The 60,948-nt window shown below is 36.1% G+C and overlaps 2 protein-coding genes and 1 long non-coding RNA gene across 8 annotated transcripts in view; all 3 read right to left on the bottom strand.

Moving 5' to 3' along the window:
- Positions 1-2,054: 2,054 nt before the first annotated feature.
- On the bottom strand, positions 2,055-33,454 carry STK17A (serine/threonine kinase 17a). The gene is made up of 7 exons (XM_079149890.1): positions 33,097-33,454; positions 18,992-19,204; positions 14,626-14,770; positions 4,569-4,695; positions 3,838-3,886; positions 3,567-3,746; positions 2,055-2,729 (listed from the first exon to the last, which is right to left on the bottom strand). Exons 1-7 carry the CDS (start codon positions 33,297-33,299, stop codon positions 2,405-2,407), a joined length of 1,242 nt encoding a protein of 413 aa, XP_079006016.1. The 5' UTR covers positions 33,300-33,454; the 3' UTR covers positions 2,055-2,404.
- On the bottom strand, positions 22,053-23,533 carry LOC306667368. Its single transcript, XR_013765509.1, has 2 exons — positions 23,263-23,533; positions 22,053-23,132 (listed from the first exon to the last, which is right to left on the bottom strand). It is a non-coding gene; the product is annotated as an uncharacterized lncRNA (long non-coding RNA).
- Positions 33,455-56,444: 22,990 nt separating the features above from the next.
- Positions 56,445-60,948, bottom strand: part of HECW1 (HECT, C2 and WW domain containing E3 ubiquitin protein ligase 1) — a 422,686-nt gene continuing 418,182 nt past the window's right edge. For 4 of the 6 annotated variants that reach the window (XM_079149879.1, XM_079149877.1, XM_079149878.1 and 1 more), the window contains one exon: positions 56,446-60,773. In XM_079149879.1, coding sequence (XP_079006005.1) covers positions 60,662-60,773 — 112 coding nt within the window. In that variant the 3' untranslated portion in view covers positions 56,446-60,661. Of the gene's footprint in view, positions 60,774-60,948 lie in introns of all 6 variants that reach the window. The other 2 variants (XM_079149876.1, XM_079149880.1) reach the window with 1 other exon arrangement.

The following is a 60,948-nucleotide window of genomic DNA, read 5'->3' as shown; positions in this document are numbered from 1 at the left end:
GTGGAGTAATTACATTAAATATATCCACTCTGAATGTATCACATAGTTTCGAGAACTCCAAATGATTCTGGCTTTACAACTTGACAGATCCATCAGGTACAAACAAATGTCACTCACCAGCAATTTTTTGTGTGTTTTTTTTTTTTTTTTTTTTTTTTTCCAGGGGGGTCACATATTCCCTATTTCTATGAAAGACATTTAAACATATTTGCCTCCAACTATGTTTTACTTCTCCCAAGACTTACATGAGTCTTAACTTTGTGACCATGGGTTTTCACTAAGCTTGTTTGGAGATGTACATGGTCGTTCACACTTGTAATCCCATAGACCCAAGGAGGCTGAGGCAGGGGGTATTAAATTCAAAGTTGGCTTGCCGAACTTAGTGACACCCTTTCTCAAAATAAAAAATAAAAAAGGCTGGGGACGTAGCTCAGTGGTAGAGCATCCCTGGGTTCAATTATCAGTACTGGAAGGAAAAAAGCTACTTTCCAAGAAATTATAAATTTAAGTGAATTAAGTGAGAAAAACAATGCAACTGTTTGAACTACCCAATCAATTTCATTCCAATGATGTGTACACAATACCAGGTGCTCTGGCAGGTTTGCCCAGCCAAGCTGGATGAGATTATTGACAGTGTATAACTGTCTAGCATAGTACACTGCACATTATTTTAAAATTGGAGCTTAGATGCTGCCATTGTCATGACATTTGAGAAGGGCTAGGCAGAGAGCTTTGTGTGACACCCTCATGAGACTATAAAGGGATTCATCTGAGTTGTTCCTAGTGTGGTGCACAGGTGTGGGCTTGGTGTACATGGTATACAGATGACAGACAAGTTGTATTAATGAGAATTAATATATTTAACACTCAGCCTAAGAAAACATAAATAAGGACTCAGACTTTTTGTGTGAGGATATTCAGTTACTTTATGTAATACAGCATATACTTTTACATTTCCATTTTTTATTCATTTTTATTACTTATTTTGAAATGAGGTCTTGCTCTGTTACCCAGACTGGTCTCAAACTTGTGGGCTTACATGGTCCTTTTGTCTCAGCTTTTGAGAGGATGGGGTTATGGACATGTGCCACCATGCCCCGAGGTACATTTCCATTTTTTGAATAGGAAATTACTGTTCACTCTGGGGTTTAGATACCATTGAAATGTCTAATCAATTGTGTTTTGTGTATGTATTCATACACACATATATACATACCCATATGGATTTTTTCCCCTTTTTGGTCTTGAGGATTGAACCCAGAACCTTACATGTACTCTTACCACTGAGCTACATCCCTAAGCTAAGTTAAGTCTTTTGGGACAAGGTGTATCCAATGTCATTTTTTTTTTTTTTTTTTTAATGGACAAAAGCAAATGTTTATAAATATTTTGGCATTTTATAATATTTCCTGGTATAGTTTGAGGGCTGATAAGCTCAACAGGCGTAGAGGCTCAGTGACCAGTCTGACCATGCTTTATATCTCTTCTTCCTCTATTCTAGGAAATTTCATTAACTTTGGGATAAAAATAATACAATATTATCTTTTTGCTGACCAAAGCAAGCAAAGTGCTGATCAAATCACATTGATACCTGTGAGTGCCCTAAATTAAGTGATAGTACAAGAGAGGGGCAAGGAGGTGGCAGGGCACAGCCTGGGAGAGACAGAAGAAGAGAATGGTGTGAAAACAAAGGGAATGGCTGAAGAGATGACACTTAACATTCTTGGCTTACCGAGCCAGACCTTGGAAACCAGAATAATCTCAGAGGTAAAAAAAAAAAAAAAAAATCTCTGCTCTTATTAGTGATGTTGAAGAAAGAGAGAGGAAAATAGCCCCTGATAAGGTTACAAACATTAGGATAAAACAGAGAAGCCATATCAGGTCAATATAAAGTAATAAAATATAAAAATAAGACATAACACCATAATGATGGTATTCTATGTCTCAACAATTTAGAAGATGTCTATTTAAATTAAAATCTTGTCCCTCCATCCCAATTGAAAAAGTATTTTAGTAGTTATCAACATACATATATACAGATACAGAAACACATGAATAATGTAATTTTGGCACTTTTACTTGGATTTTTAAAGAAAAGTGAATACAAACATCTTTGTACACAAATTCTCATTGTAGAGCAACAGGATGTAGAATTAAAAGGTGCAAACATCTCCCTTCTTAAAAATAACATTGAAACAGAACTTTACCTGTTAACATCCACGTTGGCAACTTCTATAAATCTGGCTTGATTGATCTAACTTCACAAGTTTAACAAAATTATTTTTGTTTTTATCAGTGATATTTTGATATCCACTTCTAGTACATGTACCATTTGGCCAGAGGTCCATAAATAATATTAATGTTTTCAATGTGGAAATCTTAAAGTTTTAAAGGGAAATGCTGCTCAGTAAATAAATTCTCCTGGAATTTCTTGTAGCAAAGGTTCTTCAAATTTGAATCGTTTGGAAATGGCCTTTTGATCCATTTTTTCTTTTTCAGACTGTCTGCATTGTCCTAAAGTATATGAAGCAACTACAATTAACTCCTCTGTCACAAGCGATTCCTCAGTTTCTGGTTTCTCAGTATCGGCATTAATTTCAGGCACAGAATCACCTTCTTGGAGGGCGTTTGCTTCTTCTAATGACCCTTTCATCCTAAAAGAAGGATCCTGAATACTGCTCTGTGTCAACCATGGGTGTTTTAGACATTCTTCAGCAGTGGCTCGATCTCTGTATGAAGACACACGTTTCATACTTAAAACAACATAAAAACTTCAACTGAAATTTAGAGAAATTTATAAAATCAGATGTTTTGGAAATTTGCAATCCTACAAGATGTTGAAAAATAGTATTTTAAGTAAAATAGTATTTTCTCTGAAAAGCTCTCAAGAGATCAGAACCAGACAGAAAATATCTATAAGGATTAGCTGTCCTTTCATTGTCAATTTCTACTAATGAATTGTGACACATCTACAATAATATAATTTTGCTAATATTTAAATCCTATTATAATGAGGTGTGCAGGTCAATAGATAATTCATTTTTGCCAGTTTTCCTTTCAATATCAGGCCAAAGGTCCCATCTAGTTTCTTTTTTCCTGCTTGTTTTAGAGTACTAGGGATTAAACTTAGTGGCACTCTATCACTGAGTTAAATTCTCAGCCTTATTTATTTAGGTACTGGGGATTGAATCTAGGGGCATGTTACCACTGAGCTACATATACCCCTAGTCCTTTTTATTTTTCATTTTGGGACAGGGTCCAACTAAATTGCCGAGACAAATTTACAATCCTCTTGCCTCAACCTTCCAAATTCCTGGGATTACTGGTTTGTGCCACTGTGTCTGGCTAATCTAGCTTTAGTCTATATTTTTGTGTCTTCATTTTGGGATTTCAGTTGTTGGACTACTTTTGTTCAGAGAAAACCACTCAAGAATTGACAAAGATCAGGCTGGAGGTATAATTTGGTAGTAGAGGACATGCTTATTAACATGCACAGCCATGGGTTCATTCCTCAGCCTCCCCTCCCTCCTGCCAAAAAGAGGATAAAGATAAATATTAATACTTACTCAGGTTTCTTAACTAAAAGTCTCTTGATGAAATCAATAGCGGATTCAGACACAACATCAAATTCTTCCTCAGAATAACTTAAATTCATCTGTGAGATGTTCAAAAATGTTTCCTGTTTATTATCACCCAAGAAAGGTGATATTCCTGTAAGCATGACATATGTTAAAACGCCAATGCTCCTAAATCAGAAAGAAAAGAGAACTTAGGTAAGTATCATATTCATTTCTTAAAACCAATTTTATCAATTTTTCTTTTGTAAATAACTCTTACCACATATCTGTTGCCATGCTGATAGGATCATAACTAAGGATTTCAGGAGCTAGCATCAAAAACAGAAGAAATATTCAGATTTGTGGAAAAAAAAAATGCCTAATTTGCTCCTACAAGTAAAAAATTAAAGTAAGCCTTAGAAACTATAAGGCACTATTATCAAGGTTTGGGTTAAATGAAATAAATTAATAATTTGCATAAAGTCAAATCAATATGAATTATTATAAAGTCTTAACTAGATGTTTATAATTAACTTTTCATATTTCTACTCTCATGGTTGAATCCTAGTATTTAAAAATACTTGAATGCCTAAATATTGCAATTTATACTGACAATTTTTGACACCTTTCTCTTTTCACACCATCTAATTGAGCATCACATCTACCATACAAAAGCCTTTAAATCAAGCACCCACACATCTTCTGTCCCACTCCAGTCCATAACACTTTCACCTCTCATAGCTTGGTGGTAGAACATATGCTTAGCATGCATGAGACCACCAAAAAATAAAATTAAGAAAAGCAAACTTTTTTAGCCTTGTAGGAAAAGCATCACCAATTTGGTATTTGACTCTTGAAAGTGTTCCACTTTAAAATTGAATCCAAAGGAATGAATCTTTGATGGAAGAATTTGAATACAGCAGATGGCTGGCCCCCTATGAATGTGAGTTCCCTAATGAAGGTGATGCCTGACGCCAAACACAAAACCATCTCAGTCTTACAAATACTTACCCACATATTCAGGAGTACCCATAATTTCTCGGAGTTCTTCACTGTTCTTCATTATTCTTGAAAGGCCAAAATCAACTATCTTAATGTCGCCCAATGGAGATTCATTTGTCAGCAGAATATTCTGAGGCTGAAAAATAACCCCCCCCAAATATTAATAAAACCACGATTACACAAAACACGCAGCCCACAGAATACAAATTTTACCTGTGAAATTGAAGACAGGAATTTAACAGTAAGCAGTCAAATAAATAGTTTTATAATATCTTCCTATATGTAAGGCAGCAGCTTGGTACTCTTATTTTTGATCTCCTCCCCATTACTGGTTTTTACTCAGTATATAAATATGCTTGTTAAGTATAAAACAAAACCACTTATAATCACTCCCTGATGACCCTGAACCTCTTTCTAGTCAGCATACTCTCTTTGCTATTCCCTCAAAGCTTAGCTTCTTGAAAGAATGGTCAAGTGCACTTGGGGTCACTCTTTTTTTGTAGTGCTGGGGATTGAGCTGGTGGTAGGCAATCGCTCTACCACTGAGCTACACCCTTGGCCTTATCACTTTTCATTCCAGCTAAATGTGTTTTGTGCCTTCTACTAAATCTGTCCTCATAAGAGGTCACAACAACTTTAATAACCAAAGACCCACCAAATTCCATGGATGTCTTTCAGGCACTATTTGCATGAATTGACTGCTGCACTTGGCACTGTTGATCATTCTGGTATTCCAGAAACTTCCCCTTTGTTTTCTCCCTGATGGATCACTTCTCCCTCTGTAGATCTTTCATTATTTTCTCAAAATTTTTCATCTTGCCCTCCTTTTCAATGTTGGTATTTCACAAGATCTTTTAAAATTTTTTTTTTTAGTTATAGATGGACACGATAGCTTTATTTTATTTATTTATCTTTACATGGTACTGAGGATCAAATCCAGGGTCTCACACGTGCTAGGCAAGTTCTCTATCACTAAGACACAAATGCAGCGCCGCAAGATCTTTTGATGCCTGGCCCTCTTCTTGCAAAGCTCAGCATTCTACTTTTGAGTCATTTCATCTATTCCCAAAGCTTCAGCTGCCACTAACAAGCTCTTTCAAGATTCATAGATCCCATTAAAATCAGATCTCAGTATGTGGCTGAATGCACCACACCCTCAACTCCTTGCAAGCCTTCCATTGGGTAAACACCTCAGAAACAAAGCCCAAGCCCTAGCTCCACCAAATTTCTCTCTTCTGTACTGCCAATTTCAATGCCCAAGTAAAACACTGGGAAAATCACCCAGAAGTTCTCCCTCATTTTCCACATCTTGTGAGGCCACCCACCAGTTGTGCCAATTCTATTTCCTAAATCTCAATAACTCCCATTGCTTAAAATTTTAGTGCTCATTATTTCCCATTTAGACCACTAAGATAGCCTCCTGTCTTGGTTTTCTCCACCTTCAACCATCCCCCATTATGCAATATGTACAGTTGTCCCTCAGTCTGTGGGGGATTGGTTCCAGGACTGTGTGTGAATACTGAAATCACTGAAATCTGTGAATGCTCAAGTACCTTATGTAAAAGGATCTAGGGTTTGCATAGGACTAACACATATTCTACCATATACTTGACTTATAATACCTAATACGATGTGAATGCTACATAGATATACTTGTTACATTGTATTGTTTAGAGAATGATTAGAAAAAATCTGCGTATGTGTTATGGTTTGGATAGTAGGTGTCCTCTGTTAGGCACTGCAAGAATGTTCAGAGGTGAAATCATTAGAATATGAGAGCTATAACCTCAGTGAATTAATCCATTAATAATTTGAATGGATGGTAACTAGGTTGGTGGGGTATCACTAAAGGAATATGTCACTGGGGACATGCTCTTGGGGATTATATTTTATCCATGACTTCTCTCTGCTTCCTGGCTATCATGAGCTGAGTAGATTTCCTCTGCTATGCCATTCTACCACCTCAGGCCCAGAGCAATGGAATAGGGTGACCATGGACTGAGACCTCAGAAACTGTATGTCTCAAATAAACTTTTCATCCTCCAAGTTGTTCTTGTTGATTATTTGGTAATAGAGATGAAAACCCAGCTAACACGTGTTCAGTGCAGATGTAAGTTTTTCCCCAAATATTTTCAATCTATGGTTGGCTAAAGTCATGAATAAGAAACCCATAGATACAGAGAATAGACTGTACTCTTCCCATAAGTCTCGTTATGATGGCTGTAAGGTTGCTGCTATCACTAACAGAAACTCTCAAACAAGGTGCCGGTTAGGATGTATATAATGGCCAAGGTGGTTCATATCCTTGGACTCATTTTTACCCAAGGGAAAACTAAGATAATTTTACATAAAATATAAGCAAATGTGTTATGGACTGGAATGTAAAAATCATTTTAAAAGTTTTGAAAAAATTTTGTGTTCACTTCAGAAAGTCTGCACTTCCTGTCTTCTGACATTAAGGACAATTCCGTAGGTGAACTGAGAAGCATGGGTACTGACAAATTATAGAAAATTTGTTCAGCAATCAGTGTTTATTATCTGGCTTCTGCATCATATCCAGGATTAATCTTGTCACTTCCCAAAGGGACTCCGTGTTCCAAGTCAAACAGGCTGTAATCCTGAATAAATACATGCTCTCACACCTCATGCCTTTGTACATGCACTGCCTTTCCCCTTCTTTGGCAAATTCATTTTCATCACTTATCTGTGCACAGTGGGTCTCCATAAAGTACTGATTCCTCCAGAAAGCCCTCCCACTTTTCTGCCCTCTTCTCCCTCCTTGCAGGAGTAGTCAAGGGATGTCCCATCTCATGCATGGCAAACTCATTCCATTGTTTTCTTAAATGTTAATTTTTCTGTCTCCTCCATTGCAATGTGGTTCTCTAGATGTATAAAATGAATGCTCAGAATTTCTCTCCTTCCACTCACATCCAACTGTTCCATTTGACTTCTGTCCTCTCATTCCAAGTCACAAAATCCACTGATATTTTTCAGTGTTTTCTTCTGGACCACTCTTAGCAGTGTGTGACACTGTGGCCCATTCCTTCCATGTTTGCAAGATTCTTTTCCTCTTTGATTCCATGGCAAAATAGCGCCTGGTTTTCTTCCTCTCTCTCTGGCTGCTTTTTTTGTTATCTACCATTATCTGGTTCACTGAAAGATAGGTTTCTCATGGCTTGATCTTGAGATTCCTTTCTCTTCTCATTTCAAACTCTCACCTTGCAAGGACTATCTCCAACCAAGGCTTAAATACCACCTATACTTTATGACTCACAAATTTTTATCTCTTTCAGACTTCTTAACTACCTGCTTACCTAATCTCTCCTCTCTGCTATCTCAAAGGCATCTCAAATTCAGCATGACCAAGACCAGACTCATCTACCCACCCTCCATCCTACTGTTTTATATTATGAAAACTCTTATGGATTTATCAAAGTCTGAATTCAGAAACCAAGAAAGAGAAGACAGAAGCTGTAATACTGATCACTGTATCAGCACCTATTACACACTGATGTTGCTGGGTGAATGAATAGGAGAAACATAAATATAAAAAAATGAAGCTAGCCTCTTTTGTCTTAAGAATATTGGTAGTAGAGATAATAGTAAAAAGAAATTCCCACTGTCAAAAAGTTCATAATCAGAAGAGAAAAAGAAGGACCTACCAGGCTCAACTCAATCTCCTATGTGGTGGGCTCTGATAGCAATATACCAAGTTCTCAGGCAACAAATACAGAAAAGGGATTAATTCCACCTTGGAAAATTACAGAGGAGGTATGTAAGCAGACTTCTTCATTTATTCAACAAATTTTTATTGACTGCTTTACTAAGCTAGGCCTTGGGGAAAAAAACAAGACATGAGTCCCCACTTGGAGTCTTACTTTTTTTTTTTTTTTTTTTTTTTGGTGGCACAATAGGGGGTCCTGGGGATTGAACATAGGGTCTCAAGCATGCTAAGCTTGTGTTTTACTACCGAGCTATATCCACTGCCTGGAGTCTTCCATTCTAATGAGGTCAAATAAATAGAAATACATACTATAAATTCAAGTAGTTTGAAGTGCAATGGGGACCTCAAAAATAGGATGATTGGTGAAAGAGGGTATTAGGGGTGTGTACCTTTCAGGATATCTTTTGGAGAGTCAGAAAAGGAACCAGTCATAGCAGTTATCTTCAAGGTGGGGCCAGTAGGGGATATTCAAGGCAGAGGGAGGAGCAGGCACAAGACCCTGGGGCAAGGACAAGCTACTAGTGGAGGATCTCAACAAGTCCTGTATAATGGAGAACAGCACAAGGTGAAAGGAGCAGCAGTGGTGGTAGGCATGAGAATGGAAATGGGAACAGGAATCACAAGGTTTCATAGGCCATTCTGGGTTAAATGACACAAGGTATGCCACATGTGCTGATTTGGATATGGTTTGAATGTGTCCCTTAAGGATTCATGTGCTGAAATTCTGTTCCTCACTATGGTAATGTGAAAGGGATGAGACCTTAAAAGTAGTGGGGCCCAGTGGAAAATAATTAGGTCATTAGGGGCACTTGCCCTAGGAGGGATGAAAGCAGCCCTCTGTGAAACCCTTGGTTTTCTTGTGAGAACACTGTTATGAAGAGCAAGCTTTACGCTTGAAACACTCTGATTTCCTGTTTTACCATGCTGATTGCTCTTACATGTGCTCCTACTGTTGTGTCACCATCCAACATGAAGTACTCATCAAAGTTACTCCAGTGCTGATGCCAAGCCTTTGAACCTCCAGAACTTTATGCTAAGTAAACCTCTTCTCTTTGTAAAGCACTCAGCTTCAGGTATTTTGTTACAGTAGTAGAAAATAGACTAATACACTATTTCTTCAGGGAAAAAAAAAATTTATGCAGCAACATGATTGAGTCCCCAGAGTTTTCAAGGTAATTTTCGTTTTAGTATGTTAATAAAATATTATAGTACAATAAAATGTCAATTTTTCAGACAGCTGGTTGAGAGGAGTCTGGCTTAAGAAAACAAAGTCATTGTTGGACATGTTTTGACCTTTCCAGTACAAACAAAATGTCAAGTGAAATACTGCTATGGGGAAATCTTCTTGAGATTCACTTGTGATTTATAAACATGCACATTCTGTGAATATTCCTAAATACAGTTTGTTCCTTAATAGTTGGATTTTTGTTGTTGTTTTTCTTTTTTGTTTTCATAATTTACAGTGCTGGGGCTGGAACTCAGGGTATCACATATGCTACGCTAGCATTCTACCTTTAAGCTATACATTCAGCCCCCTTAAATAGTTCAAGTATTTTCCCATTACATTTTGTTTATATTTTATATCCTTGAGAAATGCATTCTTTAATTATTGTGAAAAAGCTAACTGGTTTGATGGTAATGTCAGAAATCCTAAATTAGTAGGATCAATTATTAAAACTTTATTGTATTCGAAATTCAGAACCAGTCACATACATTTACAATAAACCAAAGTGAGAGACTTTTTGAAAATAACAACAACAACAACAAAAAGCTGAAAGGGAAGTTGTTAGGAAAATAATGCCATATTTCTTATAAAATCAAAGCTATTTCAAAGAATTTCACAGTTAATGTTTATGATAAGTCCTCTACCAATTGTGCCCTGTTTTGATCACAACTATTTTTAAAAATACTTTACTCTTCTAAATAAAATGTAAGTACAATTACAAGACTATAATTTGTCAGTTCTTTGATGGTGAAATATAACTACTTAAAATAAGCTGAAGTATATGTGCTGGAAACAAAGACAAGTACTTCTGAATTTATGATTTAGTTAAACTTCCTTTTTAAGGAAATTTAGTTTACAATGCTGTGGCACACAATACTTAATTCTATTTAAAAATGTATGACTTCTGAGTGGTAAGGGAGAGGAAGAAGCAAGGCAATCAATGGAGACAAAATGAAAATAGAATAAAGTGGAAATATACAGATAGTTCTCAGATAGACACTGACTGCAGGGAGGTCTTTATAAAGTCTATTTCCCTGCTTCATGGGGAATCTTTTCTTTATCTTTGTATCTTTACCTCTGTACCTAATCCATTTAACATTTACTGCACAATCACCACTGATGTGATGGCTAAGATGATCATTATATAAAGTTGAGATTAACATGCTCAATAAAGCTTCAAGTATCATGGACAAGGCTGTAGGAAAATTTTTATCAGACAATGGAAGTTCTAGTAAATTAACTTTTTAACTATTAAAACTCAGGTTAGTAATCCTGTCTAAATTAATTTGGGGGACTGTATTGAAATATTTTTGTTACTCCTGCTTTCAACTAATATACTGATGCTTAAGCCATCAGTGATTCAACTTAAATCTGAAATGGGAAAGTCCCAGTATCTTAGTCCACTTTTAACTATGCACACAACAGGTGGACAAGTTAATAACCAACACTGCTAAAAGACCAGACCAATAGTAGACAAAGAGCACCAGATTTTAAAACTGGATTTCTTGTTCTATTTTTGGCCAGTCCTCCCCTGCCCTGCGGATTTACTAAAAGCAGGCCACTATGCTGAATGACTAATTCACCAAATTACTGAGACTATTTTGGGATGGTAGTTAGCTTTGTTTTGACTTTGCTGGAGTTACTGCTTCTCAGATTTGTCAGTCCTGCAACATTTTCTATGTTAAATAAATGGCTTTCCCTTAATCATTGTTTTTCTTTTCCATTTCCATGGACTTATGAATTTATATTTTCATGGACTCCTAAATCTGTACTCAAAGAATTCCCCAAGCTCATTTTAAGGTATTTGGTTAAGTCTTCAGTAAATCAGGGTTTTGAAAAATTGATCATTTTGAAGTCTGCACTGAAGCCAAATAGTGTCAATTCCCTCTTTTAAAGGGTTCTTTTAACTTCTGTCTCTGGAACAGAAATTTTCCATTTTAACTACAATGGAGACTAATATATTGGGATTATCAATTTTCACAGTTAAAACATAATACATTTAGCTTTGAAACAGTGTGGGAAAACAATTAAAAAAAAAAAAAAAACAGTAGTCTTTCAAGCTCTTCCAGAGATGGGCAGTCAACATTATAAGCACAAATTCTCATTGGACAGATAAAAGATTGCTGAAAGGTACAGGACAACAGACTCTCTTTGTCCAGACTCAGAGAAGTTAATTGGAAATGACCTTTTCGCACAAATCACTCTTGCCTGCACCACTGCAACACCAACTCCATCTCAGTCATTCTCTTAGAGATGTGTCCCGCCTTTAGCAGTTTACCTAGAGACATGTTTAACTCAACACATGAGAAGTGTGAGGGTGGAAGAAATGCTGAGAGCTTCAGACCACCTTGTCTTCTAGTTCCTCTGGATGTAGGAGACAAAGATAGTCTAGTTCCCAACATCAAAGGGCCATCATAAAGGCCTCTATTAAATTTGGAAAAGAATTCTACACTGAACTGCATGGGAGAGAAAGGAATATGATTTATATTGAAGGTATTGGAGAGAAAGGGATATAATTTCCTTGTGTAAATACACAGTGGAACCTGGTATTCAAGAACTTAATATTCACCTTGACTGCTTTCAAGTGACATTAAAGATCCATGACACATGGTGTTGGTAGCCTGTCTGACTTGCTACTTAATTAGTTACTGAATAATGATCACAGGTTGAACTCTCTTAAGTTGAAAGCTCATTTCCTATAGGTGCAATGCTATTTAAATTGTGGTTCTGTTCCTAGAAGACCTTTTTACATCATAAAGTTGGTAAAACACCATAAAAATAAAATGTAATTTTACAACATTAAGAGTACAGGAGCAAAGGAGAAAAGCAAAACCCTAGCTCCACTCCTAATGCTAGGAAAGGTTTTAACTAGGGAATCTTTAACATTGACATCCAGGGACTACGTGTGAGTACACAAATATCCACACTAGCCTTCAAAATAAGGTTAATATTATGTGGCTACTGTGTTGTGACTGTTCATGTTTGCTGCAGTACAAAAATGAATTTAAGTTGACATCTTTCAGAAAAAGAATAAGAAAGCTTCCCAACTGTTTTGTTTACTTTGTGCTTTTCTGTAGGAAACCAGTATATAAATGGATATCTAGGGCTGGGGATATAGCTCAGTTGGTAGAGTGCTTGCCTCACAAGTACAAGGCCCTGGGTTCAATCCCCAGCACCACAAAAAAAAAAAAAAAAAAAAAAAAAAAGGATATCTAGTACCCTTCCACCTGATTTCAAATGATGCATTATCAAGGCTGCTTTTGAAATCAACCTCCAGATTATATACACTTGTACTCTTCCTTCAGAGTGTTCCTTTATGCATTGTTATTTACACACTATGAGGTATATATAAGGTGTTGCCAAGTTGTGCTACAGTAGTTCTCAGAGTGACCCCTGGACCTGAATTATCAGTATCACCTGGCCCGACCTGGTGAGTAACAGGCTCTTCCAGCCTTTCTGATGCACAATAGAGTTGAGAGAACCACTGCCATAAATAAAGCATCTACCTTTTGCCAAAAGAGAGACCACAGCAGAGGTAAAGGTGGATCAACTGATGATGTGGAGAGAGATGAGGTTGCCATTCAGGGGTCTAGGGGTTTCAGCCTTATCAGACTGCTTTCCTTCCTAACCCAATTCCTCTGGCTGTCAGGTTATATTTTTAAGTGGAATAAACACTAAGAACCAGAGTCACTATGGCATGTTTTGCTTGAAAATGGTTTCATTTTTCCACAGTCACACCTGGAATTGATATGAAAGTAACCATAAAAGGATCAATAGGGATCTTAAATTTTTCTACCATGGTCACCTGAAGGAATATACTAGGAATACTCATATTAGCTACTTACTGTTTGCCTCATTAGCACCCATTTTCTATTCTTTCAGAAACAGGACCAGTCTGAGAGCAAAGTTGATGAGAAGGCCTTTATTTCCCTAGCATGCTTATTAGCTCCAGGTTGCTGGAAGCTGGTCTAATTAGCATGAGTCTCAGGATTTCTGAAAGAGCTGTGAACAGAGACTAGCCCCTCCCTGCTGAATCTTTGGGGCAGTTATGAGGCTCAAAAGGCAGTATCTACATCATTCCATTTTACTGCCATTCTGAGAAAGGTGAGCTGAATGCAGGAGAAATTCAAGTACTTCTAACAGTTTGAGTCCTGAACTGAAGCTAGAATTATTGCCAATAAAATTCCCTTTTTTGCTTACCCAGTTTCAGATGGCATTTTGATCACATGAAAGAGTCAGAACTGATATACAGTTCTTTGTTTTTCTTTCCTTTCTTCTCCATTTACTTCTTTTTTTGATTATTTGTTTATTTACTTATTGGTACTGTGGATTGAACCCAGAGGTGCTTAATCATTGAGCTACATCCCCAGTCCTTTAAATTTTTTTTAATTTAATTTTTTTATTTTAAGTTGCTCAGGGCCTCACTAAGCTGCTGAGGCTGGCTTTGAACTTGGAATCCTCCTTCCTCAGTCTCCAGAGCCATTGGTATTATAGACACCACCATACCCAGCTCTTTGACAATCTAAAATGAGACACCTACCTGCCTCCACTTTCTTGAATTTTCCCCACTTATTTTATTTACTCCTTCCTGCCTAACTTTATAAAACACTGCTTTCCAAACATTCCTGCTCAAAAGTCATCTCTCTCTTTTTAACATTAGAAACTCTTGGAATCTGGCCTTTTCTTAACTTTAATACCTTCTAGTTGACCTCTCAATTCCAGTGCAGCTATTCATTTTTTCCTTAAACGCAAGAATTCTGAACTTTTATGAGGTAAATTTCTCTTATTCTTCTCTAATGACCAAAATCCTAACTTAAAAAAAAAAAAAATGTTTAACTCAAGTTCTGTCTGCTCAGGAAGTCTTTACCCACTCTGGCAATATTCTGAGTTCCATTTTTTGAGACCTGTATATATATATTTTTTAATATATACATGTGCATTACTGCTCTCACAAAACTATCCAGCTAGAGGATAAGAGTTAAGACTCAATTCGAATATCCTTGTAACTTAATAAAACCCACAGACTTGATACATATTTTAATAAATTCCTGCTAGATACCTTACACCTGGAATGTCAGTCTTGATCAATCTCAAATTGTAAATAATTCAGACCTTACCTTCAAATCGAGATGAACTACATCATGAGTGTGTAAAAAGTGGACACCTTCTAAAATCTGTCTCATGAGTCTTTGAACATCTTTTTCTTTAAAAGCTTCTTCTCTCTCTGCAACACACTGGTCAAAGATTTCACCTCCAGCAGCACTACAGAAGGACAAAATTAAAGTAAAATATGAACTGTAAGAAAGGATATGGTAAACATGTACAACAAAACTAGAGTAAATTAATCAAAGCCTGGCAGTACTGTTAATATGGATTTGATGACCTGAAGCAAAATACAGCATGAACAGAGTCAACTCACTCTCAAACATCTAGAGATGCATCATAATGCAATATGTTATCCACACAGCCCTCTGCACAGACAGGCCACATTTTGCCAGTAACGCACATAAATATACTCTTCAGTTACATTTTGTCTGAAAAAAGTTTCCAAACACAGTTTATTCTCATGAGTCCCTCAGCTCATTACTACCACTCACAATAACATTCACTAGAGATCAATTTACATAAATATATATTTAAAATCCCACATATATTTACATAAAATACACAAATTAACAAATGAATTTACAAAAATATAAATGTGTAAATTTAAGATAAATTTATTATTAGTTCTTTCCAGTATGGTGTTTATCTATCCTGTTTTTTTTTTTTTTTTTTTTTTTTTGTTTTTGGTACTAGAGATTGAACTCCAGGGAGTGTTCTATCACTGAGCTATAACTGTAGACTTTTTGTTTTTTATTTTGAGACAGGGTTACACTAAGTTGCAGAGGCTGGCCTCAAACTTGTGATCCTCCTGCCTAAGCTTCCCTAGTTGCTGGAATCACAGCTGTGTGCCATCATGTCTGGCTTTATTCTCTTTCAGCAAAGGATTTCCTCTATGATTTCTCAACAACTTAAGTAGTTCACTTGAGTATAAAATTAATATTGCTAACTACATTTTTCTGAAAAATTTCAACCATGTACTTCAAATGCAGGCTACTATAAAAGCTTTAAAAGCTGGCCTTAGTTTTCAATGAAACTACACTCCTTCCAGTATAACGTGCAATCATGTAACTTCTGAACCTACTTAGGAGGGAAACAAGGTGAGCCCTCTTAGTTCCTTGGCTTCCTACCTGGAGGCAATTTATAGACAGTGGTACAGGGTGGAAAATATGGCAACCTTGCTAAATTGAGAAGACAGACTGGGAGTTTCACAAGGAAGTTGGAACTTGCAACTTGAAGGTAGAGTACCAAACAGGAGGGAGATACACAGAGAAAGAGCTCCAGAATCTGCTTTGTAGTATTTTGGAGTCCTAGGCAAATTACTTACATACATATGCACAGAATGTAACGTTGCAAGGTTAGGCAAGAACTGGGATATTATGAACTGAATGATTCCCAGTGTTCACAGAGGACAAGGTCAGGCATCTGAATTTTGTTCAACTGAAGTAGAAAAACCACTCTAAGTGCTTATTAGGACCATCAACAGGCCTTCGCAGGAGGGTCATCTGTAGTATTAAGGCTAAACTAGCCTTATACCTGCCCTAACCAAGCTGACTCACAAGTAAATTAATTGCCTGCCAAAAACAAACTTCACCATTCTTTGATGGAATGAAATCTACTCCATACTGTTAATATTCTACATGAAAAATATCCTACCCCAAATTTCTAGACATCTGAAAATGCCACAAATACGACCCATAACCAATAGGAGAAACAATAAAAGCAGACCCAGAAATGACAAAGATGATGGAAGTGGCAGATAAGAATAGGTATTACAAAGGTATTGTAAAGATGTTCAAGGATTTAAAGTAAAATATAAACATAACAAAGAAGTAACGGAGAACATGAAAAGAAACAAATGGAATTTCTAGAGATAAATACAGTAACTAAAATGAAAAATTCTCTCATCTTTCTAGATTAGACACTGCAGAAGAACCAGTGAATTTTAAGAGAAAACAGTAGAAATACCCAATGTGAATTAAAGAATACAAATATTCAAGTAGCTCAATGAACTCCAAGCAGGATAAATACAAATGAACAAGGCATATGATGCTTAAATTCCTGAAAACCAGAGATGAAGAAAAAAAAATCTCTAAAAAGGCGTTCATAGGTGAAACAAGGTAGGAATATCACAGACGTCTTGTCTTGTCATAAACAAAAGAAAAAGACAATGGAATGATACCTTTAAAGTCCTGGTTGTGGGTGAGGGCCATGGATGTGGAATGTGCCTAGAATGCAGGGTATGAAGCTGGAGAAGGACTGAAAGAAGATGAGGGAAATAAGAGAAGAGCAAGGAATGAGGGCAAAATAATCGGAAAAAATCCTGAAAGGGCACTGATAGCTGATAGATAACTGATAAATGTTGCCTTCCCCAGGAAGCACCTCCTAACTGCCCAGAGAGTAAAGCAGCATGGCACACAGCTAAGAGCAGAGCAAAGACTTTGTAACACACAGTCCTGGACCAAATTTTGGGTTTGCTATTTGTGTGACCACAGGTTGATGATTTCTCTGAGCTTTTTCTCATAAAAAAATGTGTACGATACATTGTGGCTACTATATTTTGTCTGTGTTCACATGACATCTAATCATTTCTAGTAAAACACCAATATTGCTGTGTCATTTATATCTATCATCTTTGCTAGACTTTTAGCACCCAATGGAAAAGAGGCTATGTTATTTTCACTGTTACATAATTAGCACATGTTAGTACCTAGTATATAGCAGTGGTTTTGGAATGAATAAACAATACAGTGATCATAATCTGCCTGTTTCCATGGTATTGATCTATAGATATGGCTGAGAATTTTGGTATTTCAGTATTCAGAATTTATTTTTAAGACTTCCTCTTTAAACTAAAAGTAGAATACAATAATTTGGGGCCAAATTATACCAACTTTAGTTCTAAAAACCGAATCATTGAAACAACAGAAGCCACTAAAGCTTCTAAGTAAATGAATAAGCACTTCTCTTATCTAACAGTGGTAGGAAGATGACCCTAGAATGGAGGAAGCCAGAGTGATCAGCTCAGAGGCTTCTGGAGAGACTTGAGTGGGAGACTTGGTAATTCATTATACATGTTAAAGGAGATAAAGGATAGTTTCAAGGTTTCTAGGATGAGCAATGAAATAAATGGGGATACCAATAGAAATAGAGAACAAAAGAAAAACAGGAATAAAAGCAATGCAAGAGTACCTATAGTGAGTTAACAAAGATCCATGGTTAGATACATACATATGCAATAGGCAGCTGAAGCTTAGAAGTGAGGCTGAGGTTGGAAAGATTTGGAAATAATCAGCGTATAAATAATAGCTGAAGCCATGTAAAATACTACCACCCAGAATAAATATACAGAACATAATTTTATAACAAAAGTTAACACTGATGGAATTCTGGGGAACTCTTACATTTATATAGAATAGGGTATAAAGCTCTGAGAGGAGAAAATTAAAAACAAAACAAAATGGAGCTGCTGAGAACCAAGAAGAATGTAATTTCAAGAAAGAATGAATAACATCCATGTTTAAAGAGAGTAAGAAGTAGAATGAATACCAAAATGAGGAGATTGATTTTATCAAACAGGAATGGTGACCTCATTAAAGTTTTAGAAGAGCACGCAGCATTAGAGTGAAAGTGGACAGAGTACTGGCACAAGAACAGATGAATGGATTAATGAAGTAGAATGTAACTGATGGGAAGATGAGGAAAACTGTAAATTCAAACTATTCTTTCAAGAAGTGTGGCAGTAAAGATAAAGGCAGCACAATAGTTTAAGCTGAAGAGGAAGAATTTTAGAAGAGACTGAAATAATGGAAGACAGAGGGAAAAGAACTACCAAAGGAGAAGGGACAGAAAGTCTGAAAGAGGTTATGTAACTAATTAAAAACCAAAACACAGGTCCCAGAAGAGAAAGGATGAGAATTAAAGAACACAGACAGGGGGTTTAGCTTTAGCATTAAGTAGCTGCATCTCCTTCTTCAAACAGATGGGAAAGGGTCTGAGACAGTAAAAACAGAGTTACTCAGGAGGCAAGGATGCTCAGGGAAATGTGTGTCTAATGGCCTTATTTCCTACATCCAGAGGAGGAAAGGACAGGGATCTCATAAAGGTTGAGAAGCAGGTGCCATGGTAAGCATGGTAAAGGTATTTATTAAGAACATCAGGGCTGGGGATATAGCTCAGTTGGCAGAGGGTAAGCATAAGGCCTTGGGTTCAATCTCCAGCACCGCAAAAAAAAAAAAAAAAAAAAAAAAATGTATATCAATGAAGATGAATTGGAAAATCCTTTCCAGAGAACCAGGCCCTGCACTTTATCACAGAGGAGTGGCATCCTGTAAATGAAGTGCAGACCATCAAATTCAACTGAAGGAAGACAATACTTACTATTCCAGAACCAAGATCATTTCTGATGGAGTTTCATAAACTTCGTGTAAGTTAATGACCCAAGGATTGTCTTGTGCTAGTTCAAGTACAGCAATCTCATGAATTATTTCCATCCGACAGTCTTGGCCTTTTCTTCTTTTTCTCATGAACTTGGCTGCAAATTCTTTTCCAGAATCTTTCTTTATACATTTCCTCACCACTGCAAACTTACCCCTGGAATTAAATACAAACATTCACTGTTAAAACCAATAACTTTCCAGAGGTGGCATATATTAATACAAATTTCTAACTTCCCATTATTGGATATTCAAATTTAGCTCATTCAATCACAAAAGTAGCAAAATTACTTGGGAGTTTATATAGGTTACACATCTATTGATTTATAGATTTATCAAATAAAACAATTTATAAATCTGCAAAAATCAACTACTATGATTTGAATGTGTCCCTCTAGGTTCTGTGTTGGAAACTTACTCCTCCTGCAATACAGTTCAGAGGTAGAGCCCTTCGAGGTGATTAGTACATTGATGCCACTATCATGAGTGGGTTCCTGATAAAGGCATGAGTGTGGCACCCTTTCCATTCTCTTGAATTAATGATCTTGCCTCTGCACCATGTAATAACAAAGCAAGAAGACCCTTGCTAGATGTAGCCCTTAAATCTTAGAATTCCCAGTTTCCAGAACTATGAGCCAGGAGTTATGGAGCACTCCTATGATTCTAACTACTCTAGAGGCTGAGACAGCAGTTTCACAAGTTTGAGGCCAGCCTGGGCAACTTGGCAAAACCCTTTCTCAAAATAAAAAACAAAGAAGGGCTGGGGATGTACCTGCGTGTGAGACCCTGGGTTCAATTCCAAGTACAATATTAAAACAAAACAAAACAAAACAAAACCATGAGCCAAATATATTTCTGTGGTATTCTGTTATAGTAGCATACAATGGGCATAGATCATAATCAAATATTAAAGTCAAGATTTTTTGCACAGTTACACATAACTCAATTTTTGTATATTTATGCATAAAATGATTTAATGTAAAAATACATTATATTTTTAATAAGAAATTGGTCACAAGATTCCCTAATATGAATGTCTTTGTCACCTAATTAAATGTGAATAACAGTATCACCTTCCCAATGATATCATTCATGATATAATTCTAAATATAGTACCAGCAGGAAACATCTCATTATAGACATTATGGCTCTACAGTTTATCCTTAAATTAATAAGCCAAACAGGGGAATCAGGATAGCATATTGATTAACGTCATAATATCTGCAATGAGACAGATGAGGGCTTGCATCCCATAAATGGCACTTGACACATAAACTTAGGCAATTTATTTACTCTCTTAAGCTCTCTTTTTTCTTATCTGTACAAGGGATACAAAATCTGCTTTAGAGTTACAAGAATTAAAGAAGTCAGACCTTGATAATTCATGCAAGACCAGGTCCAAGACCCCCAGAAGATACCAAAAACCAAGGATGCCTTATATAAAATGGTGTACTTTTTGCATACAACCTATGTACATCCTCTTGGATAACTGAATCATCTCTAGATTGCTTATAATACCTAATACATAGTGATTCTAGTTTTAGGGATAATAACAAGAAAAAGTCTATACATGTTCAGTACAGATTTTTTTTTTGGTACCAGGGATTGAACCCAGGGGTGCTTAACCACTGAGCCACTTTTTATTTTTTATTTTGAGACGGAGTTTTGCTAAGTTACTTAGGGCCTCGCTAAGTTGCTGAGGCTGGTTTTGAACTTGCAATCCTCCTTCCTCAGCCTCTCAAGCTGCTGGGATTACAGGCATGAGCCACTGTGCCCAGCAGGTGCATTTTTTTCTTGATCATTTTCAATCCATAGTTGGTTGAATCCATGGATGTGGAGGACTGTGTACATAAAATACATGTCAATTGTTTAGTGTAATACTTACCACAGGATAAATTCTAATCACCTGTAAGTATCCATTGAATCCCTGGTAACTTGGAAATCATACAGTTTTTACCAAAGGCCACTGTCTTCTTCCGAACTATGAGGTAAGTTCTCTTGCCATTGGCACATATTATTTTAATAAGGTTTTCATAATAAGCGTTAACCATGACTTCAACCGAAGGGTTGGAGTCTGAGTCCTCCACAGAGCAGTAAGGAATAGACCACTCTTACCCATTTGACAATCTATCAGATATTATGTATCTAGGAGAAAGAGGACTTGTGGGGTTGAAAAGTCTACCTGTGTTCAAGTTTACCTGATTCTGCTAGTTTTATGCTGGCTGATTCTGCCAGTAGTATGCTCACTAAACTTGATCTATTTACTCTTTTACCCATATAATACTGTCTGAATTAGTGTCTTGATATCTAGTAGTAAAAATAATCTTTATTATTACTCTTTGAAATTATATTTGCTATTTATTCTTCTGCATTTCCATATAAATTTTTGAATCAACCTGCAATCTCCACAAAAATATTTGTTGGAATTTTAAATGAAACTGTATAGATTCTATAGATTATTTTGGGGAAGAATTTACATTTTATAACATACAGATTTCTAAATCCATGAACATGGAATATCTGAGTAATTTATGTAAACATTTTAGTTTTCTTGAATATATTTCACTGGATTTACTTCTAAAAGTTTAGTATTTTTAAAGCAGCTGTAAATGATATCACTTAAGCATTAATTTTCTAATTGTTTCTCAATATTTGGAAGTACAGTTGATTTTTGCATACTATCTCATCCAATGACTTTGCATATTAATTTTAATAGTTAATTATAGATTTTCTTTGGATTTTTCCATGCACACATTATGTAATCAGTCACAAATGACAGTTTTATTATTCCTCTCTGGTTCTTTTACCTCTCTCTTTCTTGCTTTCCTCCTGAGGTGGAATCTCTAGCTCAGTGTTGGTAGGATGGTAGCAGCACATACTTGCATCCAATCTTGTGGAGAAAGGTTTCAAAATCTCACCATCAAATATGATATTTGGTACAAGTGACTTGTAGATCAGATTAATGTAAATTGCCTTACATGAATAGTCTGCTAAAAGTCTTCTCCTTTTTCACATGAATGGATGTTTAATTTTATACACTAACTTTGCAATATCCATTGAGATGATCATATGATTTTTATTTGCACAATCTGTTAATGTGGTAAATTACATAAGTAGATTTTTTTTTTTTTTTCAGTGCTGGGGATTGAATCCAGGGCCTTGTGCTTGCAAGGCAAGCACTCTACCAACTGAGCTACATTCCCAGCCCTATAAGTAGATTTTTGAATGCTAAATTAATCTTGCTTTTCTGGAATTAATCCACTTGATCATGAGGAACTATTCTTCAGTATTGTTCTGTATTTTGATAATTTATTACATACATTGTTAAGTATAATTTCTAATATTTTTGTAGGAATTATAGACTTTTGTTCCTTTGTTGTCTTGATAAAATTTTTGTGTCAAGGTTATACTTGCCTTATATACTGAGTTGGGAAGTATTCTCTATTTTCACTTTCTCTGGAAGAGTTTGGTGTATTGTTTTTCTATTTGATGCCTGGTAAAGCATCTAGTCTTGTGTGTCTTTGTTAAAAGGGCACCCAAGTGGGAGGGACTCAGAACCTGTAGTGGGACCAAGGACTGAAGATAAAGAGCTAAAGAGACATTGAAGGCCACAGGCAGATTGGTGGGCCTTGAAACTACTTGGTTCTTCTCTGCATGAGCAAGGCTCAAGGTCTGAAGCTGGAGAATTTCCTCACCCTGTGCCCATGTGTGTGGCTTATTCACTTCCTGTAGGAACCAGCACCAACTGTCAAGACTGTATAAACCTCTTCATGTGTCTGTTCTATTTCCTTTTTTGTTAACAGTCACATTAAGAGTTTAAATAAAGCCACTTTGAACTGAAAAAATTATTTTTCCATACCTACATTTCAGAATTTTTCAGAAGAAGAGAAAACTGAATTTGTAATAAAAACCCAAATGAAGCCCACATATCATTAACAGCAATCATGTTCCTGGTAAATTAGAAATGATTTAGTCAATGGTCCCAAAAGTACTCCCGACATCAAATACACAAATGTTTGTTATTGCCATACCTAAAATTCAAAGCTGATTTTGTGCAGTAAATAAAATACTATTTATTATTTAGCCTGAAAATATATTTTGAAGATGACAATGAAAAACAAGTAATTCCGTAAACAGAAAATTGGATTAACCTACTGCTACTCTGCAAATTCTGGGAACTCTCTTATAGCAACAGTCATGGCTAAATTCAGGCACCTCTTCCCTCTAAGTGCTGCCATGCTCCTCACCCTTTTCCCCCTCCTTTGGGGATGGAACCCAGGGCCTCATGCATTCTAGGCTAGTGCTCTAACCCTGAGCTACATTCCCAGCTCTTTTAATTTTGAAACAAGGTCTTGCTAAGTGGCCCAGATTGGACTCTAACTTGTGGTCCTCCCGCCTCAGCGTCCCTGTAACTGAGATTACATATTTGTGACACCTCATGTGTCTCTCCCCCTCCCCTTTCTTCCCCTCCCCTCCCCTCCTCTTTTCTCTTCTCTTCTCACCAGGGATTAAACCTAGGGGCACTCTACCACTGAGTCATATCCTCAGCCCCCCCCCCCCTTTTTTTGGGTAATTTTTATTTAGAAACAGGGTCTTGCAGAGTTGCTTAGGCCCTCACTAAGTTGTTGAGGCTGGCTTTGAACCTACATTGCTCCTGCCTCAGCCTCCCAAACTGCTGGGATTATAGGCATGCACCACTGTGCCCAGCTGTTCTCACCCATTTCTTTAGATATCAGAATATAGTGCCACTGTTCTCCTTTCACACAAATGACTACTCTGACACCACCTTTGTTTCTGTGCTTCCCTCCCCAGTTTTAGGTTTATTCCTTTCTTTCCATTATATCATGTACTATGTATTAGGGATCAGCAAACTTTTCTATAAGTGAGGATAGCAAATATTTTTGGTACTCTGGGTAAGATTGTCTTTCTGGCAACTACAAGTTCACTATTATAAAGCAAAAACAATCACTGATGAAAGGTAAATGAATAGGTGTGGCTGGGTACAGTAAAACATTATGGGCAATGCAATCTGAATATCATACAATGCTCACAGCATTAAATATAGTTCTTTTTTAATTATTAAAAATTGTAAAAATCTTGCAGGAAAGTGGATAGAACTAGAGACTATCGTGTTAAGTGAAATAAGTCAAACTCAGAAGGGTAAGGGTTCTGTGTTTTCTCTCATATGTGAAAGAAAGAGGAAAAAGGAAAACAATAGTGGAAGTGGATCTCCCAAAAATCTAGGGGAGAGCAGGAGAAGAAAGGGAGCAAAGGGTGGAAAATAGGGATGGAGGTGGGAAATGGTGGGGTGATTCTGGTCAAATTATATTGTTATATTGTGTACATGGATGAATATGAAACAACAAATCCCATCAATATGCACAACTATAATGCACCAATAAAAAGAAGTAAAAAAGAAGAATATGAAGCAGTTATGAAGTCTAAAAATTTAGAAAAACTAAGAAATGTGAGAAAGAAATTTTGGAAACCTTGAACATCCTTTTCCTCTACACCCAACATTGTCCCTAGGTAATAAACAATTGATCACCTTTTTTATTTTGGGAAAAAATGGCAAAAATCACTATTAGTCCATGAGGTGTACAAAGGCAAATGGCTGTTAGATGGTCAACCCCAACACAACCCCACGCTGAAGAAAACTCTTCTATTGTTCTGATACTGCATACCACTGAAATGGACAGTCAGACAGCTGATAACATGTGTTGCCTTCATCTCTAAATGACCTGTGTAATGGGAGAGGGAACCTTAAAACCATTCAAGGAATAGAAAGAAGGAGACAAAGAGATTTCTGGAAGCTGTTCTTTCCATAGAACTACACTGTACAAGGAAACATAGGATTCCACATTCAAGGTACAGAGTCCAAGTAAACATTCTCAGAACTACATCATCACAGAGTTCTCCTAAAATACCTGGCCCTAAAGGGTTCCAATAGGCATACCCTACCATTGCTCTATGGTAAAAATTGTGGCTGAATTTCGACCCTTAACTTTAGGTTATGGAAGCCTCTACAAACATTTTTTAAACATAATGTTTCTCAAACATTGGGACCACAGTTACATACAGAGACTTGGGGTCCATAAGATCCAAAGAGTAAAATATGTTTACTGCACATGAATTTTCCTTGTTGACTTAAAAGTCAAATGTACTTCTGTAATACACAGTTGGTATAATTTCAGGAACTATTCACTCATTTCATAAACATCTATAGTTCACTATTATGCCCAAGACTGAGAATTCAGGTTTTCATTAAACATTTGGAGTAAATTAATCAATGATTTCATAATCCAGAGTGGAAGGAAAGGAAAGAAATATTGACACCTATAACAGGAGTTGAATCCACCAGTCCAAAGTCTCTAAGAATAAGAATCAAGTCTTATTCATCTTGGAATGACCAGTGCCTAACTCAGTGTAGAGGAAGGTATGGTGAAAATCTTCAGGTAAGTATGTCTTGCTAAGGAGTCTGGGTCTTACCAGATTTAAAATGGGCATCTATTCGAATTCTTAAAATAACTGTTTAAAGTTCATTCTCATTGTGTTGTGAAAAATAGATTGCCAAGTGATAACTGCAAATGGGAAAGTCAAGAAAATAATTCAAGGTATGGGCCTGAACTTTAGAAGCAGCAGTGGAGACTGAGAAGACAGAATACATTTGAAAGACATTCATGGTCAAGATTCATTAGCACTCCATGACAGATTAAATTGCAGGTAGAGATGAGGATAGAAGGGAAAGGTGGAAGTCCAGAAAGACTTTTAGATTTTTAATATGAGTACTGTGTAAATGTGCACCATCAACAGAAATGAAGATTGTAAAAACAGTAACTGATTATTTTGGGGAAAGATAATGTGTAAGGTTTTGGACAGAAGTATGAGGTGCCTTTCTTGGTAAAGACAATCCTACTTACTGGATGGGTTTCAAATATAGTTCAAGTGTGGGTTACAGACAAAGATATATAGATAACAGAATATACAAGGTTCAGGCAAAGACCAGAAAAATGTAAATGCTAATTTAAGTAGTATATAGAGGAAGCTAAATAAAGTGAAGTCCAAGATTCCATTATACTCTAGATTACAATAAAGTGCTTTATTTTTATATCAATCTGAAATAATTTGTTGTTCTATGACTGTCTCCCCAGCTAGACCATGCATTACAGGGATCTCACTTTATATTCATCTTTACACGTCCATAGTACCCTGCCCATGGCAGATACACAGATATATCAGATAGCACACTAAAATAGACATACTTTTAATAGTTTGTTAAATAAATAAAAAGTTTTATGGCAATTTAACCTTATAACATTTAAACACTGGACTATTTGCCATTCTCTCTTCACTGCACTTTCCTACCACTGTGCCCTATTTGTATGACCGTCAATGTTAACATATCTTACATTACCACAACCAAAATTCCATCTATTTTTTAATTATAGGTGGACACAATACCTTTATTTTATTTTCATGTGGTGCTGAGGATTGAACCCAGGGCCTCATGAATGCTAGGCAAGTATTCTATCACTGAGCCACAACCCCAGCCACCATCCATCCTTTATGGCTCCATGCAAATGTTATTTCCTCTACAAGGTCTTCCTATGGAGACATGCCATCTTGCCTATAAAGAGGACAGTGCCTGATTTGTTACATTAAGGAATAACTTTCAGAGCTTAGAGTAGTACATTATGTGCTTAATATATAAGTACAATTCAGTCATGCATCACTTAAGAGAATATATTTTAAGAAACGTGTCATCAGGCAATTTCATTATTGTTTGAACATTTTAGAGTATACAAAATTATATGGTTTTGAGCATAATACAGAGTAGGCTACATGGTACAACCTACCATAACTCCTGGGTTACAAAACTATAGAGCATGTTATTATACTGAATATTGTAGGCAACTGTAACATAATGGTAAGCATTTACATATTTAGACATACCTATATACAGAAAAGATAGTTAAAACATAGTATTTAAAAAAAAAGTACATTGTTCAGGGCATTTACCAAGAATGGACCTTGCAGGACTAGAAGTTTCCATGGGAGAGTCATGAGTGAGTGGTAAGTAAATGTTAATGTCTGGATATCACTAGAGTTTATAAGTGATAAAATTCAGAGGCTATATGTACTGTATACTTAGATTATACTAAATTTATATAAAAAATCTTCAACAATAAATTAACTTTAGTTTTCTGTAACTTTTTTACTTTATAAACTTTTAAATAATTTTAAATTTTTGGAATCTTCTAAAATTACACTTAGCTTAGAACACAAACACTGTAGGTGACAAGAATTTTTCAGCTCCATAATAACTTTAGGGACCACTGTTATGCATGCGATCCAATATTGTTATGTGGCACATAACTGCATTTGCTTAATTTCATTGAGATGATGTCTTAAATGTAAAGAAGTTCCATTCAAGAAAGACTTAGAATAGATTCTTTTCCTTATTTCTGAAAGGATGGAGGAAAAACAACAAAATGCACAAAGTATCTTTTGACTCCAAGTGTGAAATCAGTGAATACATTCAACTTAACATCAATATGAATGCTGAAAAATGGTAAGGGCTTTAAAAGTCAAACTTGGGCCTCGCGTGGTGGTACATGCCTGCACTCACAGCTACTTGGGAGGCTGAGGCAAGAACATGTCTTAAGCACACAAGTTTAAGACAAGCCTGGGCAATGCAGAGAGACACACCATCTCAAAAAAGAATAATGAAAGTCAAACTTGGTTTTAAATTTTGGTTAGTAACTATATAATCTTGCTGAGCCTTGAAAGCCTCACTTATAAAATGCTGATGTCACCTACCTTACAGACCAGTAAAGGCTAAGGACAACGTCATTTCTAAACTATACAACATTCAGCAAATTACTAGTAATCAGTAGCTATTTTTATTGTTCTGGACTCTAATTTCTGATCTATGATATAACTGAAGAAAATAATTTATACTGAAAAAAAAAAAAAAAAAAAAAATCAGGGCACTGAGGACTTTTGGAGGTGAAGTAACGTCTCCCAGTGCTGGGAATGTAACCCAGAGCCTCACTCATACTAGGCAAGTACTTTACCAATGAGCTACATCCCACCCCCAGTCCTCGGAGGTGATTTAATTTGAACTCCACATGTGTAAATTCCCTGAATAAATTTATTTCCTTCATATGTACCTTTATTGAAAAAATTTTTTTGGTACTGAGGATTTAATCCAGAGGCAATTTACCACTGAGTTACATCCCCAGCTCGTTTCACTTTTTATTTTGAGACTGGGTCTCACTAAATTGCTGAGGCTGGCTAAGAACTTGTGATTCTCTGGTCTCAGTCTCTCAAGCTGCTGGAATTACAGGTGTGCACCACCATGCCCTGCTCTTAGGTACCTTTAGAGGATATCAACGACTACAGCTACTTAAGTTTTCTAATTCATTTGGTTCAAAATCAGAGTTCATACAATTCTGTTATTTACAGCTTTACAAAGAAACTGGAATTAAGTTTTAAATTCATGTATTTAAATTAAAATGTAATTCTTAAGTAACTGAAGTTGCACAAACATAGCCAATTTTCTTTTATCTGTCTAGAAAATCAGATTACTCCAAATTACTTATAAATTGTTCAAATAAATGAGTAGCTGCCAAGAAACCCTATATAACTTTTGTCCTAAACAAGGAACTTTTTATGTGGATATTATTTAACAAGTGTCTTTACTTCTAAACAAATTATAACTTAATATTTATGGCACATGCTTAAGTAATTGAAAGGTTTAAACCTGTAACTGTTACTAACAGACATCAATCTAAGTAAAGGACACACAGTTCTGGAAATAAACTAACCCGCAAATTGACTTTCAGCTTAAACATTCTCTTATTCTCTGATAACAATCCTATCTTGTCCTATTACTCCTAACTGCACTGAGGAGAATGACATACAACAGGACTATCTTATCTACTATAACACCCCAGTGAGGACGGAATGATACATTTTTTTGTTGTTTTTCTTTTTTTTTAAATTTGTTTTAATTAGTTATACATGACAGTAGAATGGATTTTGACACATTGTATACAAATGGAGCACAACTCTCATTTCTCTGGCTGTACATGGTACAGAGCCACACCATCATGTAAATATACATGTATACAGGGCAATAAGGTCCATCTCATTCCACCAGCCTTCTTGCCCTGACACCCCCTCCCTTCCCTTCACTCCCTTCTGCCCTATCCAAAGTTCCTCCATTCTTCCCTGCCCACCCTCTTCCATTATGGATCAGCATCTGCTTATCAGAGAAAACATTCAGCCTTCAATTTTTGGGTTTGGTTTATTTCACTTGGCATATTATCATCCAGCCCCATCCATTTACCTGCTAATGCCATAATTTCATTCTTCCTTAAGGCTGAGTAATATTCCATTGTGCATATGTACCACATTTTCTTTATACATTCACTGTTGAAGGGCATCTAGGTTAGTTCTATAGTTTAGCTATTATGAATTGAGCTGCTATAAACACGGATGTGGCTGCGTTACTGTAGTATGCTCATTTTAAGTCCTTTTGGTATAAAACAAGGAGTGGGATAGTTGGGTCATGGTGGTTCCATGAATGATTCTGACACTGAAACCTGTTAGGGTTTATTCCTATTTGGCTCTCATTAAATCTAAGGAAAACTGCTTTAGTTACAAGATGGAGTATATTCTTTCAAAAAATTTTTTTAGTTGTAGATGATCACAATACCTTTATTTTATTTATTTATTTTTATGTGGTGCTGAGGATCAAACCCAGTGTCTCACGTGTGCTAGGCAAGTGCTTTACAATTGAGCTACGATCCTAGTCCTATAGAGTATTCTTTGAAAAACATCTGTGTGCAATGGAAATGATTTCAAAGTCAGGAATCCACAGGGGCTCCAAGGTCTTTCAGAAGACCCCATCTCTGACTTTGTTTTCTTATCTGACAAATAGGGCTTTCCAAATAAACCTGTGGTGAGAATCAATGAGAAAATGCATGTAAAAGCACTTGAAAAAACTGTAAAACCTATCCATTTATGAAGGACCTGTTTAGCAGGGAACTTAAATTATGAATATATTAAAGAGTGTTAAATTGAGGACTATATAATAAAAATACATACAAGAAAAATCATCCAATGTGAAATTAGTATATTAAATTTATAAAAACATCTTTCTGTTCTTGTATTATCAATAAACTCAAGAGAATTCAATATGAAAAGAAGTCTCAGAACTCAGTAATGAAATCATTAATGTGGTTTACACTGGCACACATCCCAACTCAAAGAAAGAGGTATAGGAATAACAAGTCAAACTTGAAGCAATAAAAAAAAGTTTTACATCATATATTTACACATATTTATGTTGCTATGAATTCTGTTAGAGACATGAAAGAACGTGACATTTCTTAAAATGATCAATATAACATCCTCTGCAGTCAATATTGGCCATTTAAAAACTTTTCTTTGAAAGGTCATTCTACTGAAAGTTCTATATCTCTTATAAAATAATCGCAATACTTAAAAGGAATTTATTTCTCTCAAACACTGAACCCTTTCCATTTTACTAAATGAAAGACCATAATATAAAGTGGATAAACTTCTGTTTTTCCTCTATGTCATTAAAATAGAACCAGGTTGATTTTTAAAGTTATATTATCAGGATGAGATCAATTAGTTATATTAGAAATGCAACCAGAGTTAACAGCTGGAAAAATAGGCAAGTTTTCTATCCTATCAGAAAAAAAAAGTCATGCATAAACACATTCAACCATTTTAAAACCACAATCTACTGACAAAATTTATGAACCTTAAAAAAGAACTGCTTATAACACAAAGCAGAACTTTTACCTCCAGAGACTTATAAACAATTCCTGTGCCCTTTGTAGCAAGACTTCATTACTTTTGCCAGAGACAGGGGCATATTTTGCAGTTGTGCAGGTTTTCTTATTTTTGCTTGTTGGTTACATTTAGAATAGTAACGTTTATTGAGTTACACAATGAATTACATTTATTGAGTGTTTCCACTAAGCCAAGCACAGCCTTAAGGCTATAGATGTGTTTTATTTAATTCTCAACGACTCTATGAGGCAATCAATGATTAGGTAATATACTCAAGTCCACCTAACTAATAAAAGCCAAGATTCAATCCCAGACTGACTGACTCCAAAGCCCATGTTCTTAACTGCTATATTAAACTCCATGATGAAAAAGGGAACCAAAAAGAAAAAAGATTAATTATATTTTTCAGTTTTAGGCTCTGTGTCAAATATCTAACTGCACTGTTCTGATGCTTCAGGATTTATTCCTTTTATAAAGAAATACATACATACATACATAAGCAAAAGTAAGCAGAAGTCATGACAACCTAAAACAAACAAAAAACCCTTAGAGGCAATCTGATTTTATAACAGGGTTTACACAAAAGTTGAAAGAAACATTCTTGGAGGAATTAGTTCCATGACACCTGATATGGTGCAAATCAGTTTTTCAGATTAAATTATTTATTAAATGTACAAGACATTGCTTGACATCTGAAGACATTTTCAGTTTTGTTAAGCTAGACAACTCATCCAAACAGTGGAAAATTTAATTTTCTTTTTTCATGTTATTGAGGTTACTTCAGGCTGTATGGAATTTCAATGGATTAAAAATACCTCCTAGCTCAGCCAGGAGCTGTTCTCTTAGTGTCATAATTATTATACTGAACCAGTCAATTAGTGTCTAGCCCAGTGAAAGAAAATTTGTTCCTAAAAGGTATTTTCCTTCTGTTAACACTGGTAATTTGTAAGATGTTAAGGCCCCCTCCCCAAGAAAAAAATATTTTGTAAAGTTACCTTAATATTTGTAAAGCTGTGTCTTTTTATCATTTGTGAACAATTCCTTTTCCAAGACTCCAGCTGAAGGCTGTCCTAACTGTAAAGCCCTTTCCCATTACAACATGGAGGTATTTTGCAACCATTCATAGGCTTGCCATAAAGGTGAACATGAATACTATGTGCAAGGCCTAGTGGTGTGCACTTTTTTAACGCACTGCATCTTCACAACATCTCCATGAGGTAAGTACTGTCGTCGTCCTGGTTTATTGATGAGAAAAGTGAGGCTGAAGAGTCTTAAGTCATCCACCCAAAGGCGAACTCATCAGGAAGGGCAAGGATATGAACTCAGGTCTGACCCACCAACGACTTCTCTAAACTGTTCTAAAAAGAAGAGTCTCAAAAACCCCATGGAAATCGCTATATCACCTCTCTTCAACACACAAAATGCAAAGCATCCAAACAGGATTCGCTTTAACAATTAAAAAAAAAAGAAAGAAAGAAAAAGAGAAGTTGTAAGCTTTCACTAACTCCCACAGAGAGTGGGGCGGGCAAGAACCGGTCTACACAGGAGTAGAAAGATTGAGAAAAGGGCCAAGAGCCTAGAGATGAAATTTATGTGAATTATCGAAATATTTTAGGACTAAAAAAAAAAGGCACAAAACCAACTACGAAAAGGAAAACGATGAAGGCAGCAGAAGGCGGCTGAAGTTAACACAGCAACCGGTGCAAAGGAGGCTGTTCACGACTGATGGTACATTTTATGAAAGCCACACAAGGCGGCGGAGAAACCCGGAAAAGACTAAGGGCAAAACCAAAGCTGACTTCATAAGCCTCTAGTTTTATTTCAGACTTGCAGCGTGGTTCACACACTAATCTCACTAAATTACCATCTGAAACATCACAGACGGTGAAAAAGGCGTGAGCAGAGGAAGACGTCAAGGTTCGCCGTAACCCGATGCAATGAACCCTTGCTCTTCCCTACTCTACTCAGATGGCTAGCTAGTCAAAACGACTCCCTCGTGGAGCCCACGCCGGCTCTGCCGAGGGCGACTCTGCCGCCCTAGGCGCTGCCAGCAGCTAAGTTTGTGCCAAGTCACCAAGCGCGTTATCGGCGCCTGCAACGCCACCTCCAGCCCCGGTCCTTATCGACCTGCCGCGGTATTTATCGGCGAGTGTCGGGAGGCTCTGCGCCTGGCCGAGGTCGTCCCGCTCCCCGCTCCCCGTACCCGCCAGTCCTCACCTGCCCAGTTCCCGGCCAGGGCTCAAGGTGTAGCCGTCCTGGAAGGGCTCGGTACGCACGGCAGCGCGAATCTCAGTCAGCAGCCCGCGGGTTTGGGGCGGCGGCAGCCGGCGCGGCGCGCTCTGACTCCGACTCGCCGGGCCGGAGCCTGAGGTGGCAGCCAAGGAGGAGTCGCCGCTGCCCGGCTTCTCCAGAGGGATCATGGTGTTCGGGCGTTCTTCCTCTCCTGCGGCTCAGCTCGCTGCCCGTAGCCGGCGGGTAACGGGCCCGCCTCCGGCTGCCTCGTGGCGGTCGGCAGAGTCTCCAAACACCCGCTTCCCCCGGTGCGGAGCTCCGACTGCGGCCAGCCTGCTCTCAGCAGCTCCGCCCCGCACCCGACCCTGCCCCTCTCGCAGGCCTCGCCCACCGCACAGGCCCCGCCCCTCGACGATCTCCTCTGGGGTTCTGAGCGCCCGGTGCCTCACGCGCGCCCTCTGCAGCCCAGAAAAAGAAGGTGGAGCCTGACGGGCTGTCTGGGCGGCATGAAGACACAGTGCCGCCCTTTGGTCTGGAGGACCCACTGTGTCAGTTGTGTGGCGCGCCTGTTGAGCATCTCAGAGTTTCAAAGCTGACTCTGGGTTAAGGAAAAGAAAGGTGCAAGAAATGAAATCACAGAGATAGCTAAAGGAATAAGGAAGAATACAAAGGGTCGATATGTGGCTAGATATAAATAAATGTAAAACATATAAAATGACAATGTCATGTGGGGTTAAATATAGAGAGAACTAAAATATACACAATAATAGCACAAAATGTAGAAAAGAGTAATTAAATTAAATTAAATTAAAATTAAAATGTTCTAGCATTGTCTGGGAATTTATCAAAATACTTTTGATAATCAAGAATGAAAATTAGGGGCTGGGAATGTAGCTCAGAGGTAGAGCACTTACCTAGCTTGTGCAAGATCCTCAGTTCAATTGCCAGCACTGTAAAAACAAAAGAACAAAATAAAATAAATCAGCCATCAGTCATTGAAAAAAAATGAAAATTATAATCTCTAGAGTAAGAGTTAAAATAATAGAAAAGTTAATAACAAATAGGATGAGCAAATGGAATAATGAAATATTTAATCCAAAGCAGCAAGAAATAAACATAAAGAATTGACTAACAGAAACAGATGGCAAATTTAAAGTTTTTAAAATTACAGTGACATTAAATATAAATGGAATCTTTGTACCTCCCAATTAAAAGTCAAAGGTTGTACATAGCATTAAAAAATAATCTCAACTATAATGTTTCTTCTGAGACACATTTAAAGGTAACAGAAAGGTTGAAATAAAAAGGATTCAAAGAACTATATCATGTAAGTGGTACCTAATTGAAAGCAAGTATAACTATACAAATACTAGACAAAGTGAATTTTAAGGCAAGAAGTATTATTAAAGGTAAAAATTCTTAGTGATGAAAGGATCAATCCAAAAACGTTTTAACAATTATAAATTTGTGTAGTCTTAAAAATGTAGCACTGAAATACACAAACCAATACAGGACTAAAAGAAAAAATGTACAAATCCACACTCCAAACCTAGATTTGTTTTTTATTTTTGGTACTGGTAACTAACATGCTCTGTAAGTGATAGAACAAGAAGACAAAAATAGGAAGGATATACAAGTTCTAAAGGATGCAATCAACAAAACTGACATACTTGACATGCATATATATATACACATGTACATGTATACGCATATACATAACATTACAGAATAAATTTTCTGTTGATGTGAAGAGAATATTTATTTATCATATACTGGTTCATAAAGCATATCTCAATAATTTTAAAGGATTGAAATTCTACAGAGTCTATCCTATAATTATAGTGGAATTAATCAAGACACCAAATGTTGCCTGTCATTTTGATATATAACCACAGTCAGAAACCCTATAAAATCACAAATGCTTCTCATCTGTGATGATTAAAATATTGGGAAAACATTGTATGTATGATTCCCATTCATGATAAAAAAAAATTAACAACCTAGAAAGAGAAAAGTATTTCCCAAACTTAGTAAGATATCTCTCTCAAAACATACAGAAGCATTACTCTTGGAATCTGGGCATGGCAAAGACATCAGCTCTTACCCCATCTCTTCAGTGTTCAGCAGAGAACATGAACAGTGCAATAAGACTAAAATGGCATTAATATTGGAAAAGAAGAGTTTAAATGGTCAGAAAGGAACAGAATGTTAAATGTCCGCAATTCAAGTACATGACTAGAAAATCCAAAAGGGTCAGCTGAAAAGTATGAAAATTAATAAATTTTACAAAGGCAATTAGATTTAAAATAAATCAACAACATTCTTATGTAAAACTACGTAAGGGGGCTGGGGATATAGCTCAGTTGGTAAAGTGCTTGCCTTACAAGCACAGGGCCCTGGGTTCGATCCCCAGCACCAAAAAAAAAAAAAAAAAACTACGTAAGGCCTGAAAGATAATGGGGAGATTATTCCATTTGTAATTGAAAGGAAAAATTCAATTGAATGAAGTATGCAGTAACAACCCTGACAAAAATGCATGAAGCCTATATTTTATATTTTATTATTAAATTTTATATTTTATTACATAAATATTCTAAGAGACATAAGAAAAGAGTTCAATAAATGGAGGTACATGACATATTCTTGGATGAAAAAAATTAGGTTCTGTAATTCTTTGGAAATCAATCAATAAATTTAGCAATTCTAATAAACCCCCAAAAGAATTGCTGGAGTTCTTTTTTTCTAATTAATAATTTTAATTAATTAATTAGTTCTTTTTAGATATACATGACTGTAGAGTGCATTTTGGCATATTATATATACATAGAATAAATATAACTTGCTCCAGTTAGCATCCCATTATTGTGATTGTATGTGATGTGGAGTTACATTGTTTGGCATTCATATATAAAGAGAGGAAAGATACATTCAATTCATTCTACTGTCTTTCTATTCCTATTCCCTCTGCCTTCTCTTCATCCCCCTTTGTCTAGTCTAATGAACTTTTAATCTTCCCCTCCCTTGTTGTGGGTTAGCATCCACATATCAGAGAGAACATTCTGACTTTGGGGTTTTATTTGGGACTGCCATAATTTCATTCTACTTTATGACTGAGTAATATTCATTGTGTATATGTATATATCACATTTTCTTCATCTGTTGACAGTCACCTAGGCTGATTCTATAGCTTGGTTATTGTGAATTGAGATGCTATAAACATTGAAGTGGCTGTGTCACTGTAGTATGCTGATTTTAAGTCCTTTGTATTGGAGTTCTTGTTAAAATTATACCAGAGTTTATCATGAAGAATATTCAAATGAGAATAGGTAGGAAAATTTTGGAAAAGAAAGTTTGAAAGGAGAGAATTAATAGATACTAAAATATATTATGAAATAAGAAAGTTCAACATAGCAAAGTGGCTTCAAAATACAGTTGAAATATATAAGAAACCAAAAACAGATCTCAAAGCTTATAAATTATTAAATATAAAAATAGGGATATAAAATCTGGAAAGAAACAACATATAACAATTAGCTGATTTCTAAAATGTAAAAGTAGTAATTTCTAAAAAGTAAAGCAGTGGAAAAAAAACTCCAAGAGACATATTTGACTATCTAACAATATAAAATTGTTGCACATCAAAAAATGTTGTGTGTTATGTGTCAAATTAAAAGTTACACAAACTGGGGAAATATTTGCAAAATGTAATTTTGCATTATAGACAAAAATCATATCCTAAATAAAGAACATATAATCAGAGGTATACCAAAATTGTATTAGAAAGTATTCAAAGAAAATAGAAGACAATTTAAAAAGAGACCAATATAATAAATCCACATAAAATACTGAAATTGACCAGCAATAAGGAAGTATAAATTAATCAGAGGTATTTCATTTTTGACAATAAAATCAGCAAAGATTTTAGGGGAATTCAATGTCTAATGTGAGAGATAATGGAAGGAAATACTGGAAGAATTAGAAATACAAGGGCTTTTTATTTCCTTCCTTTGTTCTGATCTATATTTTTTGACACTTTTCTGAAAACTTAGATATCACTTTCTGTCTTTTTTTTTTTTTTTTTTTGAGGGGGATTGAACTCAGGGGCACTCGATCACTGAGCCACATCCCCAGCCCTATTTTGTATTTTATTTAGAGACAGGGTCGCACTGAATTGCTTAGCACCTGGCTTTGGCTGAGGCTAGCTTTGAACTTGAGATCCTCCTGCCTTGGCGTCCCAAGTCACTGGAATTACAGGTGTGCACCGTGCCCAGTGAGATATCACTTCTTTAGGACACTACCTGGTTCTGGCAGTTTACCTGGCCTACCTGCTTCTTTATCAACTTCTGTTTATCAAATTGCATTTTAAGTGTATACTTTCTACTCTTCCTAATAAGATAGGACAGGAACCATTTATTTCTGTATTATCCATGTGTATAAGTGACACTTCATAAATATTGATTTATAAATGTGATTAAATATGCAACTCTTAACTGTCTCCCAGGTTAGATGAATTATGAATTTTTTTTACCTGATAGAACATTATGCAACCATTTTACAGGCATTTAAGAACACTGGCCTATAGAATATTTGTTCTGCAATGATAACTACAAAAAAGAACTATTTGAAATTATTTCTACTTTGTATTATAATTTAAAAAGTGCACTTAGAAGAGATGACAAGAAGTTATATCATTCAGTGATTCTCTTTAAGTGACCTGACTTTTTAAAAATTTTAGTTGTAGATGGACACAGTACCTTTCAACTTTATTTATTTATTTAATAATTTATTTATTTATTTATTTTTTGTGGTGCTGAGGATGGAACCCAGTGCCTCACATGTGCTAGGCAAGTGCTCTGCCACTGAGCTACAACTGCAGCCTGTGACCTGACTTTCGTTGGGCAATCTTCTTTTATTTTTTTTGTACTTTCCAAATGTCCTTAAAGGATTATATTTTACTTTTATAATTGAACCAAAAAATTTAAAAAGTTTTTTTCCATACAAACATTGTATTTATTTATATAAAAACACAGCCAGGCATGGAGTATGATTATTTTAAACACAACTCACACCGAATCTAACTACTCCCTGTTTCTCCATTTACTGATCAGGGCTTAAGTCATACCCTGTTTGCCCCACATCATTTCAAGTTGAAGCTTGCCTTATGTCTAAACCTCTGTTGTTTAAAAATATCAGAGCACTCTCCTGGGAAATTATGTGCAAGGTACAGATCTCAGCCCTTCAAGGATAAGCAAGACTTTGAGGTCAGCAGTTCAATTAAACAACATTATTTCTTTTAACATCTGCTGTTAGAGGAAAAAAAAAGTTGATTTTTACTTTACATTCCCATGCCAAATTTAGCATTTAGGTCAAATATAGGACTGGACTCTTATCTTTCGGTGACTGTTTTTTAGCATTTAGCTTAGAAAGGAGCAGTTCACTGTGGTCATCTCTTTTCTATTTCCCCTGTCATTGCCTTTCTAAAGAAAGATGACATTTGAAAGAATGACAATTCTTTTATCAGAGCTATGGGCAATAACTGATACTGAAATGAAATAAAAATTCCCAAACATTTGAGTGTCAGGATTTGAAGTCATAGTGATCTGAGAGAATAATAAGCCAAAGCAGCTATGCCACATCAAACCACAGGTCTTTGGTCAGTGTCCTGGCATCCAAGGAAATTATAAGCCAACATGCTTTGAAAAGATTGATGGATGAGTGACTCAGTTCCTAGATTAAAACCTCCCACATAGTGAGATGCTTATTAATTAAAAAATCTTAATATATTGTATCGGTCACTGTTCTCCAGAGAAGCAGAACCAATGGCATAAATATAATTATAAGAGGGATTTTTAATCTTGGTTCACATGATCAGGGACTGAATACTCCCACCAGACCTGGCTGCAGTCTGGAGAGCTGGGGAAGTTTGTTGATGTTTAGTTCAAGATGCCAGAAGCCTTAGAACAAGAAGGGCAAACCATGCACCCCAATCTTAGGTTAAAAGCCTGAAGGCCCCTTGGAAAGCCACTAGGGCAAGATTTCATTCAATAGCTGAAGTACCTGGAGTCTGATGTCCATAGATGACAGCAGCAGCAAAACAAAACAAAACAAAACAAAAACCAATAAACAAAACAGAACAAAAACCAAAACAAACAAACAAAAACTCAAGGAGGACTGAGCATGCCTATGGACAAACTTCCCCCTTCTCTGATATTTCATTCCATCCAGGTCCACAGCCTATTGAATATTGGAGAGGGTCTTCCACCCTTGGTTCACTGACCCACATGCCGGTCTTTTCTGGAAACACCTTCACAGACACCTCCAGAAGTGTGCTTTACTAATTTTCCAGGTGTTCCTCAATCTAGTCAAGTTGACAACAGAAATTAACCATCACATACATGAAAGGTATAAGAAATATTTTCATGAATTGAATAAAAATTTCTGCAATTTTTGTTGTACAATGAAAATGCTTAAAGAAGAGCAATGGGAGAAAATGTGGATGACTTTGGATTGGTTGAAAATATAAGATTATTGCTATCTCACTGTCACTAATGTTTGAAGTATTGATTTATTGTCATGCCGAATCTTTGCATAAAAAGACAACAGCATCATGAAAAGAGTCTAAACATCTAATGAAGTACCAGCAGCATAGAATTCCTCTCCTAACTCTTTTAAATAGTTGAGAAAAAGATGCTTATGGAAATACCCATAAACTCTGCAAAATAAGAAGAAAAAAAAAATCAACCATACAGTGGACTTCAGGGCTGGTTTCTACTATTTACAGTTCTGAAGTTTGTCCACTTGATTAGAAAACAAGATTCATGGGTATGCTTGGGAAATTGTTTCTGATTATCTCCCCTTGGGAAATGAGAGGAGACTGAAGGAGCAGTCTTTTTACATTGGGCAAAGACTATGGAGACAGGATTAGTAATGGTCCTGCACTGGATTTTACTGGTTTAACACAAGAATGTTTTAATTCCTAAATTCTGTTCCCTATGTAAGGAATAACAGCCAGACACAACAAAGAGCACTTATTAAATCTCTAATGTGTTCTAGACATTGTTTTAAATACTTATCTGTATTTTCTTGAGACCTCAAAATAACACTATGTCAATCTATAGATTCAAAACAATCCCATCAAAATCTCAGCAATTTATTTTGTAGATATCAACAAACTGATTCTAAAGTGTACGAGAAGACACAGGGTCTAAAGACCCAGAACAGCCAATACAATATTGAGGGAGAACAAATTTGAAGGATTGTCACTTCGAAACTTACTATAGAGCTATAGGGATCAAAATAGTGATGGTATTGCTGACAAAATAGACATATAAAACAACGGAACAGAGTCCAGAAATAGAACACCATAAACATGGGTAACTGATCTTTGATAAAGAAGTAAAGGCAATACAATGATGAAAAGACAGTGTTTTCAACAAATAGTGCTGGAACAACTGGACATCCACAGGCATAAAACTGAACCTAGACACAGACTTACAGTCTTCACAAAAATTAACTGATAATGGTCACTGAAAACAAGACACTCCTTGAAAATAACATAGGAGAAAAAAGGTGACTTTGGGTTTGGTGATGACTTTTTAGACATAACACCAAAGATGTAATCCATGAAGGAAATAATTAATAATTGGATATTTCAAAGAGATGGAAGGTTTATGGGAACTCATTGCAATTTCTGCTTAGTTTTGCTATGACCCTAAAACTGCTCTGAAAAATAAAGTCTAGTAAAAACAAAAAGCAAAAAACCCTTAGGTAAGTATTACCCTATATTGATGTCCACTTTTTCAGATGGGAGAAATTGAGGCCCACTTTTGGGCAGTGGCTCTGTGGTGGAGCCAGGCAGAACATGAAGCTCACCAACCTGGGGCCACTCCCATGGTACCCTTTACTCTAAGCAGGTCTTAGGCTCAACATGTGAACAGACCCCATTCTAATGGCACAACCTCTTGGGGCAAGGCCAAGGGAGAGCAACCTCATGTTTTTCAAGAATCTAAATTCAAAAGTTGAAGGAAATCCCATTGAAACCACTTAACTCAAAAACAGGTCAGAGGAATCATCTGAAAATATTATACATAATCTTTCTCTTTTGCCTGTGTTGGAAAGTAAACCAGGCTCCTGGAAAATTATAAATAGGCCACAGAGATTGTGATGAAAAAGAATTTCACTTTCTCTTAGATTATTTGAACAACACAAATAAGAGGAGGAAATTTTATATAACCCCTTTTGAGATTTGCAAGAAGAAATTTTAAAAATGAGGATACAGAGATGAGGAAAAATGGCATGAGACCCAAATCACACCTGTCAAGTGAACATCTGCATTTGAGTCATGTTAGACCTAATAAAGAAAATTCAACCAGCAGTTTGGAAGGAGACAATGAAAAACTTATCTAAGCAAACCAAGGACTGAACTGGAGAGTGAGGCTGTAAATGAGAGGTCTTCCTGAAGAATGGAATGTAGCTCATTAAATAGGAAAACAAACCTCATGTATAATCCAGACCATCATCCAGATTATAAAGAAAAACAAACAACCACAATAAAACTCCACATTTTACAATAACAGTGTGTATTATGTTCTGTGTAAGTAGACTTTCAGTTTGAGAAATTTAAAGATCTTAGAAGTTTACAAGTTCAAATTTATTTTGAACTCAAAAGATGACTCAAAAGATGGAATGGGAGTGAGAGTAAAAATTCGGTTTAAAAAGATAATTTAATTTATTACATGCTGATCAGTGAAACAAGAAAGATGCAGGATGGAATGGTATGCTACCTTTTGTGTAAGACATATGGGAATTAAGAAAATAAGAAAAGGGTTGGGGGTGTAGTTCAGTAGTGGAACATTTGCCTGTCACCTACAAGGCCCCGAGTTCAATCCTCAGCACTAGATGCTATATCAATAGAAACCAATGACAGCATGGCAGAAGAAATGACAGAAAGTGAGTTCAGAATGTACATAATTAAAATGATCTGAGAAGCAAACAATGAGATAAGAGAGCAAATGCAAGCAATGAATGATCGCACCAATTAACAGTTAAAAGAGCAAAGGCAGGAGACAAAAGATCATTTCAATAAAGAAATAGAGATTATGAAAAAAAAAAAACAAAACAAAAAATCCATGAAATGAAGAAAGCCATCAACCAAATTAAAAGCTGAATAGAAAGCATAACCAACAGGCTAGATCACTTGGAAGACAGAACCTCAGACAATTAAGACAAAATAGTTAATCTTGCAAACAAAGTTGACCAAACAGATAAGATGGTAAGAAATCACAAACGACCTACAAGAAATATGGTATATTTTGAAAAGACCAAATTTAAGAATTATTGAGCTTGAGGAAGGCACAAAGATACAAACCAAAGGAATGTATACTCTAGTCAATAAAATTATGTCAGAAATTTTCCAAAATCTGAAGAATGAAATGGAAAATTGAATACAAGAGGCTTACAGGACACCAAATGTATAAAATTACAACAGATCCACACCAAGACACATTATAATGAAAATACCTAATGTACAAAATAAAGATGGGATTTTAAAGGCTGTGAAAGAAAAGCATCAGATTACATACAAGGGGGAAACCAATATGGATATCAGCAGATTTCTCAGACACTAAAAGCTAGAAGGGCCTGGAACAACATATTTCAAACTCTGAAAATAGATGCCAACCAAGAATCTTATACCCAGCAAAACTTACCTTCAGATTTGACAAAATAAAATCCTTCCATGATAAACAAAAACTAAAAGAATTTGCAAATAGAAAATCTGAACTATAGAACATTCTCAGCAAAACATTCCATGAGAAAGAAATGAAAAACAGCAGTGTAAGTAAGCAAAAGGAAGAACTACCCTAAAGGAATAGCCAATTAAAGGAGAAACCAAGTCAAGTTAAAAACCAAAAAGAAGCCAATATGACCGGGAATACAAGTCATATCTCAATAATAACCCTGAATATTAGTGGCCTAAAATCATCAATCAAAAGACATAGACTGGCAGATTGGATTAAAAAGAAAGACCCAACAATATGCTGCCTTCAGAGAGACTCATCTCATCAAAAACTAAAGGTGAAAGGATGGGGAAAAACATATCATGCACATGGACTCAGTAAAAAAGCAGGGGTTTCCATCCTTATATCAGATAAAGCACACTTCAAGTCAAAGTCAGAAGGGATAAAGAAGGATATTTCATACTGCTAAAAAGAAGCATAACTCAGCAAGACATAACAATCATAAATATTTGTGCCCCAAATAATGACACATTCATGTACATCAAATGAATCCTTCTCAATTCCAAGAATCAAAGAGACTACAACACAATAATACTAGGTGACGTTAATACACCTCTCTCACCATTGGACAGATCTTCCAAACAAAAATTGAACAAAGAAACCATAGAACTCAATAACACAATCAAAACTTAGGCTTAATAGACATATATAGAATATTCCATCCATCGATGAGTGAATACACTTTCTTCTCAGCAGCACATGGTTCCTTCTCTAAAATAGACCATATGTTATGCCACAAAGCAGCCCTTAGTAAATGCAAAAAAATAGAGATACTGCCTTGTGTTCTATCAGATCATAATGGAATGAAATTAGAAATCAATGACAAAATAAAAAACAGAAACTACTCCAACATCTGGAGACTAAATAATATGCTATTGAATGAAGCATGAATAACAGAAAACCTCAGGGAGGAGATAAAAAAATTCTTAGAGGTCAATGAGAACAATGATACAACATACCAAAATCTCTGGGACACTATGAAAGCAGTACTAAGAGGAAAATTCATTTCATTGAGTGAATTCAATAAAAGAAGAAAAAGTCAACAAATAAATGACCTAATATTATAGCTCAAAGCCCTAGAAAAAGAAGAACAAATCAACACCAAAGGTAATAAGAGATAGGAAATAATTAAAATTAGAGCTGAAATCAATGAAATTGAAGCAAAAGTAACAATTCAAAAAATTGATAAAATAAAGATGGTTCTTTGAAAAAATAAACAAAATTGATAAATCCTTCACCACACTAATAAAGAGAAGGAGAGAGAGAACTCAAATTACTAGAATTCGTGATGAAAAAGGAAATATCACGACAGACACTATTGAAATACAACACATAATTAGAGGCTATTTTGAAAATCTATACTCCAACAAAATAGAAAATCTTGAAGATATCAACAGGTTTCTAGAGACATATGATGCACCCAAACTGAATCTGGAGGACATGCACAACTTAAATAGATCAATTTCAAACAATGAAATAGAAGTTATCAAAAGCCTACCAACCAAGAAAAGTCTGGAACCAGATGGATTCTCAGCCAAGTTCTACAAGATCTTCAAAGAAGAACTCATTTCAATACTCCTCAAAGTATTCCATGAAAAAGAAGAGGCGGGAACCCTTCCAAACTCATTCTATGAAACTAATATCATCCTGATATCAAAACCAGACAAAGACAAATCGAGGAAAGAAAACTTCAGACCAATATCTCTAATGAACATAGATACAAAAAATTATTAACAAAATTTTAGCAAATCACATACAAAAACATTTTAAGAAGATAGTGCACCATGATCAGATCAAGTGGGTTTCATCCCAGGTATGCAAGGTTGGTTCAACATCTGGAAATCAATAAATGTAATTCACCACATCAACAAACTTAAAGAATCATATGATTATTTCAATCAATGCAGAAAAAATTTGATAAAATTGAGCACCACTTCACGCTCAAAACACTAGAAAAAATAGGGATAGTGGGAATATACCTTACTATCTATGCTAGGCTCACAGTCAACATCATTCTAAATGGAGAAAAACTGAAAGCATTCCCCCTACAAATTGGAACAAGGCAGGGATGCCCTTTCACCACTTCTATTCAACATTGTCCTTGAAACTCTAGCCAGAGCAATTAGACAGACCAAAGAAATTAAAGGGATAGGAATAGGAAAAGAAGAACTCAAACTGTCTCTATTTGCTGATGACATGATCCTATATTTAGAAGAGCCAAAAAATTCCACCAGAAAATTTCTAGAACTCATAAATGAATTCAGTAAAGTAGCAGGATATAAAATCAATGCTCATAAGTCTAATGCATTTTTATTCATAAGTGATGAATCCTCTGAAAGAGAAATTAGAAAAACTACCCCTTTCACAATAGCCTAAAAAAAAAAAAAAAAAAAAAATACGTGGGAATCAATCTAACAAAAGAGGTGAAAGACCTCTACAAGGAGAACTACAGAACACTAAAGAAAGAAATTAGAGAAAACCTTAGAAGATGGAAAGATCTCCCATGTTCTTGGATAAGCAGAATTAACATTGTCAAAATGACTATACTACCAAAAGTGCTATATAAATTCAATGCAATTTCAATTAAAATCCCAAAGATGTAACTCATAGAAAAAGAGCAAAAAATCATGAAATTCATTTGGAAGAATAAGAGACCCAGAATAGCTAAAGCAATCTTTAGCAGGAAGAGCAAAGCAGGTGATATCACAATACCAGACTTCAACTATACTACAGAGCAATAGTAACAAAAATGGCATGGTATTGGCACCAAAACAGACAGGTAGACCAATGGTACAGAATAGAGGACACAGAGACAAAACCACATAAATACAGTCACCTCATACTAAACAAAGGTGCCAAAGGAGAAAAGATAGCTTGTTCAACAAATGGTACTGGCAAAACTGGAAATCCATATACAGCAAAATGAAACTAAACTCTTATCTCTCACCCTGCACAAAACTCAACTCAAAATGGACCAAGAACCTAGGAATTAGACCAGAGACCCTGCACCTAATGAAAGAACAAGTAGATCTAAATCTTCAACATGTCGACTTAGGACCAGACTTCCTTGACATGACTCCCAAAGTGCAAGAAATAAAAGCAGGAATCAATAAATGGGATAGATTCAAACTAAAAAAGCTTATTCTCAGCAAAGGAAACAATCAACAATGTGAAGAGAAAGCCTACAGAGTGGGAGAAAATCTTTGCCACACACAGTTCAGATAGAGCACTAATCTCCAGAATCTATAAAGAACCCCAAAAGACTTTACACCAAGAATACAGATAACCCAAACAATAAATGGGCTAAGGAACTGAGAAGACACTTCACAGAAGAAGATGTACAAGCAATCAACAGATATATGAAAAATGTTCAACATCTCTAGTAACAAGAGAAATGCAAATAAAAACTACTCCGAGGTTTCATCTCACTCCAATTAGAATGTCTGTTATCAAGAATACAAGCAACAATAGGTGTTGGTGAGAATGTGGGGAAAAAGGTACACTATACATTGCTGGTGGGATTCCAAATTGGTGCAGCCACTCTGAAAGCAGTATGGAGATTCCTTAGAAAACCTGGAATGGACCCACCATTTGACCCAGCTATCCCACTCCTTAGCCTATACCCAAAGGACTTAAAATCAGCATACTACAGTAATGCAACTACATCAATGTTTATAGCAGCTCAATTCACAATAGCTAGATTGTGGAACCAACCTAGATGCCCTTCAATAGATGAATGGATAAAAAAACTGGGGTATATATACACAATGGAATATTATTCAGCCATAAAGAAGAATAAAATCAAGGCATTTTCAGGTAAATGGACAGAGTTGGAAAATATCATGCTACATGAGATAAGCCAATTCCAAAAGACCAAAGGCCAAATGATTTCTCTAATAAGTGGATGATGATACATAATGGGGGGGTGGGAGGGAGGCAAGAATGGAGGAAGGATGGATTGTATAGAAGAAAATGAGGGGGTGAGAAGGGGGAGGGGGAAAGGAAAAATAATAGAATAAGACAAACATCATTACCCTATGTACATGTATGATTACACAAATGGTGGGACTCTACTTCATGTACAACCAGAGAAACAATAATTGTACCCCATTTGTGTGCAATGAATCAAAAAAGAAAAGAAGAAAAAAAAAAAAGATAAAGAAAAATGAGCTTTCAAAAGCCAGAGAGAGAAATATCATGGAAAGGATCTGTTCAATGAAATACAAATGGAAACAAATGTCTTTTCTGCATATGAAGCAGGCAATATAACCACGTAACTATAACTATATAACTATGTAATTGTAACCTAACTGCATATGAAGAGGACAAAATACACAGAAAAAACAATTATAAAATTTAAAAATTTCAAGTAAAATTTTGAACACAGTTCATACCTAGAGGGTTTTGTTTTGTTTCATTTTATTTTATTGGTACCGGAGATTTAACTCAGTGGTGCTTTACTACTGAACTACATCCCAGTTGCCCCCCTTTTTTAAAATATATTTTTTAGATGTTGATAGACCTTTATTCATTTATTTATATGTGGTGCTGAGAATCAAACCCAGTGCCTCACACATGTGCTCTACCACTGAGCCATAATCCCAGTCCCCAAGTCCCCTTTTCAAAAAAAAAAAAATTATTTTGAAGCAGGTTTTCACTAAGTTACTTAAGGCCTTGTTAAATTGCTTAGGCTGGTCTTGAACTTTCAAGCCTCCTGTCTCAGCCTCCCTAGATGCTGGTAGTGCACCATGGAACCTGCCCCAAGGTTTTTTTTGTTTTTTTTTTTTTTTTTTTTTTTTTAGGTAAAGTATAGAAAAGGAAATTTGGAATTTTCTTAGTAATTTTATTTTTAACAGTATTTAATTAGAATTGGTAGTCTGAAGGTATTTCATGTATAGCTTAAGAAAAACAAATAAATACATCTATGGGGCGAATCAATATTTTTAGTGGAAGATAGAGATGGAAATTAATAAAGTATTAAAAAACTCTGGGTTTTTGGGCTGGGGTTGTGGCTCAGTGGTAGAGCACTTGTCTGGCATGTGTGAGGCACTGGGTTCGATTCTCAGCACCACATATAAATAAATAAAAGGTCCAATGACAACTAAAAAATTTAAAAAAAAAACACCTCTGCGTTTTTATTGTATTGGCTAAGACCTTGAATAAAAAGTTGAATAGAAGTGATGATAGTAGGCATCCTTGTCTTGTTCCCAATTTCAGAGAGAAGCATTTAAATGTTTCACTGCTATATATTACATTTGTGGTTCCTTTCTTGTATATACTTTTGTTTTTTAATCAGATGAAGGAAGTTCCTATCTTTGAAAAATTATAAATACATGTTAAATTTTACTAAATGATTATTTCTATTTATCCAAAATGATCACACAATTATTCTTGTTTATTATATTATTACCATGAGTATATTAGTCAGTGTTGCATCACTGTGTCAAAATACCTGCATAAACAACTCAAAAGAAGGAAAGAACTGGGCATGGTGGTGCATGCCTGTAATCCCAGATACTCAGGAGTCGAAGGCAGGAGGATCATAAGTTTGAGGACAGCCTGGGTAACTTAGTGAGACCCTGTTTCAAAATGTAAAAACATTAAAAAGATTTATTGATTGGGTTCTTTGTATTTTTGGTGTAAAGTTTTGTAAGTTCTTTATACATATTGGAGATAAGTACTCTATCTGAAGTGCGTGTGGAAAAGCTTTTTTTTTTTTTTTGTAGGCTTTCTCTTCATATTCTTGATTGTATCCTTTGCTGAGAAAAAGCTTTTTAGTTTGAGTCCATCCCATTTATTGATTCTTGCTTTGATTTCTTGTGCTTTGGGAGTCTTGTTGAGGAAGTCTGATTCTAAGCCAACATGATGAAGATTCAGACCTACTTTGTCTTCTATTAAGTGCAGGGTCTCTGGTCTAATTCCTATGTCTCTGATCCATTTTGAGTTGAGTTTTGTGCAGGGTGAGAGATAGAGGTTTAATTTCATTTTACTGCATATGGATTTCCAGTTTTGCCAGCACCATTTGTTGAAGAGGCTATCTTTTCTCCATTGTATGTTTTTGGCACCTTTGTCTAGTATGAGGTGACTGTATTTATGTGGTTTTGTCTCTGTGTCCTCTATTCTGTACCATTGGTCTGCCTGTCTATTTTGGTGCCAATACCATGCTGTTTTTGTTACTATTGCTCTGTAGTATAGTTTAATGTGTGGTATTGTGATACCTCCTGTTTCACTTTTTCTATTTAGAATTGTTTTGATTATTCGAAGTCTCTTGTTCTTCCAGATGAAGTTCATGATTACTTTCTCTACTTCTATGAGGAATGTCATTGGGATTTTAATTGGAATTGCATTGAATCCAATCAATAAATGGACAAAGGAACTGGACAGACACTTTACAGAAGAAGACACATGGGCAATTAATAAATATATAAAAAAGTGTTCAACATCTCTAGTAATTAGAGAAATGCAAATTAAAACAACTGTGAGATTTCATCTTACTCCAATTAGAATGGCTTTTATCAAGAACACAAACAATAATAGATGTTGGTGTGGATATGGGGAAAAAGGTACACTATCACATTGCTGGTGGAGTTGCAAATTGGTTCAGCTACTCTGGAAAGCAGTATGGAGAATACTAAGAAAACTTGGAATGGACCCACCTTTTGACCCAGTTATCCCACTCCTCGGTTTATACCCAAAGGACCTAAAATCAGCAAACTACAGTGACACAGACACATCAATGTTTATAGCAGCTCAGTTCACAATAGCTAGATTGTGGAACCATCCTAGATGCTCTTCAACAGATGAATGGATAAAGAAACTCTGGTATACATACAGAGTGGAATACTACTCAGCAATAAAGAAGAATAATATTATGGCATTTGCAAATAAATGGATGGAATTGGAGAATATCATGCTAAGTGAAATAAGCCAATCCCAAAAAATCAAAGGCCAAATAGTTTCCCTGGTAAGTGGAGAATGATATATAATGGGGATGGGGGTAGGGAGGGAGAGAAGAATGGAGAAACTTTAGATTATGCAGAAGCAGAAGGAAATGAGAGGGAGAGGAGTATGAAAAATGGTGAAATGAAACAGACATCATCACCCTATGTACATGTATGATTACACGAATGGTATGAATCTACATTGTGTGCAACCATAGAAACGAAATGATGTACCCCATTTGTGTACAAAGAATCAAAATGAGTCTGTAAAAAATTAAAAGCTAAATAAAAATAATAATAATTAAAAAAACATTAAAAACAAAGGCTGAGCAGGGGCTGGCTGTGTAGCTCAGTGATAAGAGAAATTGCCTAGTATGCACAGGCCCTGGGTTCAGTCACCACCACCAGCACCCAGGAAAAAAAAAAAAAAAAAAAAAAAGAAAGGCACTTTGGCTCATGGTTTCATGGTTTCAGAGGTTCGTGATTGCCTGACTCTTGCTTTGAACCCATTGGGATGTAGTATGTCATGATTGGAGTGAGAGGTGGAGGAGGCCTGTGTACTTCATGACAGTTTGGAAGCAAAAAGAGAGAAGAAAGGCCTGAGATCCCAAGATCCCCTTCCAGTGAACACCCCTCAGTGACCTAATTTCCTTTCACTAAGCTCCATCTCTTAAAGGTTCCACCACCTCTCATTAGCACCACAGCTGGGGACCAATCCTTTGACACATGGACCTTTGGGAGAAATTTCAGACACAAACTATAGCAGTGAATTACATTGACTGAATTTAGTACATAGCACCAACATTCTGGGTATCAATCTATTCCTGATGCTGTGTTTATGTGCATGGAGGTGTGTGCATGCAGGTGCATGTATCACTTTTGTTTGTTTTGCTAATATTTCATTTGGAAATTTTAAAACTGTGGTTATAAAAAAGGTTGGGATGTTTTTGTCTTGTTTTATTTTGAGACAGGGTCTCAGTAAGTTACCCTGGCTAAACTCCTGGGCTCAAGCGATCCTTTTGCCTCACCTCCCGAGTAGCTGGGACTATCGGTGGGCACCACACCTGGCTGTCGGCCCATTTAATGTTTTTTCAGGTTTTGGTGTCGGTATTATGCTGTCCTCATAAAATTCACTGGACAGTGTTTCTTCTTTTTAACTCTCTGAAAGCACTTCCTAATAAAGCTACCCAGACCTGACATTTTCTTTGTGGATATTTAATAATCGAATCAAATTGTTTTCATAAATATTAGACAATTGGATTTTCTATTTCATAGTATTTCAGTTTTGGAAATTGCATGAGTCTAGGAATTGTTTGTTTTACCTAAATTATCAAATTTATTGGTATGAAGCCTCTTTTATAGCCTTTTTATTGTATCTTTAGTTTCTTGATATTGGTCATTTTGTCTTTTTTTCTTTATCACTTATAAATTTTACTAATCTTTTCAAAAACTAATTTTTGGTTTAAGATGTTTATTTTATATTTAACTTCTGCTTTTATTTTTATGATGAACTTCATCTAAACTTTTAAAACTTACTGTTTCTTTTTGAAAAACATGCTTAAGTCATTAATTTTTAGTCTTTCATAATTTGCATGTCTGTCTATTTGAATGTCTTTATGAATGGCTTTCGCTATGTGCCACAAGTTTTTACATGTTCAATGTAGGATCTTGTACATGCTAGGTAAGTACTTTACCACTGAGCTCCTCTCTAGTTTCTCTTTTCATTATTTTGATAATTTTAGCCCCATATTGAGTCTTGAAGTCAAATACATTCAATCTTCCATCTTTGTTGTTCTTTTTCAAGATTTTTAAGACTTTTTTAGGCTCTTCGAATTTCTATGTCAATTTTAGAATCAGCTTGTCAATATCTATAAAAATCCTCCTTGAACTTAGACTGGGATTGCATTAAATTAATTTAATTTCACATCGTTTTTTAAAAAAATTAAATTTGACCCATAGTTTTCTTAGGCCTACCTTCTCCAGTTTTGATATCATAGTTATGCTGGCTTCATAAAATGTGTTAGTTAGATTCTCACTTATTTGTTTTTTTATACTCTGTATAAAATTAATCCATTTATTTATTCAGGAAATATTCAGTGAATATCAACTCTTAGCCAGAAGTTATTTTAGACTTTGGCATTGTAATGATAAAAACAAATAATGGCTCTGCCATCCCAGAGTTTACATTCTTATGGAGGAGATATATAACAAACAGTCATATATGTGTGTGTCATATATCATATATCATATGATAGTCATATATCATATATATATGATATCAACTAGAGATAGATAACATGAGAAAGCCGGAAACCAAGAAAAGAAAATAGGGAGGGACAGGAGGATATATTAAAGAGGAAAAGTCCCTCTAAAATGTGAAACATAGGGAGAGTCCTAAATGAAGTGAGGAAGAAAACCAAATAGATATACTGGAAAAGAGCACTCCAAGCAGAGAAAACATGATTGGATAGACTGTCATGTGAAAATGTGCTTGGTGTGTGGTTGGGAGAAAGAGATAAGGGATAAGAGAAGTAGTCATGTGCAGATCATGTAGGGATTTGTGAGCTGATGGGAAACCACTGGCGGGGTTGAACGGGAGAGTGACATGATTTAACACGTTTGTAAGGATTGCTTTGGTTGTAGCATGAAGGGTCAGACTGAGGGAGGCAAAACTAGATGCAGGAAGACCATATAGGAGACCATGACATTAATATAAGTGATAAATTATTGTGATTTGGATTAGGAAAGTAACAATGGTGAAAAGCAATGGAAATTTTTTTTAAGGTCAGGCCAACAGGAATTGCTGGTAGATTAGATGAGTCTGAGAGAAGAATCTGGGTAGTTTCTCTGAGTCTGAGTCAGGTGTGTGTGTGTGTGGCTCTAAGAAAAGCCAACTTTTTCAGCAGGTCACCCACATTTTTGAGATTGGAGGCAGTGAGAAACAGTGGCTTCTAGATTGCTCTCAAGGGTTTCAATTTATCCCAGTGAGATTCATTTGTCCTAGTTTTTTCCCTGCTTTATATTTCACTTCTATTCCTGAATCAGGCCAACCATCAGAGGCAAAAATTTCCATGCTTATTCACACAATGGTGTAAGGTTCATCCCTAGAATTAATTCTTATTCCATATCATTCAGAATGGTTCTACTCTTCTGATCAAAACCCTAGCTAATGGAAGTTTGATATATCTATTAGCCCACTGAATAGGCATGCATGTTGGATAGTTGAATATGTAATTCTTAGGGATGCTTTAGTTGTTTTCATGAATCTTGAACACCTATTTTTTGCTATTGTTTTATGGTGAATAATTTTTATCTTCTTGTCTTCTAGTTTCAGAGATTGTGGGATATTTTTTATTGGGCATTTATTGTATCTTGAGTGTAGTAATTAAAAAAAAGTTTCATGTGCTTAGGAAGAATGTATATTCTTTGTTTATTGGGTATATAGTTTTACGGACTTCTACATAATAGGTGGGGTGTGTACCCTCAATAACCCTCAATAACCAAGGAAATAGAATTTTAGATGTCATTGGGGCTTGAGAAGGCCATTATAATAATCATGTGTGTAATCCCAGTGACTCGGGAGGCTGAGGCAGAATGATGGTGAGTTCAAAGCTAGCCTCAACAACTTAGTGAGGCAGGCCCTAAGCAACTTAGTGAAACTTTTTCTCAAAATAAGAAATAAAGGGCTGGGATGTAGCTCAGTGGCAAAGCATCTGCCTTGCATTCGCAAAGCCCTGGGTTCGACCCCTAGTTCCAAAAAAAAAAAAAAAAAAAAAAAAAAAAAAGAAATAAAAAGGGCTGGGGATGTAGCTCAGTGGTTAAGTGACCCTGGGTTTGATCCCTGGTACCAAAGAAAGAAAGAAGGCCATTACATATTTGTAAAAGAAACAAGTCACTAAGGAGACCTAACCATCATTAACTTATATGCACATACCACAGACTCAAAATATACAGAAGTTACTAAATTACAATTCAAAGATTTAAAATTCAGGGAGGGGTGAGGAATTAATCCAATTTATGTGATCTACCACAGTCATTTAATTTTTCCGACTGAAAGAATAAGGTTGAAAGAGAAGAAGTTCTTTCTGTACACAAACATTAAAATCTGACCAAGATAGAAGGTCATGACCAATTTTTACTACTTTTAAAAGTATTAGGAGCAGGGCATGTTGGTGATTCCAGCTACTCAGGAGGTGGAGGCAGGAGGATTGCAAGAATTCAATAAACTTTTTTTTTTTTCAATAAATGTTTAATTGAATGAAGGTAATTGTGTGGTAGTTAGTGATTGAATGCTGGACCTCGGAACTGCTACTTGTACTCAAATCTTGACTACTGCATTTACCAGTTATGTGACTCTGGGCAAGTTAATTAATTTCTTTATGATTCCCCCCCCCCCCCAGTTTAAAGTGTGAATTATTCATTTATTTATCTATTTATTTATTTGCAGTACTGGGGATTGAACCCACTGATGCTCTACCTCTGACCTTAATCCCCAGCTCTTTTTATTTTATTTTGAGACAGGGTTTCACTAAATTGCCAAGGATGGCCTCGAACTTGCAATCCTCCTGCCTCAGAATGGTTCTACTGGGATTACAGATGTGTGCTACTGTGCCTGGCTAAAATGGAGATCTTAAAGTAAACATTTCGTGGAATGATACATGTAAAGTTTTTGTTATTATTAACTATTCCTTTTGGAAGCTCTTAAGGTGGTAGGAGGATTGAATTGTGTACCCCCAAAGAAGATAAATTAGAGTCCTAACTCTTAGTACCTCTGAATGTAACCTTATTTGGAGTCATAATCTTGGCTCGCTCTTTCTTTCTTTCTTCTTTCTTTCTTTCTTTCTTTCTTTCTTTCTTTCTTTCTTTCTTTCTCTCTCTCTCTCTCTCTCTCTCTCTCTCTCTCTCTCTCTCTCTCTCTTTCTTTCTTTTCTTTCTTTTTTTGGTATCAGGGATTGAACCCAGCAATGCTTAACTACTGAGCCACATCCCCAGCCCTTTTTATATTTCATTTTGAGACAAGGTCTCTCTAAGTTGCTCAGGGGATCCCTAAATTGCTGAGGCTGGCTTTGAACTAGTGATTCTTCTGCCTCAGCATTCTAAGTCACTGGGATTAAAGGTGTGAACCACTGAACGTGGCTGGAGTTATAATCTTTACAGGGTTAATCAAGTTATAGTCATTGGAATGGGTCCTAATCCTCCATGACTGGTGTTCTTATAAAAACGGGAGATTTGGACACACACACACACACACACACACACACACACACACAATCATATGAAAATGAAGGCTGAGATCTTCAAGTCAAAGAACACCAAGGATGGTCAGCAATCCATCACCAGCAGCTAGGACACAGGCATAAAGAGAGAACTCACCTTCTGATGACTTTGATCTCTAAGTGCTAGACTTGTTTAAACTACCCATTTTGAGTTACTTTGTGACCACAATCCTAGTATCCAGATGGGCTCTGGGAGCAAGCAGCCCACTTTCTTCTTTGGTGACTATACAGCTGCTATGGATTCCTGGTGGCCAGATGGCACTTTCTCGACTTTCATCTCTTCTTCACACCTCTCCTTTCTGGCAAATTTCCCAATGGTGATGTCAGGTCCAGGAGCCCAGGACCCCACGTGGTATTTTGTGACACAGCATCCTGTCACAGAAGGCCTTAGTGGCCTGGAGCAAGTTAGCTCTTGTCTGAGATTCCTCATTTCCAAGATAAGCCAGTTAGGTAAAAATACCTCAGCTGATTCCCAGGTACAAACGTGGTAACTCCTGAGCTCTAATAAAGGTCTGCTCTTCCCTCACTCCATTTATCCTGGTAGAGAGTCATCCTCTGTAAACATATTTAAACTACATTTTGAAAATAATCTGTGTGTGTCACCTTTTTCCTTTACAGCATATAATTAGTGAGCATCAGTCATAGAGATCAGGAGCTTAGAAGTCTAATCTTGATTTCAGAATAATGATCAGATTAAAACAAAATGATATAACCTACTCCTTTTGGTAAATTATGGTCTAGGCTAATTGTTCTCTTCTACCTGAAGAGAAAAATTCATTTCAGTTAGAGAAAAAAATCTAAAGTCAGCTGAGCATGTGTGTAAAAAATGTAATATCAAGATAATCAGTCCCCCAGGTTTTCCCTTCTCCATTCTAACTCATACTTTTTTCTAATAAAAAAAATATTTTCCCCCTCGCAGAATAAATCAGCTTCTGACCTCTCACTGAGAAACATATGGCTGGTCTTTTGAATGACTCGTGGTCCGTGATACGAATTCCAGACTGGGAATTTGTGATAGGTATTGTAAGGCCACATGTTTGCCCATGGAAACCCTTGTCCCAACACCACACTGAGTGTCAGGCCTGAAGTCTTCCTAGGTGCATCTCAACTGGGTAGGATTTCACAGAAGCCAGTGCTCTCCTGGGTTAGCCTAAAGAACTGTCACAAATGAAGCCTGTGTGGTTTGTGTGTAGCTCTACTGGGCACACACAAGGAACCTGTTACAAAAGCTATTCCTTTATTCATGGATTTGTGAGCATATACTATGTTCATTTGATAAGTGACTTCTTTTTTTTCCCCTTGAAGATTGTTTACAAAACAGCTGTTAGCCTTCTGTGTTGTTTTATTACTTGTATCCAGTCAGTATCCAGTCAGGATACAAATTGTTATGCCTTTCCCTAGACTTCCCTTTACAATAAAGCGCATACACTGTGCCATACCAAAGTGAGTTTATTGACATTCCTTGAAGGTTGTATGATGGAAGAGAAAGCGCGGCCTGAGTATCACGTGACATTTCTCTTGTCGATGTAAGCAAAATCAGCCCAGTAAGGTGGACTGCTCCTGCTATTGACTAGAACAAAGACTTTTTAACAAAATTGTTAATAGACATTTCCTTAGATAAATTGGAAGCTGCAGGAAGTAGGCTAATGGAACAATATTTACTCTATATTCTACCTCTAGGCACCTTTTTTCTACTAGAACAAAGGGACTACATGTCACTAACAGGAAAATAACACTTTCTCTTTTGGACTTTGTGATGGCTGGAACATCCATCCCAGATTTTTATGATATAGTATTGCGGTAGTTTTAATAATGGACACTGAAATACATAATAATAATAATAATAATAATAATAATAATAAAGCACCACATTTGTTATGTAAAGTTCTAACTACACTCATCTGAAAGTGTTTCATCTTGACTGGGAAAACATTTGTGGCAACTGAGAAATTTTCTGAACCCAAATTTCAGACATATGGTTTGCCCAGGGACTGGTGATTTAATTGATACAGAGCTGGCCTGGAAAACTCAGCTCATTGTCGTGCCACACAAATATTCTTACCTTTAAAGGACATATGGTCATGCATTAAAAGGAAGAAGACTGAAATCTTTCATGTTTATAGTCTGCCAGAAAATCATCTCTCTCTCTTCCTTAATTTTCTCACTATCCTCCCAGCAATTTTAGTGCTACAATTGCTTTGGTAGTAAAAACTTCACAACCTCACCAGTTTACATATATAGGAAGTCACAAAGAATTCAGTACATCTAGACTTCTTCAGATCCTGTAGAGTCAGCTTCTACTTTGGGTACAATCATCTTTATATAATAGAATAAAACATTCATGGGCTGGGGTTATAGCTCAGTGGTTAGCACTTGCCTAGCACGTGTGAGGCACTGGGTTCTATCCTCATAGCCACATAGAATAAATAAATAAAATAAAGATATTGTGTTCATCTACAACTAAAAAAAAAAAGAAATTGTCATTTAAAAAATTTGTAGTATCCATGAAATTATTATTATAATCTCTTAAATAATTTAAAAGCATTTTTCAAAATTGTAACATAAATTTTCTCTGATTTATTGTTCTTGTTTCTCTCCCAATAAAATGTATTATGCCCTTACTAAAACTAGATCTAAAATATCTTGTTTTAGGAGGCTTCTGACTTGTAAGCAACCAATTCTGCAATTTGCTTCCATGGAGAAAACTCATGCTTTAAAGCTAGAAAAAACAATTACATGTGGTAACAAATAGATCTGCCCTATCCATTGAATTATATAATTCAAGGTGGTTCACATCTCTACCTGGTGAAATTAATAGCAAAATTCAGTTCTGTAAGCTATTTGTGGTGAAATTAGACATAATTGCTAAATCAGCTTCATGCATGAGATAGAAAAAATCTTTCCATGACTGGTTTCTGAGCTCATCTTTACTCTGATGTCCTTCCTCTACACAAGGCTGTAATGGAATGCTAGGGCCCCATTAGGCAAACTTTACATTTTCTCAGGTGACACTGACATCAGTAACTCTTTATGGCATTTTGTACATTTATGAAATATTGTTTCTGTTAGGCTTGGTGGAATACATCTAGAGCCAAGACATTGGCAGTAGAGGTGGCAGATAAGAACGTTAATTAAAGAACCATCTATACCCATGTTACCCATCTGTATATAATTTCTAAGATAACTTTTTCCTTCTGCATATGGGTAGAATAAATATTAATGAATCTAATTAATAGATTAAGAAGATAATGTAGGTAAAATGTAAAACTCTCTAGAAGCAGGCTTCATCTTTTTCTTTCAACTTTCTTTCCAACAAATAATATAGTACTAAAAAACCAGAGTTGAATGCTTGAATTAATAAATATTTACATATGTATAACACCAAATTTTGAAGATGAAAGCTGCCCCTGTATTATAGTTGCTTTTTGAAGTGTTAGACTAAAATATGATAAAAATGATTTGTATAATCATTATAGGGTTTTTTTTTTGGTACCAGTGATTGAACCTAGGGGCGATTAACCACTAAACCATATTCCCAGCCCTTTTTTATATTTTATTGGAGACAGGGTTTTGCTGAGTTGCTTAGGGCCTTGCTAAGTTGCTGAGGCTGGCTTTGAACTTGTGATCCTCCTACCTCGGCCTTCTGAGTTGCTGGAATTACAGACACGAGCACCTGGCAATTCTTATGTTTTGATTTCATAAATAAGTAACAGCTCCACTGGAATCCATTACTTTTCAGACACTGAAATACAAACTGAGTTTTACATATCTTTCAAATTCTATATCATATAACTTACACATTCCATCTCATCTTGGAAAATATTCTTTTTAGACCATAAGGAAGGATACATTTATATAATATACTACTGATTGACAATAGGTACACAGCAGGAAGGGGTGCTGGACATTGTAAATAATTTCTACTAAGAAAATGTTTTATTTTAGAATGCAGGGAACACAAATAATGAACTTTGCAGACACAGTATAATGAGCCATAAGGCAGAGCTTGATTTGAAATCACTTTTTTCTTACATTTCTCCCTTGTTTTAATACACTGAAAACAATGTGACATTTAAATAGTTGGGTCTCTAGCTCTTCTTTTCCCAGTGAAGAAAAACACTTTCATTTATGATATATTTCAGACAACATGGATAACAAGGTTACAAAAATAGCAAATGACCATTATGATTGGGTTTATCTCAAATGTAATCAAGAGGTTAGGCTGTCTTTGGAGCCTGCAACTGCTTTTCTGAAAACACAAAATTTTCTGAGATATCTTTTTATTGAAGGCTAAAAGAAACTGGATATTTATTTTGACACAAATCAACGTGCCTTCGGAGGATTGCTATGGATGAAGGAGAAGTACATATTGCCCTTGATCCCTAACAAGCACCATCACTCTCTGCAGCTTCTTATTTCTTGTTGTCCCTGTGGACAATCAGATGTGAAGGAACTTGATCACAATAATTTAAAAAAGAGAAGAAAAAAGTATGAAAAAAAATCAATACCAAAGTTAAAAAAAAAAAAAAAGTAAGTTAACCTGGCTTTAACAAAAGTCACAAGATTCTCTATACATTTTTTTCTTTTGTGAAGGAGAATGGTGGCTAGACTGAACAAAAACAGTGCAGAACTCATATTCGATGCCTTTCCTTTCTTCTGCTTGCTTTACCACATTCAATGCAACACAATAGGGGTTGAGCCTCCTCCTTCAGGCTACATCAATCAAAATTTCCTTCTTAGACATGTGCACAGGTTTATGCTTCTTATGTGGCAAGTGTTCACCAAGGGTGCTCCCCCTCCTAGACTTCTCTGAACCCAAGTTGGGCCCACAGTCCCCACAACCTTTGGGACGCACCGCATCTCATCAGCAGGACACGTTTTCCTCACTGTGGTTAATTGTTGGAAGTGTCGTATTTGCACCATATGGCTAGGCTAGTTCCAGCTGATGGGACTGATGCCACCTATAAATCATGAATGTATAAAAATTTCAGTTTTGCCACTGCTGTCCTTTGAATAGATAGTATGCACAGAGGAAAGTAGAATGGGAGGAAAACAAAGAATCGATCAACTCCTAAGTCTGGAGTTGGTTGTTAGAAATGATAAAAAAAATGGTGGTTCTGCTTAGAAGACATGGGTGTATAAAAGCTTGGAATGCTTAATGCTCAAATTTTCTCTCAAATGATAGAAATGGAAGTAAACATTTATTACCATTTGGTCAAGTGTAGCGTAACTTGCATTTGTATTTCATTGTTAGTAATGGAGGTATGTGGAGATATACACAGACCTTGAGACAGCTGTTTTTAATATTGCATACAGGCTAGCAGTTCATTGAAAACAGAGGAGATAAGCCTGAAGGTTAGATCTTAGAAGAAGGCAGTTCTTCATGCACAGCTTTTGTCAATCCTGATTTGGTTTGAAAATAAAAATCATGGAATACCAAAATCAAAGGAGAGTTGATCAAGGGAAACGGAAAGGGGGTCATCCCAGAACGGGTGATGTCACTGGCCAGGAAAATGTCAGGCGAGGTTCCATTTCCTCACTCAAGTCCAAAGGTGCTGGTTTCTTCCACTGCTGTTAAAAGCTTTTCGTACAACATAGAGTATGAGGGATATGGTGGAAGATCCAATCGGTTGAAGCACGTGTGTGCCCTGAATGGAGGAGAACAGATTGGTGAGAGCGTCTCAATGATAGAAATGTTTCTGGACCACAAAATGGAATAAAAAATGAGCAGGACCATAAAACATTGCAAACTACAAACCATAGCCTTCTAGACATAAATAGAGCAGCAGAAGGAGTGGAACAACTAGAAATGAATGTTTGGCA

This window comes from Sciurus vulgaris (genome assembly GCF_902686455.1).
Source record: "Sciurus vulgaris genome assembly, chromosome: 8".
NCBI lineage: Eukaryota > Metazoa > Chordata > Mammalia > Rodentia > Sciuridae > Sciurus > Sciurus vulgaris.
This window is presented reverse-complemented; position numbering and strand designations above follow the sequence as displayed.

Excerpts from the sequence above, each read along its gene's own strand:
- STK17A (XM_079149890.1), bottom strand. The coding sequence starts at position 33,299 with ATGATCCCTCTGGAGAAGCCGGGCAGCGGCGACTCCTCCTTGGCTGCC. Across the intron at positions 4,696-14,625 it reads TAGTTCATCTCGATTTGAAG|CCTCAGAATATTCTGCTGAC; the intron begins GTAAGGTCTGAA and ends GTTATTTTTCAG. Across the intron at positions 2,730-3,566 it reads CTTTTAGTTAAGAAACCTGA|AGATCGAGCCACTGCTGAAG; the intron begins GTAAGTATTAAT and ends GTCTTCATACAG.